The following is a 72089-nucleotide window of genomic DNA, read 5'->3' on the forward strand; positions in this document are numbered from 1 at the left end:
TGAGAGAAATGCGGGGACGCAATGGTCTCAGATGTCTGCACTGACTGTGAGACATGAGGAAAAAAGTGCAGCAGAAATGTGAATCATTTTATAGTTTGTCAATGATCAATCTCTTTAGTAGATGTTATGGAGGAAATAGTGTTGAGGAATGGAACTTACTGACCCATTTATATCGCATTGTTTTCAGTTTTTATCTCTGAATTCAAAGAAATGAAGAAAAAAAAAGTTTTCAGAACGCACCTAATTAGTTATAATAAGGATGTATGTGGATGCTAACACTTTCAAAAGTGAACCGAATACAGTAGTTACCTATTTACATCTATTCCACTCAGCTTAACTGTTTTTATATATATATCTAAAAAGGCGAATACACAGGAATGCTCACTGCAGTGGAACCATAACAATTAAAAACAGCTCATTAATCCTAGCCATATAACAGCAGAAAATGGCATCTGGTCTATTAGTGGCAATGCAGCACGGTCCCATTCTGTATGGGCCCAAGTTGGTTGGAAATGGTATTTTTTTGCAGTAGTCATTGAGAAACGTTTAACAAGAAAAGCCCAGATGAATCTGAGACCAAATGCATGTGTTCTGAGATGTAACCAGCACCTTTATATAGTGCTGCCCAATTTCTTCCCTAAAGATCTCTCATTACATTTGGTCCATTTCACCACTAAATTAGGCCAAGCTGATTGTGTTTACTTGCTCGATTTTAAGCAAAGCAGCTCAGGGTTCACAAACTTTTTGCACATACGAAAGTTGACAAATCATTTGTTTTAACTGTTTTAACAATTCATTTCCGAAAAAGAAAAATGTTGAACTGAAAAACAAACATCTGTTATTTCATATAAAAAATACTGTTATTGATAAAATTTAATGATTAAAGGTTGAACTAAATAAAATTCCAAAAGGCTCAAGGGGTTCACATACTTTCAAGCAGCACTGTACATGGAATAAGGACTTGATGTAATGTGCCAAAACATAATCCTGTTATCCAAGCTTTGAAAAGAGAAGCCCATCCATGTTTGGAAAACATACAGCAGATCGTTCAGATACATGCTTTGTTAACCTGATTCACCCAATTAGCATGCACTATAACAATTAGTACAAATATGATTTCAGTGGGAAGACTCAGAGGTCCTTGGACTTCTATCTTATACCGCCACCTAGTGGTTAAAACACACATCTATGTGAGATGTTACTCATTACATCTTCTCTGAACTTGTGTACATTATTCTTTTCTCATTTTCAGTTTCTTTTGAATACCTATACCCTGATTTCTTATAATAGCCTACTTATTCCCTTATTAGTATTGAAAGCCAGCTTTTTTCTCGTTAGCTGAATACTCTCACAAACAATATTATGTTAATGAGTTGAAGGAAAAAACGGAAAAGAAATAATATCTGCTTTTCATGTCTTTAAAAAGTTTAAATGATCAAATAGATTTGAATATTACCGATACTAAACAGCTACAAGCTATTAAGTGAAGCGTCTTGAATGAGAGCCGAATCCGAGTATATCACAATGACTATGGCTTCAACTAAAAAATTTACACATTTATTTCAGTTTTATTGAGCTCTGGACAGCATGTACACATGTTAGTGTGGATGACTGAGCGGGGATCCCAGCATGACTGGAAGATGTAGAGAAGTCAGACCCCACATCACAGAGCCATGTTAGAGTTCATGTTTCACGTTCAACAGGGTTTTGGCTTTCTTCATGTTCTTGCCCACTGTTGGAAGAAATGAAAGAGGACAGATAAGAATGATGACCATGAATAGTTTTTTCCTTACCAACAACAGGCTCACTGCAAAAAAAATGGCCAATCAAGTATGGCTGAAAACAAAATCCAACGCAAGATTATTATGTATTCCAATCGTTGCTAGATCCTGAAGTTCCAATATGTGCTAGTGCAGCGTTGCATTTGTCTCTTTTCCCCTGTTTTTTGAGTTAATTGTGGTTTATCAGAACCTTTAAAAAAAACCTTGTTTTTTCTTTGCCTGTGACTAAAAACATCAATCTACACATTGGCCATGTGTTGAAATGCAGTCTGTATTTCATGGCCCTCATGCTGAATCCTTAAACATCCAAAAACACTTTCCCTGCGTTCCAATCCCCATACTTCCATACTATTTTAGTATGCCGGAAAAGGTTTAGGATGTCCCAATACATGCAGGTCAATTGTACTATGCTGAAAATATATAAATACCCCACTAACTCCAATAGCATTTTGGAGTATTCGTCTTTATTCTTGACTTTTCTCGACATAATGAAAAAAAAACTTCCTTATCTTATTTTTTCTCTCCCGTGGCCCTAAAACTCTTCTGTACTTTAGTATGTAGTGTAGTAAAAAGAAAAAGTATGTGATTTGGAACGCAGGGTCTGTCATGGCTGTCACAATACTGAGGGAGGACGGTGAGGGTTAAATAAGTGCAGGGGCTCATGCAGTCTGTCTTCACACTGCTGACAGGTGACCCTCTCCCTCCCCCCACACTGTCATTACAGAGAGTGGACATTCACTCACATATTGCCATGTCCTTGGGCTCATAGGTGTAGTAGTTGCTGCTGTACTTTCCCACGATGTCTCGGCGCACAGTCTTGGATGGATCTGCAGAAAAGAAAAATAGACATCTGATTAGAATAATGGTTGCGGTGCAGCAACATCTTGGTTAACAGCTTGTCTTTTCTGCAACACTCATTATAAGCAACTAGTAGTGAAACGTTCCCTGCGTTCCAATCCCCATACTTCCCTACTATTTAGTACGCCAGAAAAAGATTTAGGGTGTCCCAATACATGCATATCAATTGTAGTATGCTGAAACTACATAAATGCCCCCACTAACTCCAATAGCATTTTGGAGTATTCGTCTTTATTCTTGACATTTCTCCACATAATCAAAATAAAATCTTCCTTATCAGATTTTTTTCTCTCTCCTGTTGCTCTTAAACTTTTCTGTACTTTAGTATGTAGTGTAGTAAAAAGAAAAAGTATGTGATTTGGAACGCAGGGTATGGAGAGATAAAGAGGCAGAGCAAGCGGTGAATTGTGATGACATGTCAACAGATGACAGGTGTCAGTGTGGTGGTATCGTGCAGACAGTGGAGGACTAAGTGAAAAGCAGAATCTCTCATCCTAGATTCCCCCGGCACATCTCCCACACCATCATTAAGAACTACTGAGTCAGTTGGCCTTTGTTTCTTTTCTTTTCATCAGAGCAATATCTATGCCATCTGTTATGCTCCAATCCTTATTCTACAAAAGGATTATGCAACATTATTTAGGGTGGAGTTGTGCTGGGCTTATTATAAGGAAGAATGGTGCCAGAGTGTAAAGAAAGTCAGAGGAGAGTGAGTAAGTTTTGCTGCTTGATCAAGTCTTATAGAAACTCAAAGGGCCTTCAGGGATATACATATAGTAGTTTCAATTGACTGTCCGATTATTAAAAAGAAATGCTCTGAATATTTACCAACAAAGAGGATTCTGGGTACATAGTGGCCATCTGGGGCCATGTTCTTATCCGTGGTCTCTTCCTGTAAAAAAAAAAACACATAGAAAGTATTTAAGAGATGGTTACCTGTGGATGTAATCTTTTTTTTAGCTAATCATATTAAATATTTAATCATGCCAGATACCTTTAAAGTGTCCGCAATTCACCAGTAGATATATGACTAATTGACATTGCAGTTTTAGTTGACTATAGTTTACACAGAAACTTTTAAAATTCTTACCAAATGAAGTTACAATGATGCTAGTAGCTAGTGCTTCTATATATGGCTCAACATTGTTCCCTACGTGCTGCTATTTCTACATGTGTACACTGTTTAATGCTGTCGACAAGGTTTCCCCTTAAACATCCCATTGACTCACCACCAAGTTGAGCATGATGAAATCCTCTTTGGCCATTTTCTGGATGGATTTATCAGCAGCAAATGCCTTCTTCAGCGCTGAAATGAGATTTGAAAGAAAACCAGACTTTAGAGTCATCTTTATAGCAATACTTGGTATGCCCCCGAAATAATGTATGCAGTCGCAACCCACATAAAGAATTAAAAATGGAGCACAAGTGCTTAGTTGCTTATGTGGTCAGAATTGTTTTAGTTATCATAGACTGTGCTCATAACAGACACACAGGGTGCCATGCAAGTTAGAAACAGCTTTGCAGAAAATACATGTCTAGTTTTTCTTGCCAGAGATTACACAATGTAATAAGATATAAAAGCAATCAATTACAGAAGTAATTTACATTGAAATGAAGTACTGATATGCTCAGGATTTCGAAGGCAGGCTGTAAAATATTCTGCTGTTTTCCTCAGACCTGACATTAAGACAGAGTTTGCCCTGTAGGTGGGCTTTATAGTTTATGTGTTTAGAAAAAATCCAGCGGAGACTTCCATTGAGTTTACTTCCTGGAAACCAGCTGGGTGATTAATGGATATACCACTAGCCCTTTCTTCATTACCTGTTTGGCAGGTATTAAGGATTGTGAGTTAGAAGGAGGGTGTAAGCCTATAGTATATTCTAACATTCAACATCTTCCAGCCGTATTGAAGCAGAATGACTGCAGTATATATACCTTCAGAGTGTGGGCAGTCCACCAGATGATGTATCACCATGAGAGGCTTGCCACTGTGAGAACGAGAACCAAAGAGAAACAACTCACTCACACATTCCTCAACACAATAAGCACAATGATGGGTGTGTGAATGCAGCCTGGCACCTATAATTGCACCTTTAAAAACGGAGTTGCCATATTTTACTAGTAGACTAATCTAGAAGGGAATGTGGTTCTGCGTTAAAAGGTCAACAGTATTGTTTAAACTTTTTTAACATGGTATGGTATTCAAAGATAAATAATATGATTTAACAATATGATATATGAATGAAGAATCCCATAGTGTTTATTGAAAGCGTAGCTAAGACAACTTTCAAATAATCTTCCAATAGCCTATATGTATCCATATTTAGAAAGCAACAACAACAAGTCTCTGCTTTCTGTGTGACGAGGGGATACTAGTAATGCACATGCATACCATGGGTTTTGTATACAGCTATATAATAGAAATACAGGGCATCAAACTCACAAAGTTCAGAAAACTCATATCTAAATATTTAAGTCTTTTTTCAAGGTGTAGCATCTTACCTTTCCACCATCTTGGCCAGGCCATCTTCATAAGTTTTGACCCAACTCATTTTATCTCCCCATCCTGCAGGGAAAAAAAAAAAAAACTTTAGGGACTTTCTTTTCATAAAATGTAAACTACAGCCTGGCATGCTAGACAAAAAAAGGAGGATCACTCACCTCTTGACAAGGACTCAGTCTTTGTTTTCTTTCTTATTTTCTGTTCTCCGGCGCTGGCACAGACACCGAAGAACACAGCCAACAAGACCCAGCGGAGAAGCATCACTTCCTATCCTTTCAGAGAACTACAGTGGAATGTCGGCAATTAAATTAGAGTGAATTCCACTGGGATATTTGACTTGGACAACTAGGTTTTTTGACCCAATGCATTCACAAGATTTGCTGATTGACATATAGGCCTATCTGCAGTTCAAGTTTCCACCTGCAATGCTGACTCGCCAAACAAGCTTGGCAAGGCTGAGATTCAAATGGCTGTAAATAGGCCTACAATAGCAACATCAAAGAAGCATTTAAGAAAGAGTTCCTCTGAGACCCACTGTTGTAAATTTGCAACATCTATTGGAAGCTGTTTTGTAGTCATTTTCCAGGACTAAATGTACACAAATACTACATATTCCAGCACTCCAGACTATACAATGTATCAAATCACCAATTTCGGCGGGAAAATATTAATATTGTAAGAACAGCAACATTTCAAATTCAAACAACATGGATGACTCCCACTGAGCTCCCAGCTCTCTCTGTTGGATCAATTTTAACAATTTTCCAAGTAAGTACTTGACCTTTAATATTTTTTTCCTGTATTGTAAAGTTGTTCTGTAACATATTACTTCAATAACCAAACTAAAAAAGTTAAATTTACATGATTTTCAGTGATTTCTTTTAATGTTGCAAAAACGCAACACTGGGCTTCAATGGGAGTCATTTTTCCAAACAAAAGGCCCAATCACTTATCATGAGTAAATTGTGTATTATTTGTGTTTTAAGCTAAAGTTCACTAAAGTTTAAGGTTTAAAGTCATTTAGTTTTATATAAAACTAAATAACCTTAAACTTTAGCCTAAAACTATAACACAAATACAAAACTTTTGTTTTGAAAAATTACTCCCATTGAATCCCAGTGTTGCTTTATAGTATAATAATTTACAGTATATACATGTGTGAGATCTGCAAAAGATAAAAAGGGTAACCCTAACCCCTAACCCCTAACCCTCTAACCCTAACCCCTAACCCTACCCCTACCCCTACCCCTAACCCTAACCCTAAACCCAACCCTACCCCTAACCCTCTAACCCTAACCCACATTCCAAAAAAGGAACCTTTTAACCCAAACCCTAACCCCACCCTAACCCTAACCCTAACCCCAACCCCAACCCCAACCCAACCCCAACCCTAACCCTAACCCTAACCCTAACCCATAAGGACCCACGGTGACATCCAGGTCACACACACTTTGAATGTCCCAAAATTACGTATACATAGTCACATCGGGCCGTGAGCCTCAAAATAGTCAAAAAAATTTGGAGTGACGTATTTGTCACAATAACAAAAATGGTAATAAGCTAATCAATTAATTTTAGTGTTTCATTTATTTTGAATTAATATATGTTCTTTTGCTAAATTCAAAGTACATTTGAACAAATCGAAACAAAAATGAATGACAACACATTGTAATATTAGGGTTAAAAAAAAGATTTTTGGATAATATTTTGGATAAAAAAAAATTAAAATTTCCAAAAAATAAATAAAAAAATGAGAAAACATCAGAAATGTGTTCTATGTGGTCTACTCAGTCTGTGTTCCATCCCTCATATTTTTCCTATAAGTAGAACTGGGTGCGGGTTCTTATGGGCTAAATTTGTAACCACTAAGACCCGTTGTTGCAATTTTGCAACGTTTTCACAAAATCCTCAGGAATTATAATTTTTTTTTTTTTAATATATTTTCCTGATCAGAGGCTTGCTAAAACAATTTTAAAAAGGAGAAAAAAATCCTACATCAACAAAATCAATGCTTGGGTTTCACAGGGTTAAATGTTAACCTCATATACAATCTACACTAAAAATTGAACCTGCTACCGTAGGCTACAATCCATCAAGCTTGTGAGCTGTAATTCAAAAAGCTGCAGCCTATAGGCCCTACAACTGAATAAAACATTAGTTTCAAAAAGCAAGATTAAAAATAGGTCCTATGTTGCCTAGTCCTATTTATTTATATAATTAAGGAGGCATCATGCTAATGAAAAAAAAAATGTTGATCATTTTGCCATAAAAAGTCCTTCAAATAGCCTATGTCCGTTTCTGAAGTTGTGTGAAGAATCAGAATCAGAATCAGAAAGGATTGTATTGCCAAGAAGGGTTTTACACCAACAAGGAATTTGTCTTGGTGAATAAGGTGCATATAGTTAGACAATAAACAATGAACGAACAGTGACTGTAATATAGGCCTATACAATGAGGGCTAGGTGTCTTACCTTGACAGCACGAAGCAACCACCTGTAGACTGAAAACACTCCTATAGCCTACCTTGTCTTTTGTAGGATGAGTTTTCTATTCACTCAACTCACCAGACAGGTTAATCAAAGTCATGTGCTGCCCGGTCTATTAAATGACTGAAACACGCACATTGCCTGTTGTTAGATTGCTGAAATTCAGTTATGAGTAAAGACAAGTGCTAATTGATAGCATGCTGGCTGTCATCGAACACCAACTTTTTACAACATGGATCCCATAGTGTAGGCTATAGCATCAAAGATATTTAAATCAAACTCAGAAGTTAACATAGGAGATTGTTCAGTATTTTAGGCTTGTCAATGAAGTTACACACAAGCAACACACCGCTGGAGGGATCAGCAGTAGCCTAGGCTATTTTTGATTTGAAGTGTATTTGTTTAGACTGTACAGACTGGGATGTTTTCAGGACTGCCACGAATAGTCTGGATGAATACACAGAGGCTGTGACGTCATACATCAGCTTCTGTGAAGACTGCTGTATTCCATCACGCACCAGGGTGAGTTATAACAACGACAAACCCTGGTTCACAGCCAAACTCAGTCAGCTTAGGTTGCAAAAGGAGGATGCGTTCAGGAGTGGGGACAGGGACAGGTTTAAGGTGTCGAAGTAGGCTACAGCTTCAGCAAGGCGGTGAGAGAAGCCAAACAACAGTAGGCTACTCTGAGAAACTCCAACACCAGTTCTCAGCTAACGACTCTGGTTCTGTCTGGAAGGGGCTCAGACAGATTACGAACTACAAACCTAAACCCCCCCACTCAGTCAACAACCTGCAACTTGCAAATGAACTGAATGAGTTCTACTGTCGCTTTGAAAGACCAAGGGACAGTCCTGACACCATCCCCCGCGACACCCTCTCCCATCTCACCATCCCCCACAATGAACGTACAATGAATGTACTAGCACGTGCGATGTGTGCTTTTGCATGGTCATAATAACTGCGCGAAAGGCCGTGATCTGCAGTAAATATATGTGCACATGTGTCTCCAAGCGTTTCTCTATCAGCTGCTCTGTGTATGCAGCTTTGCTGGCGCGATTGTACCGCAGTGTAAGTGTATGGTCCATTATTTGTATTTAGTGTGTCTGCATAATATTGCACCAGTAGAACTTTGCATGTATGCACAAAATTTGTACCTTCACATAGCAAACAAAATTGCACAACTGTAAAGTCAGTGTCTGTAGTTTTTTTGTATTCAAATAAGCAGTTGTTTATTTCTGTACTGTGCATTGGCATCTTTGAGCAAAATAAAGCCAAAATGTTCGCGCGCCTCCCATGACCCTGGACAGTGACCCCTTGACAAACATATTTTGGGTGTGAAACACTGTAAGGTGTTGCACTTAGAGTAACCTACATTTATTTCTATGTTTTTTGATAAGCTGTTGCACTCTTAGTAAACCTAGGCCTACCTGTATTTTGATAAACTGTTGCACTTAGAGTACATTTATTTTTATGTATTTTGATAAGCTGTTGAAGAGTTAACCTATTGTGTTTTCCTGAACTGATAAGATTGTTAAACACTTAAACAACAGGCAGCCTATGTTAATCAAATAGGGATTTTTTTTTTAATAAACTGGTGAACTGTAGGCCTATTTGATAAAATAAAGACAATATATGCACTCCTATGTCGTTGTAGTGTTTTACAGTAGGCTATATGTAGCTACGTTCTTGTTTCCCTTTTAACCTTAAATGTTTTAATTCTTTTATTTAAATGTTGTATTTTTATCCATGTTTTAAATCTGTTCCTTTTTTGTATTTGTATTCTTTATTTGATTTTAACCCTGTGAAACACCTTGAGTGGCCCTGTGCCTGAAATGTGCTTTATGAATAAAATTGCCTTGCCTTGCCTTGCCTATTGATGTGATGCTCATCAATTTTAGGCATTTTTTTCTGGCCCCTCATTTTGGATAATTTCCACCAACCGGCCCCCATTCAAAACTAATTGAATAGCCCTGGCTTAGGCTATCCTCTTCTTTGCCTTCAACGAGCACCCTGTGATGCTTGGAAGTAGCATATACCCAGGGGGCAAAGTGATTTTATGGACATGGAGCGTTGTAAAAGGTTGTTCACCAAAAATGACATCTAGGACCTTCCACGATCACCTGGGTGGACAACCTTGTCAACAAGCTGCTGGAAAGCTACAGCGGGCCGACATAGCAAATCAGAACCACTGTTTAAGTGAATGGGGGTGAATGGGGATGGGCTAATGGGGAATTTTTTGAACTTATAGATATCATTATGAAACTTTGCCAGTTGATTACTAACATTAAAACAAAAACTTTTTGTATTACAGTATTTTCGAAAATGTTTAAATAAATATGAAAAATCATCAATATCTTACTAATGATGCGTAAATTTGCATATCTGCAAAGCCCCAAAATCTAGATGTTGGAAGAAAACAAAGTCAATTTGTTTTTAAATTTTGGAAACAAAACAAGTGTCCAACTGCCTGAAGCCTTTCCTAATCACAGTTCAAATTTGATCAATAACCCATAGAAAATACATTTTTTACACAGTTACATTTCATGTGCTATGGACCAAAAGTGTCCTTTTGGAGTCTCCGGTATTTTAGGAAACGGCTAGACATACCCTTGGAAAAAACAGTGTAAAAAATTCATTTTCTATGGGTTATTGATCAAATTTGAACTGTGATTAGGAAAAGCTTCAGGCAGTTGGACACTTGTTTTGTTTTAAAAATGTAAAAACAAATTGACTCTGCTTTTGTCCAACATCTAGATTTTGGGGCTTTGCAGTTATGCAAATGTACACATCATTAGTAAGATATTGATGATTTTTCATATTTATTCAAACTTTTTGGAAAATACTGTAATACAAAAAGTTGTTGTTTTAATGTCAGTAATCAACTTGCAAAGTTTCATAATGATATCTATAAGTTTAAAAAATTCCCTATTAGCCCATCCCCATTCACTTAAACAGTGGTTCTGATTTGCTCTATGTCGGCCCCCTGTAGCTTTCCAGCAGCTAGTTGACCAGGTTGTCCACCCAGGTTGGGATCCTGGAAGGTCCTGGGCTGGGTTGCACCAACTGGGCGTAAGCCTGGTCTTAACTGCGCCTGGTCGTAACTTGGCGTTCTAAGTCCGACCTAACAGTTACGCCGGTTGCACCAACTGGGCTTAGCGTTCTTTTCACTAAGACTAGGCGTAAATCCTACGCCTGGTCAGGGGCAGGCTTAAAGTCAAAATTCTAAGCTGTTTTTATACCAAAAACATCAAATCCATCCAGTTGTGTGTCAACAAAAGCAAAGGTATGAGAGAATATGAGTAATGCTCGCGGAAAGAAATGGTGTGCCGCACGTATTCTCTCTCTCTCTCTCTGTCTCTGTCTCTGTCTCTGTGTGTGTGTGTAAAACGCCATACAGGCGTCTGCCTACCTGCTCTTCCTTTTTAATTATTGCCATTGCGCATCAAGTTAACTGGTTAATCGGGAGAGGCGATCCCTTCACCTGCAGCTCTGCATGGATCCCTTGTTAAAAGACTCAGCTGTTGGCATAATGCACTGAAGTAGCCTAACTTGATGCGCTGTGGCATTAATTGCATACGGCGATGGCTGTCAGGCAACACGCAGACAGGCACCTGTATAGCCTACTTTACCAACTTTAAGTTGTCTCAATGTGATTTTGTTACTTTTTAATAAAAGGGCCCGTGTACACCTAGCTTTTTACGGGCATAAACGGTGGCGGTGCGCTTGGATCAAGTGCGCTGGAAGAGAGAGGGGGAGAAAGAAAAATGTAGCCTTCACAAAAATTACGAGCCTCCTCCATCACAGGAGGAGGCTCGTCGTCACATAGGCTGTGTGCGCAACGATCCGTTATAAAAATAAATACTATGCTACTGTAAAAGCCTATGTAGAAGTGTGCACCCAATCTTCTCCCACAAACGGGCTTTCCTCTAACTTTTGGTCATTTTTGTCATAGAGAGAGCGCTGCTGAGAGTCATAGGCACAAGAAAAAAGTCCCTACAAAACGATGTGCTGCGCGCGCATAAACCAGTTATGTCTTGGCTTTTGTTAAAACAACGTCACTGGCCATAAACTCTGTTTTCCAATACAATTTTTATTATTAATTTTGTAAAACCTACGTTTTGATTGAATTTCTAATGAGAACCTATTGGTAATGCGCATCAGTGCGCACCTCAGCGCTTTACTGAAGGCTCTCGTCTTTCTGTGCATGGGAAGCAGGGGGCATTATAAACGTAAAATCTTGTCCCGGTCACGGGAAGACATGCTGCGTGCCTGGGCCGAGTAGATAGGTTATAGCGCTATATGTAGCCTAATATTTAGGCCTATTTTAACGCTGTCTGTAGCCTAGACCTAATCACACGCCAAGCTGCTTTTTTTCCCCTCACTAGTAGCCTCGTTGGACTGCTTGCAGTCAGTGTGCCTTGTTCTCGCTGTTGGTCTATTTCTATCAGTTTTCTTATTTCTGAATAAGTGAAATTTCTCTTCTCATTTCCTCCATCATTTTGGATGTCCAGTCTCAACAAAATAGCATGTCGTCATGAGGTATCCTAGCAACGCAGTGATATGCGCATTCCATGGAACATTCACATGGCCGCGCATGGCTAAGACCGGGCGTAGTTAAGACCAGGCGTAAGTCCCGTTGGTGCAACCGGCGTTAGGTCCATTCTTAAGCCTGGTCTTAGCTAAGCCCTACTTAGCAGTTACGACCAGGCTTAGTTAAGACCAGTTGGTGCAACCGGCCCCTGGATATCATTTCTGGTGAACAACCTTTTACAACGCTCCATGTCTGTTTTTCAATGTATTCTATCTATCTATCTATCTATCTATCTATCTATCTATCTATCTATCTATCTATCTATCTATCTATCTATCTATCTATCTATCTATCTATCTATCTATCTATCTATCTATCTATCTATCTATCTATCTATCTATCTATCTATCTATCTATCTATCTATCTATCTATCTATCTATCTATCTATCTATCTATCTATCTATCTATCTATCTATCTATCTATCTATCTATCTATCTATCTATCTATCTATCTATCTATCTATCTATCTATCTATCTATCTATCTATCTATCTGTCTATCTATCTGTCTATCTGTCTATCTGTCTGTCTATCTGTCTGTCTATCTGTCTGTCTGTCTGTCTGTCTGTCTGTCTATATATCTGTCTGTCTGTCTGTCTGTCTGTCTGTCTGTCTATCAGCTGTCTGTCGTTTTTTGTACATTGTTAGTTGTTGCTATGGACACAAGCAGCGCTTAGCAACCGTATGCCCTCGGCGCAGGCGCAGTCTTCATCAATGATGCACTGTGGGATTGCAGAATATTGACATAGCAACCAGTCGACAGAGACGCTAAGTTTATTTCGCCCTGCATTAGTTTGTGCTGTGCCCTCTGTTTTTAAGCCCTCTGCCTTTACGTTTCGTCCGCTGCCATGAACGGGGCAGTGGCAAAAAAGACCCAGGACACGCTGGGAAAAGTGATAAAGAAACCGCCTCTCACGGAGAAACTGCTAAGCAAGCCGCCGTTTCGATACCTTCACGACATCTTCAGTGAGGTGAGACTCAAATGCTAACGTTAGCAAGCTTACTTTCGTTTAACCAACACCACGAGCCTCTTCTGCCCATATCCATGAAAAGGCTAACATCGACTGGATATGTGTCATTTACAAACACCGGCAGTTAGCTGGCTAATATACCCAAACGTTAGCATAAACTAAGCTAACCAAGTAAGGCTAAGTTAGCTAGCTACCATCAACTTCGCAGTAACGGTTCTTTCATCGCCGCTTTCCTCAATCATCGGCGGCTTTTTCCGCTACAGAATGAATAATAGTGTGACCATGCAGTTAAACTATTTGGGTTAATTACCAACCAAAGAACGAGCTGCTTACGTTCACTCGCAATGAATTTAATGATAGGTTGTCTATTAAGTTCAAATGGCGAGTTATGTCATCGTTTAGTTGCTAGGCACGACCTTACTTAACACATGGATCATCAAACGATTGTGTTAAGTACAGTATTTCTGGTCCCTCGAAGCCGTCACGTTGAGTTCACGGATGCTGAGCAGCTTATAGCATCTGGCTGTTTGACAATACTATAGTAGGTTACGTTGTTCTATAATAAGTCCTTGTTAAGAGCTATACAAAAAAACATTGTTACTGTTCTTGGATTGTGTTTGTGAGTCGTTCAAAGCTGCTTGCACAGGTGCAGCACACATTCGCAAGTAAGTTACATGTGTACAGGGCATGGTACAGGGACGAGCTGAGAGGCTTAGTGATAAAGTCCACAGTGAAATGTCTGTTCCCCCAGAAGTTTGGATCAGTTTAGTAAGCCACAGCAGCTGCTACTGACAGGCCAGGTACACACCAGCTACTACCTGCCAATCACAAGCATTGGTTTTATTTAATAGGATATTACACTTTGGGACCGGATAAATCAGATGGTATGAACAGCGTTGCATTCACTGATATAGAATCCAGATACAAATGCAAAGCGCACCGCCACCTACCCAATGCCCATAGTTAAAATGGTTTTACATTTTCTAACACATATTCATGGGGGCAGTAGGAACCAACTGGTTCCCAACACGGTTTAAAAAAACAACATAATATGTGTATTTTATATGATAATGCCAATGCACAATAACACACTCATTTGTTAATTTTTTGTGTTATGAACTGTCATCTAGTTTAATGATGTAAGCAAGACAAACCACACTGATCTTGACACTTTAACACAGATACAACATGATTATTAGTAGGCCATTTTCTTGTTGTCCATGGAAATCTAATATATATTTATTTTACATTACCAACTTAGGTGTCAATCAAAGTCAAATCTGTTTTAAACTGGAGTGAGATCTCTCATTTTCACTCTCCACCTGTTGAGTGGTATAATATTACACTAAAGGTTCATGTATATTAGATAAAGGAAAGTGTGGGTTGGCATGTGTGACGGCACAAACAGACTGAAAACAACTGAAATGTCTTGAACAGGACCATCAGGGCCAGCATTTATTTCCAAGTATTCATGAATTAACCATAGCAATCAATAGTGGTCCCACTAACTAGTATTTCACCTGTTGAATCAAAATGAGCTATTATTAAGTTTAAATTCATTCTTACAAAATGACGCTATCAAGAACTAGTGCTACATACTGTGAAATTGCTTACACATATTTCGATACATCAGCTACTTTAAGACTGATGCTGTGTTATCTCTGGCTAACGGTGGTTTACAGATTGTCAATTTTAGGAATGTCTTTTTATATTATCTGATTATCTGACAATTGTGTGTGAAAGTTTTATTTCTCACCACTTTCAGGTCATCAAGACGACTGGTTTTATGAAAGGCCTGTATGGAGAGAATGAAATGAAGTCAGACAATGTCAAGGTAAGTTGATCCAGCAGGTTAAACTGTTTAGATTGTATTTGTTGTGTCACCTCTGTGGCCTACTAAACAACACAGATAATACAATACATTGCCTAATACTCTTCCCCTCATATTAGTTTGTCTCTGTTAAAGGTCAGTCATTCTTGAGAACGATTATTGTCATTATCACTTTTTGTCAAAATCAGTGACTATCTCCTCACGATCTGCTACTTACTGTGTGTGTGTGTGTGTGTGTGTGTGTGTGTGTGTGTGTGTGTGTGTGTGTGTGTGTGTGTGTTTGTGTGTGTGCGCGTGCGTGCGTGCGTGTGTGTGTTTGTGTGTAAGAAACATAGGCTCTGTTAACTGGTATAGACAGGGGGCCCACCGTAGCTAGCAACATGCCCATTTACAGAGCCGAGGCTACGTATTAACGCTGGATTTTGTTGCCAAGCGTGCACACACAGTACGGACAGGCAGTGGATCGTGAGGAGATATTCAATGATTTTGACAACAAGTGATCTCCAGAATTGCTGAATCCACCTTTTAATATGCTTGCTTGTGTACAGAAATGGTTTCCTCTATATTATTTGTGTGAGGTCCCCTGCATCTTCCATGGGACAATCTTAAGAGCTTCTCTGTGTGTGTGTGTGTGTGTGTGTGTGTGTGTGTGTGTGTGTGTGTGTGTGTGTGTGTGTGTGTGTGTGTGTGTGTGTGTGTGTGTGTGTGTGTGTGTGTGTGTGTGTGTGTGTGTGTGTGTGTGTGTGTGTGTGTGTGTGTGTGTGTGTGTGTGTGTGTGTGTGTGTGTGTGTGTGTGTGTGTGTGTGCGTGGGGGGGTAACCCAATACGCTGCCTGTGTGAAACAGTGAGTGACAGGCTCTGGCAGGACATGCCTAAGAAGAGGGCCTGCTATCGCTGCCAAGGTGTCAGAACTCAAGTCTGCTGTTTGAGAGCTGACCCCAAATCAATAGAGATTCGCTAGATGCTTGGCTTTGATAAGTGCCTCTGTTTGAAACTGGAGGCCTTACAACGAGCAGGTTGCTGTAAATAAATAATGATAATTTGCCATTGCTCTATTAACTGGATTTGAATTGAGGATATTTACTACAGAATGAGAGAAAGGAAAAAAAACAAACTGTTTCCCCAAAATGGCAGTTAGTCATGACGACTGCATGCTTGATTTATTCTCAATTGTAATAATGCTAAACAGCGATCATATAATATGAGTCATTGCTTGAAGCCTACCGTCTTACAGGGGACATTTCATTAATTGTCTGAAGAGCATCTCACTCAATAGAAAATCTGTCAAGTAACAGGATCAACACTGAAAAGGTCAGCCTATTATCAGATGCTACACAGAAGGACAAGATGGTTACACAAGTCCTTATATTACACCGTTGGCAGGCCTTTCACATGCAGCTGGCTGATACACTAGAAGCACTGCTTAGCCGGGTCATTTCTCCGGGTCATTACAAGATCCCATCAATTTAATCAAAAGAGGGATGAGTATTTGCTTTTGTTTGCTGTGTGAAGTAGTCAAAGGACTAGGTTGGAGTTGGACTTGAGTTTCTCTTTTCAACAAATACGCTCGCTATGTAGAATTGTTAGCATGTTAGAAGAAACTTGCATTGAACCCAAGTTACCCTGCCAGGAAATGCATGTATCTCAAGGGCTTTATCATTGTAAACTGTGTTGGAAAATAACTCCCATTGGAGTTCCTTTTACTTTCACAAACACATCCTCTCTCCTGTGTTCACTCCCTGTTGATCCTCGCGTCTCGTTTGTTTGTAGGAGAAGGACTCTAAGATCATCTTCCTCCAAAAAGCAATAGACGTGGTGATGCTGGTGAGTGGAGAGCCCCTGGCAGCAAAGCCCGCGCGCATTGTGGCCGGCCACGAGCCTGAGAAAACCAATGAGCTGCTACAGGCCATCGCCAGGTGCTGCCTAAGCAAGGTCTGTGTTCGTTGGAGAAATGTTGTATTTCATTTATTCATCATGTTGTCATGTGTTTACAAATACAGTTATGGCAGTACACAAAGGTAACACAGGGTATGTCATTTTTCCACAATATTTTTACTCTTTGGAAAATTGCATAGCCACCTCAGGGAGAACTTTGAGATGTTTTAATTGAACCCTAGAGGTGTAGTGGTGCCTTGGGAATAATTGTTCTGATACATAGATAGATACTGTGTTATGGCCCGTCACAAATGGCTAATGTGAGTCAGACAAGGCAACTGGTAAAATACCTGACACCAACCTTGCTGATTAATACAATAAAAATTTAAAAAAACATTTATTTTGAAATTTTTTGCAATTATTTGGGGGGGATTTCGTGTCTACACTCACTGTCACAGTGGTACATTTGACTTTTCCATTGCTGTCTCACTGCTATGTTGTGCTGCACTGTTGAACCCTTTTGTTGGGCCCTTCCACTGGGAGGGTGATGTCAGCACCTTTTTAACAGTTTGAGTTTTAGTGTTTTGCTCAAGGAAACTTCAGATGAGCATATACTTTGAAGGACCCTCTGCACACTGTGTTACCTTCCTTGTTACATATTCAGATACTATTTTGTATTTTTAATTTGTATTTTAGCTGCATTAAAATGAATAATTCTCCTTCCTTTGATCTGCAGATTTCCAGTGATGACGCAGTGAAGCGAGTGCTCGCGGGAGAAAAAGTTGAAATTAAGACCAAGGCCAGCACCTCAAGGTCCCAGGACAAGGAGAATAGAGAGGGACACGAACGTCATGTCGATAAGGAGGTGAGAGTCCTCAGCCCACAAAAGCACGGAAGTGGAAATGAGTTATACACTGCTCTATCCTGCATATCGTTAGCCTCATAGCATAATTGCCTAAATCATATTTACTCCACTCTACATCTACTCTATGATACATCTACTCTACATCTACTTTACCCTACTCTATAACCCTTAAAATATGACTTAGGCAATTATGCTATTAGGCTAACGAAAAGTAGATGTAGAGTAGAGTAGATGTAGAATAGAGTAAAAGTAGAGTAGAGTAAATATGATTTAGGCAATTATGCTATGAGGCTAACGATATGCTGTGACATTTACCTTGTTTGCATTAAGCTTATAAGTAGTTGGTAAAAAAAAAAAACATGAATTGAGTGTCCTAATACTAAGCCATGTTCTGTAATGAACTATCTCAGGAGAAAATGAAGATCACAGAGCGCAGCGGCAGCCGAGACCAGAAGGACCCAGACCAGCCCAAAGAGCAGGAGAGCAAACGCAGAGACGCAGAGAAAGAGTCTCACCATGACCGAGAGCGCTCTGACAAACACCAACGCACCGAACAGGAGCCGCACGCCAAAGACAAGAGCAGAGACCGAGAGAGAGACAAGGACAAAGACAAGGGACGCGTCAAAGAGAGGGACAAGGGGAAGGACAGAGAGAGGGACAAAGAGACAAAGGAGAGAGACAAGGGACGAGTCAAAGAGAGGGACAAGGAGAAGGACAGAGAGAGGGACAAAGAGACAAAGGAGAGAGACAGAGAAAAGACCAGAGAGAAGGATTCACACGGAGACAAACGAAGAGACAGAGACAAAGAGCCCAACAAAAGTGGAGACGGTGGCAATAGCAAGGTGCGCATCTCAACCATACTCACATCATTTAATGGTAGCATCACATGTCATTGTTTACATGCTGTGTGTATGTTTGTTTTAAGGCGAGAATTTCGGAGGAACCAAAGCAACAACCCAGCCCCGAAGAGCCTAGCAAAGCAGTCAAACCTGTGCCAGCGGTAAGTTCCATCTGTCTGCAGAAAAATGTTTGTTGAGTCTATTATTGGGACCATTTCATTGTTTCATCTGCAATCAGGGTGTTGCAGGGTTTCTTGTATGTCAAGTCAGCCAGTTAATAAAAAAAAATCGCTTCATGATTTGAAATGTTAAATTAAACTTGACACTTTAAACCTTGTCAATTTCAAATTTGTTTTCTAATGTTGACCTTAGACCATCTGATTGGTGTCCAAACCTGCAGAAACATTCAGTAGAAAATGAAATTAGCTGATGATGGTTGGTCATTTGGGCTACAGTGTATAACAGACATGTTTCCCTTTTATTATGTGTATAATTAATTAACATGACTGGTAAGTGCATAGTGTAATGCTTGTCGTCTTTCCCTCTGTAGCCCGCAGAAGCAATTGAGAACCTGGTAAGAACACATCCAGTTAAAACGTCATCAAGCTTCTGTAATGCAATTCAAATCCAAAAGCTGTATCCATTCATGCTTCATGCGATGCTTATTGTCCTAAAGTTCTATCTTTTTTCTTCCCCTCACAGCCCGATAGTCCAGCTAGAATACCTCGGCCTTCATCTGCCAAAGGGCAGAGACGGAGACCCAAAACTGGGGGTCAAGGTAACCCCTGTTTGAACACCCTATTTGAATCACCTATCACTATGAGGCATAACCTACTTCCTTAATGTCCTAAAGAACTGAACTAATCATTGACAGAAGGGATTCTTTAGTAAGTGATTTTACAGTTGGCCGCTCCACTCCAGTTGTCTAATACAGTGCTTCTCAAATGGTGGGGCGCGCCACCCTGGGGGGGGGGGGGGGGGCACCGTGAGTTGTCGGGGGGGAGGGGGAGCACGGGTGGCCTTGATTTTTATTGTTTAAATGTTACAAATTGAGCTAATAAACTGAACTTCGATTTTTTTTTAGTTGCTGCAGAAGTTATCTCAGCTAATTTTATAATCTAACATCTAATTTGATAATAAGGTGATTGTATGCAGAATGCTAGTGCCAGAAACTTATACAGTGGTTTTGTACAGATAAATAAATAAATATTAGCAGGTTCTCAACAGTATTTAAATTTAGGGGGAAAGTGGGGGGCACGAATAAAATTCTGTGCCCTAGGGGGGGCATGACAGAAAATAATTGTAAATAATAAAAAAATAACTGACTAGTTTCCTTTACTGGGAGGTAGGAGTGACTCATTAGGAGCACTCCTGGGAAAAGCAGGAAAGAGAACTTAAGACAACATAGGGAGAACTGACAAGTAAAAGTTTTCCCCAAAAAAGTCCCATTGCTGTTTAATAATTGTCCTGGCTGTATTATAAATCAACTAACAATGCCTTTGTCTTTTTCTGCTCCCAACAGATGAATCTGACAGTGAAGGAGGTAATTGTTTTTTTTCTTCCTCATCTATCTAGTTCAGCTGCACGCAAAAAAAGATGATAAAGGTTTTAAAAAAGGCACACAAGATCTGTCGTGGAAATGGGGCAAACATGACAGGAGAGCTGATGCACTTGATGCATTTTGAGCATTGTTGTGATAAGTTTTGAGAGTATTGAAACATTCTCTTGTTCGCTCCCATAAATAAACCAAATAGCCTATTTTTGGTCAATACTTTTAACTAGCTCACTACTACATCAGTACTGAAAGCAAGAGGCATGAAATTAAAGATGTTCTTATCTGACTGAAAGAAATGTTCACCAAAATGTCATGGTGCTCCTCTGGGCTCAGGCTTCATGTTGAGTCACAGCGTTCAGTGCAATCACTCATTGAGTGACACACTCTGTTATTAAGGGCAACAATGTTCTTTGTTAAAGCTGCTAAAGCATCTGAGCAAGTCAGTCCAGTTTATTTGTAAAGCCAAATATCAATGTCTCAATGGGCTTTACAGGCTTACAATAGCAACGGTTCAAGACCCATCCCAATCCCCCTAGAATGCCAGGGGAAAAAATCCACAACACTTTGCAAGGATAAAATGGAAGTAGTCTTGCAAGAGTCAAAACAAAGACAACACTGTTAAACAATCTGTTGTGCTATAGAATAGGAGCAGACAGTTCAGAAAAGTCCATTTGTTGGTCTTCACATAAATGTTTGGAGTTTTAGAACACATAGTCAACCTTTTAGCATAGGTACTCAATGCAATGAGGCAAAGGCTGAGGTTACAGCCACAGTGTTCTGAGGTAGCTTAGCTTCGTCAGAGGGGTAATTTAAGCCAGAGAAAAAGGGCATCGGTATGTCCGTGTCCTAAAGTGTCACTGTACACAATGCTACGGACCGGTCTAATCCCTGCTCTCTTATTCTGAGATAACTCAAAGCTATTGCTGTCCTTTCACAGACGGAGATGGTCCGTTAGCCCAGAGACCTGTCCCACAGGAAAATGGAGACATGGCAGGCTCCTCAGTGCCATCCGACATGGCTTCCAGGTCTGTACAGTCAACAGCAAACCTGCACTCATATTGCATTTCTCAACAGGATGCTCACTGCACATTTTTCTTCACTAAAAATATTTTAGAATAACCATTCAATAAATAATACATGAAGCTGAAGGTGCTTTTGTTGAAAATGTTACATCAGTTATGTGTCAATTTCTGAGGCTATTGCATGAATCATATTTCATTGCATTTTACCATTCAGCGTATAAAAGAAATTAAGAAAAAAAAATATGGTTCATGGAACAAAATAGAAATGATTGCATAATTGTTAACATTTAATTTAAAAAAATGGTACGTTAACATTTCAGTAATATGTTTTAATCCTTTTCCTCCTACAGCAACAGGCGAGTGCCACGACCTAACAGTGCCCGCCCAGCACCTCCCCGAGTCAAGAGACAGGAGAGTTACTCTGATGTCACCCCAGCTGAGAGGTGAGAGGCATGACAGACATCTGATTTCTACTGCAAAGAATAAAAATGTCCTCTCTCCTCTGTGAATTCATTCTTAGTCTGAACTACTACCAGCCAGCGGGAGAGATGGATCACTACTTTATTATTGTTATCTTTATGATTATTATTATCACTAATTAAAAAGAAACTGAATGAAAATAAGGTTTGTAACTGTAATCACGGAGCGAGTGGAGCAAGTCTAACTTTTCAATAGTTCTATTTTAATAAAGCTGTTTTCAAGAAGGCACATGTCTCTCATGCATGTCTATAACATTGCACAGTAAAGAGTCAAGCTCCTTTGTCTGTCTTCCAGGATGTCCAGTGCCAAGCCCTCAGCCCCAGTCATCCTGGATGGGAAGAGGCTGTCTGAGGATGAGGAGGACGAAGATGAACAGTTTGTGGTGGAGGAGTCGGTCCCTCCACCTTCAGAGGCTCCTGATATGGTGGTAAGTGGCTGGAACGGCAACTTGTATGAATACCACACACACACACACAAAAAAACACAAGCTTTGGATTGTTATAATATACCCATTTTTTCTTTATTACAGGAGCCTGCGCAAGAACTCAATGGTGAAGACACACATGGTATGCTGTCATATTTGTTTCTAATTCCCACTTATCTTTGAAAGGGCAATATTGCCACATTTTTCCCTTGATTTTCTGTGTGTTGATGCTTTGAGGAAACAGATTTCTTCACTTATCTTGTCATTGTTCCTCTCACTGTAGGTGGCCTTGTGAAAAAGATCCTCGAGACCAAAAAAGACTATGAATTGTCCCCATCCTCCCCCAAATCTAAAGAACAGGTATGTACAGCTATAGTGGTATTTCCTTTCTGTGTCCACTAGAGGGCAGTATCAGCCTAGTTCTCTCCAACCTCATCAGTGACTCAGAACTACTGGTAATTCTAAACCTCTGCTATCAGTTCCATCAGCCTTTCTTTGCTCGAAAGTTACCTAACGCAAGTGTTTTTAAACCGCAGTGAAATGCCCAGTGCAACCCTGGTTATTATCAAAAGAGAGATATAAACACAGAGAGGTGTAATTGCGCAGCCTCGTAACCACAAAAATGTTCCCCTTCAGTGAAGCTGAAGGGCTAATAACCAGACAGGCCCCTTAACAGACCACACACAATTGACACACACATCAAGATGTCTGGAGCAAAATGAGCTTGTTTTTCTGGGATTTCTCAATGTCTTAAGTAGCCTTCATTTTTTTTTTATTACAGACTTCTCTGTTCTGTGTACAGTTTGAGGGTATTTGCCATCTTGGGAACTAGCTATCAGAGCAATCTAGCCCTCACTACTCCCACTCCTTGTATGTGTGTTTGGTTGGACTTGTTGTCTTGGTATGGACTTATTCCAGAAAAAAAGACAATGCATAACCAGGTTTTCATTCATTGCGCTTTCCTTGTAAAGTTCCTTCTTTCTTCTTTTCTCAGCTCATATTAGACACCATGAAGCGTCTTCTTTCAAGGTGACGCATTGCTAGCTGCAGTTGCTCATGTATTCCCCCTTGTGTCAGCTTATTTATCGGCCAGAGAGAGAAAGTCATTTTTCATCGTTATTTGGAGTGTGAATCAGTGTGAAGCTTACAGTTTGGTCTGTAGTCAAATGGTGTGAGGGTGGCGTATACGCTGTCTTGCTTTGGGTGGTCCTCTGCACTGAAGCGTTCCAATCCCAGGCATCCCTTCCCTGGCTGACCACCCTGACTCTGATGGATGCACTGTTTTGGCCTGTCGCTCAGGCAGAAAGGCCCCCTCGATCTATCCCCTTAGACATCAGCCCTCGTAACTCACACCTGAAGATGTCTCACTTTAGCCACCCGCCAGTAAACTGAAATGGCTTGATGGGAATGTTGTAGGCCCAGCATTTAACCAACGTCGCATATGTGCCCACCTCAACACCTCCAACCAATAAATCCAACGGTTCCAAACACATATAAACGCATGCAAAAAAACATTTGCTGGCCAAAAAGCAAAGAGCCCCTCTATTTGGATAGAGGGGCTCTTTGTGTCACATGAGCATGGAGTTTATCCTAATTATCTTAATTCAGCCTTCTCAGTTTTCAGGGGTCCCAAACCTTAGTTTCAGAGAGTCCTGTATGGTCTTCTTCACGGGTAACTCAGAGCAGGTATGTCTGCTTGCACATAAGAAGAGTTGAGTCCAGCCCTCCATCATTATTGGGCCTTGCCTTTTCAGCTGTATAAAGAACTATAATGACTTCCTTCCAGACATGAAAGGGTGGAGAGGTCAGCTTAATGGAGTGGTTGTTTTCTTCTTCTTGTAATCACGGGTAAAACACGCAGGGTCAAAAATGTAAATATTGAGCTTCCTCATTCTATGTGGTATGACAGGTCTGAAATTTCAGCTGCCGCGGTTCATTTTCCCTAAATGCCAAAGTTTATGAAAACACCGTGTCTCTCTCAGTGAGTCACACACCACCCTGATTTAGAAATCCAACATCATTTCACTTCCAAGAATATTTGAATTTGGACCATTTTGTATATTTTATGAAATTCTACTCTATATGTTATTTTCCCCCATTGTAATTTATGTTCTTTGTCATTTCTGAATCAATTTTTGCTTTTGTTAATGCTAGTGCCTAGCTTGCCCCATTGCGGTTCAGATGTAAATAAAGGGAATTCTCAAACAGTCCAATGATTGTATTTTTGCCGTGTCCCACCACAGTGTGCGTGAGTGAAGAATTTGCTGTATATTTATGGGGATGACCTTCCTCGTGACCCCTTGGCGGCATTGTATATTATTCCAAGATAGTTCTCTTTTTATTTAGACAGAATCTGCCCCTCGCAGCAGCTGCGTTTTCATAAGATTTTTTTGTGTGTACTCGTTTCCCCCCTTTTCTTTACCCCCATCAAATTAGCCTTGATGAAGGTTTGTAATGTATAAATAAACCCTGTGGCATACAAATGGATGGCTGTTGAGTGAGAGTCACGGAGCAGAAGAGGCCAGAATACTCTCTGCAGAATTGTCAAGAAAATAAATACTCCTCTCTCTGCAGACCTCTGTGTCTTTGTAAACATCCAGACCCTTTTTTGTTTTGGGGGGGGGGGGGAGAAATTTAAAGGAAATGGCCCTGTGGCATTCCATTAGCCATATTACTTTTGAGGAGGGTTATATTGACTTGACTAGATTTGGTCAGGTTTATACCAGAATCACCCACAATCTGTTATCAGACCAGGCCTCAACCTGAACAACACACTTTGATTATGATTCAAATATATAATCTATAAGTCATATCCTCAAATACTTTAAAGAAGCCTTTTATGTCACTGATAAAGTTTGTATGACGATACACCTTTTTTTAATGCAGTGTTGAGCTACCGCAGTACATCATCCCTTTGTTAGTTTCCCCTCAATATGGCCCGTTGCCTGGGGTCCTGATCTCAGTTGTCTCCCCAAGGGGCTACAGTGACCTTACAACAACATCCTGTGACCCCCCCCCCCCCCCCCCCATTGGCCACAAGCTTTTCTCCTCACCTCACTGACTCCAAGCTATTTTTATGATGTAGCTGGACTTTTTGAATGGCCTGCTATGAAAAATGGTCAGGAAGCTCATAAACACCACCCAGAGCCACTTTTCATCCATATGCTTTGCAACATGGCTCACCTCTGAGGCCCACTATGTAAAAACCATCATCGGTATATTTCAAAGTCCACCAGTGGAGACAGTAGTTGTTCCTATAGAAGCTTGGGAGTGTTCATATGTGTTCTTTCGTAGTTGTGTTTCGGACTATAGGGCAGTTAACCAGAGTTGGTAGTGATGGTCTTTAGCAACTGACATTTGAGTTTGCTGTGCCACAACCTACTTAAAGGTTCAGTAAGCGGAATGGTCGGTTTAGCTAACTTCTTGTCAGTGACTGCAGTTAGCAGTCCTCTCCCTCGTCCCTACGTCACCACATTAATGCACTGCGGTCTTCAAGCAGCGAGTTATCTAGCATCATTTCAGATCCAGAAGTGTGATAAAACATGATGAAAACCATCAAGACAGACATTGGGAAGGATTTTTACCTGCTCCGCCATTGTAGGCGCATACACATTCACCCATCTGTCGCTCTGCACGTACACCGGCAGTGAGACGGGTGCCGGGCTGTAGCGTTCTCTCTTCTGATTGGTTATCAGTCCAGTTTTTCGAATCCCTGAAAAGTTTATTTGCCGATTACATGCAGAGCGAGTGACTGAGAGATCGGCTTTATGAAGCGCGCACACTATGTAAGTGATCACTGTATGAATAAAGAGCGATTGAACACTTGTATTAACATAAATAAATCTCTTACTTCACCTTTTAAGCCAGTGTAACCTCAACTTAAACCCATTCAACTTAATGGTGGACACAGCAGCTCTACAGAGAGCTTTGTGAATGTGTCTCTTATCATCCTGGTCCTTCCTATCCTCCAAAGAGAAGCCCATTAATGAACACAAGAGTAAAGAATAAATGGATGAATGAAGCACCTCTCCTTATGATGGAAGCTGATCTCCCTCCATTACCTTGTCCACTAGTGTCTAAATGATTGTTTTCTCTGCTAATGATACCTTAGGGTTTTCCGCCCCGCTGATGGGCTGTTTTGCAGGCATGTCATTTTTCTTGTCAGAGGATACTTTGAAGAATGTTTTCTTTTTGCCTTCAGAAATGCCCTGCAAGAATTCCATAAATCACGTTTTTGCATGCATACCCTAATTAAACTGATTAGGCTTGTGCTGACTGATGGTTACATTGTAATGTACCTTGCAGTTTTTTAAATATGTCCAACAGAGCTTATTCAGTTGTCTCTCATTTGCAGAAGACACGAGCAGAGTTTGTTGTTGAAATGAAAGATTTTGACTCAACAAGTGCCCTCCTCCTTCATATATTTAGTTAATCATTTATTCATGCTGTACTTATACAGGAGAGAGACATCTTGGTCAACAATATGAAACTGTGGCTGTTAAACCGATCTGCCTCCTCTTATTAGTCCACCTGCCCACTCTAGCACCAGCCATAGGCAGTGTCTGTCCTGTTGCCTGGTGCTTTCATCACCGTCTGAGATAATGGGAAAACCTGCCTCCCCTCCTCCCCTCGCCCCCTTACCCCTCTGTGGTCACCACGTCTAAATATTGTTCTGTGATCCGGGTGAGAAAAAAGGCAAGCTGGGAGCACACAGGTCTCGTAGACCCCGACAGAGACCTCCATAAAGCTGTGATTTATATCCGCCCGGACAGAGTGCACACCAACCAGGGGTCATGTTTTTACGCCAAGTTTTTTAACTTTCCAACAGAGAAGGGGAGGGGGGGGGGGGGGCGAGGTAGCAGCAAGGGGACGGCAAATAGAAAGAAGCCACAGGTCCTGCCTGGTTGGAGCAGACCAGACCACAGCCAGGCGGGCTGAATGAGCCGTACACTGTTTGTCTAGCTGCAGGGTTCACAGCGCCCAGTGGAAAGCCACCCACCTTGTTAGGGGACCACTGGTCAAAGCCGTCTCACACCCTCACACGTTTCAACCGTCACACATATCAGAGTCAGGTTTTTCTTAAAGAATTTGTACTTGTATCCTGAAAAGAAATGCTGGCAAGCAAAGGTGTTTGATATCATTTTCTTCAGTGTGGTCTTGTCTAGTCAAGCTGCCTTTTCCAATTGTACCACTGAGCTGTTTGGTTTAATTGAAGATATGTCTTGATAAGGAAAATGCTAAACGTGCCAGCTATGCATATAGCATACGTTGCCGGCTACGCTAGCAGACTCCTATGACAGATTGTTTGTTTTGAAGGGGAAGCTGTCATTTAGTTTACACACTGTCGCAAATAGGATTTCTGCTGCCTCATGAAGGCAGGTGCTCCCATCGGGGCAGCCAAAAAGCATAAATTGAGCCAAGAAGTGAACTTGAAAGGAGGCATAAGTGTAGTAGTTGTTACTCAATACTGTAGTAAAATAACCCCACTGCCACAGCCTGTTACTAAAATAAACAAGACCTAGAGTGTGTGTGGGGGCTGTGTGTGTCCACTGTATGCTTCGCCTGAACCTCTGCTTGCTGTGTGTGTGTGTGTGGCTTTAGGGTTTCAATACTGAGTGCCGTTGCATTACACATACACACACACACACACACCCACACACACACCCACGGAGGCCTTGCGAGGCCCAGCTGAGCAAACATCCTTGGGTTTGCTCCCTGCCAAGGGAGGTCCTTCCCTGATACCTTCCTCTCATTTCTGCCATCGAGGGACTGAGTGTAATTGGGATAAACCCCCCTCCTCCTCCCAACCGCACACCATACACTGGAGGCCTTCATCAGCCAGTCCCCCTGCTATGGCCAACACAATTCAGCCGCACGTTTGATCTTTATATATACAGCTAGGTTGGTAGAATTCCTGCCTAACATTTTTAGCCTTGAAATCCTAAACCACTAAATGCAGCCTTGCTCTGGTTCTGGGCATTTGAGACTTTGCTGGCAAAGGTAGAATTCCTAAAGAGGGTTTATTATGTTTTGGTCTGGGGACACACAAGTGATTTTTTGGTGTTCAGACAGCTGTTTGATACATTGTTCAGCTATGCAGGTTATGTGGTCTAGAAGAACCTGCTTGTCAAATTAAAGGTGGAGTCAACTATTCTGGAGAACACTTGTCCCACTTTGTTTACAGAGCCAGGGCTATGGATTAACACCAGATTTACAGTTTGTAGGTCTTGAAGAGATATTCACTGATTTTGTCAAAATGTTTTGATTTAGTCAAAGAGCGTTCTCTAGAATTGCGCATTCCACTTTTTAAATGAATCATTCCTCAAAAACCAACACGTATGCTCCTGATTTGATGTTGCTAGTCTTTGTCTGTTGATTGCTCTGAATGATTTACTACTAAAGCTCACCCACTGTCTTCACCACCTGCACTTCCAGAACGTGGTGTCTGAAGCAGCACGCAAGAAAGAGCGTGACATGGTGAGCAGGGAGATAGACAGACTGCGCTCCTCCATCCAGACAGTGTGTCGCAGCACACTGCCTCTGGGCAAGATCATGGACTACATCCAGGAAGACATGGACGCCATGCAGGCTGAACTACACACCTGGAGGAGGGAGAACAAGGAGCACGCTCAGGCCCTGCTGCAGGAGCAGAGGTGGGGTTAACACACTCTCTCTCTCACACACACACACACACACGCACGCACACACACACACACACACACACACACACACACACACACACACACACACACACACACACACAGCAAGCAGAATTTTGTTGAATCTAATTTATACAGAATCAGTTTCTTATACATTGGTGTTGTCTGTAAAATAATACTCGTACCATTTATTTTGGAATCACTTAGATGAATTAATTGGTGCACAAGTAATGTGTGAATGTAATCACACTGTCATTTTACATAATATAGGTCCCATGTTTCTGTGTTTTTGCATGTGAACAGCTTGTCATCCTTATTGGTCTTTTTCTATGTGCTGCAGATGGACAGACAGGGCAGTGGAGCCTCTTAAGGCAGAACTAACAGAGCTGGAGCAGCTGATCAAGGACCAGCAGGACAAGATCTGTGCTGTACGGTCCAACATACTGAAGAATGAAGAGAAGATCCAGAAGATGGTGACTGGAATCAACTTCTCTTCCAGAACCTGAAGGGAGAAACAAAAGGTCAACCAAGAAAAAAACACTTTTCCTTAAAAAAATGCACTGAAGATGTAGTGATGAGCAGTTTCTCCTTCACAATAATGGTAAGACCACTTTGTCTTGGAGATGACGGTGGTGGGATGGGACCAAACATTGCACTTTGAGGGTTTGTTGTGAGAGATGAACTTAAACATGTCAGACAACATATAGGTCAGATGTTGGTGAATAAATGCTTCATGTGAACTCTACTCTGACATGTGCTGTGACTGACTGACAGATACATAAATGAATCACTACAAAATATCTTCCTTCTCTGCCCACTAACCTTATCCAATGTTGACATCCCTCTTCTGTAACGGTGCCTTTCTGGAGGGAGCCAGTGCACAGCTCATGGCTTGGAAGTTAGGACTAGATAGTTGTATTTCATGCTGGGTCAGTTGGTCAAAAAGCCCTGTATGTTTCAAGAATATTTACTTTTGGACCAGCTCTACAACAACAATTAATATTCTCAAGTCACATTCAATTGTTTGATCTCAGGTGGAAAAATTCAAATTTAGGACTAATGTTTGGAATCCTGATGGCCGGATAGATTGATGGTTTGGTCCCGGGACCTTTTGCATGTCATGTCCATCTTTTTCTTTTTCTTCTAATCATTTTCTTATCTGCTCCGTCTCCCTAAAAAAAAAGGAACAAAACATTTTGACTGTTTTCAGCAGACCCACCTTGGTTGAATACTCCCAGTTTATCTACGTTATTTCACCATTCAGCTTATGAAGCACCGCTGCACTTTGTTAAGAGTGGTTAGGGAGCAATTTCCCTGACCAAAAATATTTGGGCGAAAAAGCAATGTTAGATTTCTTTCTTCCATATCCTAAACCTATATTATAAAACATCGCATTGGCACAACATTCGAATGTTCTTTTAGAGGCAAAGAACGTGTATCTCTTCCACTTGCAGTGAGCCTATAGGATAGCTGCCATAACGGTTGACCGAAAGCGTATATATTTAATAACTTGTGGCTTTTAGGAATGTGTTTTACAGATAGTAGCTTCTTTCTCAACATCCAAATAACCCCATCTCACTATAGTCCATGTGTGCATGGAATACAAGTAACAGAACAATTGCAGACTCCTCATCCATGATTCCTTGCATTGGTCTATCTCACCCTGAATGAAACTGCATTTACCCATCCTTATATAAGTGTACCAATGTCATTTTTACATTGCAGTTACTACTACTGCAGTTAGTTTTACTGCAGATTTGCCTCCCAGGAGATACAGACTTCCAGTGTTTTTACAGATGAATTTTAATTTTTTAGAAACACAACCTCCTACAGCCACCTAGTTGAATTGATGAATGTGATCTGTTATTTTAAATAACGCCTTAGTCATATCAAAAATCGTTACATTTTCCAGGTGTTAATGTGATGTGACCATACACAGCTTTCCTCTTACATTGCCTCGTCACACCAATTGCTTCCCACTTGGATAGGTTGTGTGACTTTAGTAACGTGTCCATATTTATTTTTGACTAGGGTAAAAAAAAAAGAAAAAAAAAAGGCAGCCAAGAATGGTTTATCTAGTTAAATAGACAGTGTAGAAGAGCTGTTTACTGGTTACAGCGGGTAAACCAACATATTACATTAAAATTTTTGACAAAAAGTGGCACACTGACAGAGGAATATTCATGTTTTTAATTCTCATTACTTCTCATCTGGTTTTACTCTATTTTCATATCAGTATTATATTAAGTCCAACGTTAAAAAGAAAATCCCACAAGCTAAACTTCCAGAAAATTGAGAAACCTGTGCATTCCTACAACTTAACTATAATAGGACTATTTCACACTGTACACTATTTGTATCATATCTGCCCTTTTCTCATTTAAACTGTACATTATGTATATGTGGAGATTGTATCATAGTTCATATAATAATAATAATTCTATAATTTTGTAGTGGAGTGAAATAAATGGTTACATTTCAATAAGTATGTGTCTCCCCCTTCTTGTTTTTTAAGAGTGAATGGACTGTTGCTGGGAGGAGTAAAGAGAAAGCTTCTAGATTTAAAGATAAGTCAGCCTCAGAATGGAAAGTTAATGAGAGGTCTGGATTGCTCGGGTTACATAATGAGTCGAATGATAAATGGCCCTGACTTCTTATTTTGACGAGTCCAAGTGAACTCCTTGTGACGTCTGGCCCCGGCCAAGTCACACTCTCAAGGAGACGTCATTCTTTTTGAAGCCTTGTCTGACATGACAGAAGTAAAACATTTCACTTGTCCGTCTTAAACCCTTAAAGTAACATTAGCAGAAACCCAGCCACCAAACAGCTGCATCACACACACAAAGCGTATTAGGAAGCCCCTTAGGAGCAAGGTTTGGACGGAGCATTCGTGATGCAAGTCTGAGATCTTAGCTGACGGCTCCTTAAGCAGAAGGCATGGACACCTGCTCTCAGCAGAGACCCTGGCCCCCAGTCTCAACAGGTGGATTAACTACAGCACAGCACAAGGAAAAGGGAGCACCGTTTTCCATCTGGGCTTCCCTTTTAACTGTGAGCTTCCACAAAGTAGTTTAGTATTTAAAAAGTATTTAACAAAAAGCCTCTGTTGAATCGCACAATGGATCCTGCTGCTAATGAGTGACTACACCTTTCACCTTTTGTTGCCAACAGTACTCCACTAATCCTTATGTCAAGTCAAACTGAAGGGCCCAAGCACTTTTAAAACTTTAATCTCCATCATTAACTACACTTTACGTGGATGAAACACATGGCCAGGCTTCGGCCTGGACAGAAACACTCCCAATCACAGTTTATATTCTGCTTTAATTATATTACTATAAAGTCAGTTTTGCAATCCGTGGGCTGTGCTGTGCACTATGTTCCCAGGTCTGGTCATAGTATGGGTTTTAATCTGGCTACATAGTTAGATTGAGTCATTCTATGACTTAAAACATATGGTTGTAAACCAACGCTAAATGACCTGGAAACTGTTCATAAAAACCAATTGAGTCAATACTTCTGCTGGTCAATACATTGAATTTCAGAAATTGTTGAACAGCTTTGTCTTTACAGAGCCAGCGGTGTGAGTGACCTGTCCACACATATAGCCCTGCTGTGCTGACCACACCAATTATATTTAGAGCAGCAGGTTGATGTTCATCTGTTGGCTGCATGCCTCCCTGGTGTGTGTTACCCACCCAACATGACTCACCACACATGGATAGGCCAGAAAGACACACGTGTATCGTTTGAAGTTATTCAGACTGCCTGCAACCAGCAGCTATACAGTAACATGGACATGGGAACTGTATGACAATAACTTCACATCATTAGCCCTTCGACTTTTACAATGACCTTGGTTGGCTTGACACATACTGTACAAGTGTAAATACCATATACAGCCTGACCACACATGAAAACACATAATAATGGACCCCACAATTCTCATATTTGGACAGGTAGGCCTATAGGTTTTATTTGGATGGAGTGTTGAGGAAAGATGAATTGAGGAACATTTAGCCTTGTTATTTATAATGTTTGGATATTTAAGTAGGCCCATCATTAAATTGACTTGAATTCCACCAAATGCAATAGTTCAGTATCTCCTTCAAATGTGTTGTCTGTTTCCCCATTGTTTAAATGATTAAATAGGTCCCGTTCATTTGTCTGCCTTTTACAAAGCGTTAAAAACAGTTTGCATCCTTTTTAAATGTTCATGTTTGCCTCACTTGACACACAACCCAACATGTTGCCTCGGTCATTTAAAGCGCCGTGTTCCCCTTTAAATCCGAACAGCTGAGCGCAGTCAGGAAGTAGCGCAGTGGAGGAGCACACTCCGTCATCAACACAGTCACGTTTGTTTATTTTGATGTCTCTTGTCGGCTTGTGATCGTTGGGGTTTGCTGCAGTTTGTTTTCGCATAGGAGATAATAACCCTGCGTTCACCTACTGCCAAGGTACTATACGTTCACTTTGACGGAGAGTGACACATTGGGAGCATGGCGGAAGGTCCAGAGGCTGATGTCGACGAGCCGCCCAGTATCAATGTCCCTCCGCTCATCACTATCTCAGAACTGCCAAGTCCCACCGCTGCAGGTAACCGCGCGGCTATATCGATCATTTGTGAACATCGGTGAATGACAGCCAGGGAGGGAGCTTGTGTCCTCCGTGCGTAGTGTGTGTGCACAAGGACAGCAGACAGCATTATGCTTCAGTGAGAATAACAATAACAACACAGACATGGTGCTGTTGAGGGTGACTCCTGTAATAAGGTGTGGCTCATGGATTCAGTAATAGGCCTATCCATATTATAACATTTACAATTACAGGGATATAGGCCTAGGCTAATGCAAAACAGTGACAACAGTATTACCAACATGCTGTATAATGGATGGATCTGGACAACAAGACACCGCTTAAACAAAATTGGGAGTACTGAACAATACGAAGATTTTTGGTAAAAATATTTTAACTTTGGTCAATTGAACAAGAAACGCAAATTCGAGGGTATTTCATACATAGAATGTCCAATATTACTCTTTCATGTCACTCATTTGGTAATATTGAGTATGGCCACTCCTGACAGGCATTATAGTTGGGCACTGGCGACATGTTTATGGGTGAGAGTCGCTATACTAGTCTTAACTGTATATAATCTATACGATTAAGGGTATAGCATCTATACTATGGATGAAAGACATAGGGGGCAGCGACTAAGTAGTTAGAACCTCTATATATGATGACTGCATCCAGGAAACCACTCAAGCAGGTGGTGTCTCAGTGAGTGTATGGTGCCGGTATTCATTATGGAGGAAAAACACCATTGATGGTGCTGGATGAAAATGCCGTTGTGTAAAGGGACATTCTGGAGAACTATTGCCTCCCACAAGCAAGAAGGGTCTGGGGACAAGTTTAGGCTGCAAGACGACAACCAAAGACCACATATGGCAGCTGCAGTGAGATAATTTTTTTTTTGGTGCAGAAGGGATGTAAAAGATGCCATGGCCTGCTATTTTTTTAAGCCTGAATACACTGTTTGCAAAGGTTAATTGTGGTTTAATTTTGATATGTCTGGATAATATTGATCAATAAAGTTTTTGAGAAGATCACACTTTATATGTGAAGAATAAATCGCATTGTCACTATCATTTCATGTGAAGAGGTCAAAAATATTCTGGGCGACCGTGTAGTATATGAACTTACTAGTCACTCCAAGGATTCTCAAATGCATTCTTGGTGTATTGTCAACATACAGTACATGATAACCCTTGGAGATGTGTGCTGAGGGAGCTGAACAATGCTTTGCCCACTTGGAAAAATTACACCAGCAATTTCAGTATTCTGCATGCGTCGGTCATAAATAATGATTTTTAAATTGCAATAACACCAGCCATAGATGGTTGGAATCAAATTGATCTGTTAAGGGGTAGGACTAGATAAGTTTTTTTTTTTTTTTACTTCCTCCTACCCCCTTTAGAGCATGTAGAAAGTGTCTGTTTTTAATTTTATTCATTTTTTTTTGCATTTTTTTTTAATTATTTATTCATCTTTTACTATTTAAACTTGTTTTTTGATTGCTTGCATGTTCCAAATAAAGGCAATCAATCAATCAATCAATCAATCAATCAATCAAAAACTATCACTGTGTATTATCTGTGCATGGTCACCAGGGCGTAACCTGAAGGAATGGCTGGAGGAGCAGTTCAGTGACAAGCCTCTGGAGCAGGAGGATATGCGGCTCCACAATGCAGCCTACGTGGGAGACCTGGACACTCTGAGGAACCTGCTGCAAGAAGACGGCTTCAAACGGTTTGGAGGGAGTTCAAAATGATAAGAATCTTCATTAAAATGATGTTTTAATTGTTAAGCCCTTATGTTGCAAAGTTACTCTCATTATGTGTCATACAAAAATAGTTTAAAGGTCACATGTTCTGCTCATTTCCAGGCTCAAAACTGTAATTTAGGGTTCTACTAGAAACCGTTTCCATGGTGTTGTGTTTAAAAAAAAACTTTCTATATCTCACAGTGCCATTGCTAAATCTCCTCTTTTCGGCCTCTGTCTGGAACGTTCCATTTTAGAGCGTGTATCTTTAAGCCCAGTCTGCTCTGATTGGCCCTGAATGTAGCTGCCAGTTAGATTCAGGTGTATCTAGGGGTGTGCTTATCACAGGTGGAGTTAGTGTTAAGTAAGGTTGGGAACAAGGGGGCGGGGCTTCTCCCCTTGATGATGTCACAGGGGGGGGAGAGAAATCTGACTGGGCTTTTTGAACACAGGTTTACAGAGAGGTGGAGGTGGAGAAAAAGAGAGAGGCTTGTATTTCTTATCATACTTTTGGAGTCTTTAGCCATAGCAGGAATCCATATTAATGTTGAAAAGTCATGGAAAAGTGCATGATGGTTGACCATTAATAAAAACGTACAACATTTCACACTAAAGTGATCTTTAACGATCTTTTGTGTGTGTGAGCTCCATCGTATACTGCAGAACTGGCATCTTATGTCCAGAGTATCTGTGTGTGGCACTAAGTGGTTTGTGGCTTCTGTGCTGTGTGGGTTTGCTCAGTAGGTTTCAGCTGAGTGACAGCCCCAGAGACAGACCACGCTGCACAGAATATATCCTTCCACAGCTCTACCACAAAACAGTCCTGTACTATGTTACACATGCCATATGCTGGGGTGCCTATTCCTCATTGCTCACAGTAGTGTTGTAAGCTAACATCTCTTTTTATTAGCTGGTTCTAGTTAGTGGCCACATTTGAATCAAAGTATCCATGCAGGTACTGAAAATCGTAAAGCTCACAACGACAGGGCAAGGCGGGACCGTCATAGAATGGTCATTGCTTCTTTTTACCTCAATCCCACAGTGTTTGCATGCTGCTCTCTCATACTCCACAATCCCCACACCCAGCTGAGCCAACCCATTATTACTGGCTCAGGCTTAGTTCATCTCCACTCCACACGGTTTACAACATGCTGTTGTAATTTCATAAAAATAATGTTTAACTTTATTGGATATCGCCCTGCCACGGCCTATCACAACTTGGCCGAGGCAGTAGTGTTGGAGGCTAAATCTATTTTAGCAGGTAGATGTAATAAATATTTCATTTGTGATGACAGCTCAGCAGTGATATTTTTAAGACTTTGGTAAGTTTATTGTTTTTTTTTCAATGTGTGTGTTTTTGGCCTGCTTTTATTATACAAAAAAAAATCATAGAAAACATCTTGCATGCAATATTTACAGATCATACGTATGTTGGATGCATATTAGACATTATATTTAATTTGTGGTTTTCATGGTGTGCAAATATTACTTAATTGTAACTGTCCACTTGTTTCATCATTCTATTTGTATTCTTTATAATTTTTTTTTTTTTTCTTTACTTTTTTTGAAATAAAAACATTTTCAATTCCATTTAATATATGAATGCAACTGATAACCTCTTTCCCTCTCCCCTTTTGTTGCCAGGCGTATCAATGAGAAGTCAGTGTGGTGTTGTGGCTGTCTGCCCTGTACCCCTCTGAGGATAGCAGCCACAGCGGGTCACCCTGCCTGTGTGGCCTACCTGATCGCCCAGGGAGCGGAGGTGGACCTGGTGGATGTGAAGGGTCAAACAGCTCTCTATGTGGCTGTGGTCAACGGTCACCTGGACTGTGTCAGGATCTTGCTGGAGGCCGGAGCCGACCCAAACGGGAGCCGCCACCACCGCAGCACCCCGCTGTACCACGCTGCCCGGGTGGGAAGGCTGGACGTACTGCAGGAGCTCATCAGGTGAGGGAGGGAGATGGATCGCTTCAAACCCTGGCTGTAGTCAATTTGGTAATGCAGAAAATACTTTGCCATACATTTTGTTTGATTTTTTCTTTCACTTCTAAACATTGTTCACAGACCTGATTGAGGAAGGATCTACTCTCCATTGTCTTACTTCATGTTTTTTTTTGTATAGAGTTTGTATGCTTTGATTATGCAGCCTTTGGGTTTCCATGTTGATCTAATGCTGGCTGTGTGATGCAATGTGTTCCATTGCCCCGAGCAGCAGCTTGGTTACTTCTTGACTTCAAAGAAAACGTCTTCTTTAATCTCTCTCACAATAAAAACAAAAGCAAACATCTTTTCAGTCAGAGGGTCCTACCAGTCCACAACAGCAGGCCACATGGGACAACAGTCACATTGACAATGAATATTGACAAGAATACACATTTTGAATGGACTGAAACGCCCCAGAGTGTTAGTTTTACCAACACTGTTTAGATCCAGATGCATATCTTGTTTGCGCTGTTTCACCTGCAATTAACCCATAGATTCTAGATGCCAGAGCTTTGAAAAAAAATATTAAGTTAAACCTTTACTTCTACCTGTCTCCCTCTGTCTAGGTTCCATGCTGATGTAGACATGGACCATCAGCTTGGTCCCCGGCTCCTCTTGAGTGCCCGTACCCTCAACACCCTGGTGGTGTGTCCCCTGTACATCAGCGCTGCCTACCATCACCTCCAGTGCTTCAGGCTGCTGCTGCAGGCCGGAGCTCAGCCCGACTTTAACTACACTGGGCCGGTGTGTCACGAGGCTCTGACCCGCGGCCTGGCCTCCTGTCTGCTGGATGCAGTGCTCAGACACGGCTGTGAGGTCTCCTTCGTCCACCTGCTGCTGGAGCACGGGGCCCGGCCGGCCCTGGTGCCCTGGGACCAGGCAGAGCTGGAGGCTCTCAACCAGAGGAAGGTGGACCCGGAGGCGCTCACAGCCTTCATGGAGGCCAGGAGTGAGTACAGTATGTGTCTGTCTGTGCAGGCATCTGTGAGGGCGGATTTACTATGCATTGTTCAAGAAAGTTTTTGTAAGGAGTTAGTGGTCCCAGCACTGTTATGATAACTGTTCTCAAGTTGAAGTATTTTGTTTATAAGGCCCACATATAATGCTTACTTTCAGGTTCAAAATTCTAATTTGGGAATCTACTTAAAACTGTTTTCACGGTGTAGTGTTCAAAACACCCTTTATATTTCTCACAGTGCTATTTCTGAATCTCCTCTTTTCAGCCTCCTTCTGAAACGCTCCGTTTGAGAGATCTCTTTAAGCACCGCCTTCCGTGATTTCTGATTGGCCCTGAATTTAACTCCTGGTTTAAATCTAACTGACAGTTAGATTTAGGGGTATCTGGGGAAGTGCTTATCACAGGTGCTAGGTTAAGTTGGTTAATGGGGGGCATTGCTTCTCCCCGCATGATGTAATAAGGGGGAGAAATCTGACTGGGGTTTTTGAACAATATTAAGAAAGTTGGAGTAAAAGGGAGAGGGTTGTTTTTTTCTTCATACTTTAGGATTCTCTAGACTCAAATGAATGTGTTTGTGTTGGTGTTCAATGGTGGTGGATGTGGACATGCTATGGAAGGCAAAGAAAATACAATTAATAATGGCTAAATATAATTGAGCTGCTTCAATTTCATGGTCTTGGTCACACTGTTGTGTCTGACTGGGACACTTGCATACCGTATAACCATTGTAAATGTAACTGTGCTTTTCCAAGTCAAAATGTGTGCTTGGAAAAAGGCTTATGTGAAAACATCCACAGTAGTTGCTCAAAGAAGGGAAGTATTGCTTGCTGACTTCTCCAGTGTATTGCCCTTTGGTTTCCAGCATTTCAGCTCACACCTTGTTCCTGTATATCAGTTTTATTTAGCTGAAACCTTTGCATGCCCCACCTATAGCATGCTAAAATCAAATACAGAATGCCTCCCCAATGCCTGTACAGCTCAGACAGTAAAAGCAAGGGGCTGACATGACCAACAACGTGACAGGCTAAGAAAACTGTAACTGAATCAATTGGGTGACGATATAGAAATAAAACCTCCCAACTCCCAGTTAAAGGACTTTTTCAGGACTTGTTCCTAAGAGGACAGAGGATGTTGTATTGCTGAACCGATAGTAAAGCTTTCTAAGGCAGTTGTAATATTGGGCTACATATCGGGGCGACTGTGGCTCAGGTGGTAGAGCGGGTCAGCCAATGATCCAAGGGTTGGCGGTTCGATTCCCACCCTGCCACCTGTGTCATGGTTGTTGTGTCCTTGTGCAAGACACTTCACCCACCTTGCCTCGTGTGAACGTGTATGACTGCTGTATGTTTGAGGTGGTGTTTGGAAGGGCTGTAGGCGCTGAATGGCAGCCACGCTTCCGTGAGTCTGTCCCAGGGCAGCTGTGGCTACTATCGTAGTTTACCACCACCAGTATGACCATGTGTATGTGAATGATTGGAACCTAGAACCCTGTGAAGTGCTTTGAGGGCCTAGAAAAAAAGTGCCATATAAATCCAATCCATTATTATTATTATCATTTTTATTATATAAATACAACAGATTTGATTTGATTTGAACTCAGCCCGTATGCTGTTCTCATGGTTAACCTGAATGTGTAGGTGGGTTCTGCTCCAGCTGCTAAGTCTCTTGCCTTCTCTCCCCTCAGGTTGCCCTCGTAGGCTGACTCACCTCTGTCGCATCAGGATCCGTAGAACCATGGGCAAACATCGTCTCAACCACATACCCTCCTTACCACTACCACAGCCCATCAAGACCTTCCTGCTTCACCAAAACTGACATCCATCCACCAAAATAAAACTCCTTCAATCCCATCATTATTATTTTTTAATAATGTCAATAAAAAAACGTTTTTACTGTGCAACATTTAAAGTTAACAGTAGTGTAATTCTGTTATCTTCCATGTACTGTTATAATGCTTCTTAACTTATGAGAGGAGCCTAAGTACGTCCGGACCTGTACAGTCTGGTCCTGACTTATGAAAACTACATTATACAGTATGTCACTGAATGTTTGCCTTGTGACATCCCACATTGTGTTGTGGTCTTATCCTGCTTCAAGTATGACTCTCCAGCTTAACAACCGTCCTTTGAGTGTCATTCAACTTGAAGCGATGATTGAATCATTACCCTGATCCAGGCTCCTTTAATTGCTCATTTATCTGTTCTATGTAAACTTGGATTTCACCAACTGTCAGCCAGAGTTGAATGTGCAGCAACCCAGTATTCACAAGTTTAAACCATAGATTGCTCTATTGTGATGATCAATAGCGTGGAGGGCAAGGAAAGGCCATGGATTGTATTCAATTTGTATTCTAATTCTGATGAATTTAGCACCTTGATTTGGCTTGCAGTGGAAGGGCTGGACTGTGGGTTAAGTTAGCAAACCTCTGTTGTTCTGTGTTACCGCGTTGTGCTGGCTGGTGAATACATTTATTTATTTATTTTTAACTTGTGCCTTAACTTTGAGTTTTCTTAAATGTCCTCGAAGATTTACCAGTCCAGAATTTATGGAAAGTAAAATTCTAGATGTTTGCATTGAGGCAAAATGACCTCAAGCCTCAAATGAGCAATTTAAGGATCCTAACTGAAACACTGGTAGCAGGAGAAGACCTAACACATGCTGAGTGTTATCACTAATGTACATCTTATAAAACCTATGAAAGACATGCACTAGTTAAGCATATTTAGCAAAGCTCTGTCTGTGGATGTAAGATATTTATGATGAACCGGGAAATACATTGGAAACTGCATTCTGTGCATGTCTGCTGCCGAGCTTTATTTTGTTTCTCATACATGTCTATTGGTCAAGATGAAGTGTCTGTGCATTGTATATCTCAAATGTATTTGCACACAGTAAATGTAAAATAATCCTATATTCTCTCCTGTTTTTTTTTTTGTATCATCCCAAACCTTAATGTTATAGGCCTTCCACGCCAGCAGAAAGCAGAGCCATGCCTCAAAGTAAAATCTCTTTTTCTGCGCTTCCTGTCCTGTCAGCCATCTCCTCAAAGTGACCATGAGAGAATTATTACTTCTACTTTTCTCTCACAAGCCCTTCCAAGATGTGTTCTGCTCCAACATGGTCCGTCTCTCCACTCTCTGGAGTTTAGGTTTTAGTTGACTCTAATGAAAGAAAATCACCCCTCTGTCAATATCAGGGCGACACAAGCCGCAAATGGTGCGGGGCTTTTTCATCCAACAAAGCTTCAGCAGTGCACTATTAGTTAATCAACTCGCTGAGGGGGGATTTCCCCTCATGTACCATACAGTATTTCTCACAGCATAGCCACATGTTATATACCAGTAGTGGGTCTAGGATTTAATCCTATCAGAGCTTTTTATTATTTCTGTTTTCCAGAAATGGGTTCTTGAATGGGCTGACCCTGTGTGGATATTGAAGAGGAGATTCAGGCCTGGGATCTTAACCCATTGATGACTATGGCAATCTAGGATGCATGTCCTTAATGCCTGAGGGTTTTCTGAAAAAATAGTACGAATTGTCAAGTCTACCAAAACCTTAAAGGCCTACTTCACCGGATTGAATATGAAGGTGTATTGAATTCTGAGATCCTATGTAGTATAAATGTGCAAAAAAATTTTAAATCGGTTCATCCTAGCCTGAGAAAAGGCAGAAAGAGTGTTTTTTTTAACCCTATATTTCTCTTTCTCGTGACATCACAGAAAGAGAAATATAGGGTTAAAAAAAAACGTACTTTGTAAATATTACTGTGATGTCACAGTAAAAGACATCACAGTAATATTTACAAAGTAAGATTTTTTTTAACCCTATATTTCTCTTTCTGTGATGTCACGAGAAAGAGAAATATAGGGTTAAAAAAAACACTCTTTCTGCCTTTTCTCAGGCTAGGATGAACCGATTTAAAAAAAAATTGCACATTTATACTACATAGGATCCCAGAATTCAATACACCTTCATATTCAAATCGGTGAAGTAGGCCTTTAATATCTAAGCCTGTGTAGCACATAGAAACATGAAATAAAATACATTTAAAAGTTAAGGTTCACAAGTTTTATTTTAACATGCTCCCTTAGCGCTTACAAACCAACGAATATTTCTAAAAATCGTCAAAATTAGATGAATTAGAAAATTATTAAATATTGTTAATAAATAGATGCAATGTGTTGTGTGATTTTCGTCAGTAGTCTATAGTAGACCTTGATTCTGCGCACCAAACGCCACTAACTGTTCTGTCGCTGACATAGCCGGCGTATTTTTTATTTTATTTTGTTTAATTTTTTTCTTTTGATTGACGTGATTTTCGACAAACCACACAACTTTTGGGTGGTCACGTGGTCTTAAAAAAATCAACAAAACCCACCTCATGTGTAATTGAACCAATGACAGTGCATTCTATGCTGGGAATGCCATGAAAATTAGATAAAGTAATAATGCTGCGCGACGCAGCATCAGGCAAGAGAGCCAATGTGGCATCACGCAGCAGCCGTCATCAATGGGTTAAGATCAAGAACCTTGCAGCAGCCAGTAATGTTATAACTGCAGATAACATTATTTAAAAAAAAACACATATATTAATAACGCTAACCCAATAACGTTATAACATTTCTCAAACAATAACGCAATAACCTTTTGCCCACAGTGTTATAGGTTATTACATTAGCAGCTGGTTGTAACACTGTCGGCTGGGTTTTAGAAATCCATTACAATGTCATGACTGGAGCCTATCATTTAATAATCTACTTGTATGACTTTATTTAAGTTTGATTGGGCAGTTTGTGTCAAGTCAGGCAGGTATTTGAAAGAGGCAACAGTAAGGATAAGTGTCATGGAAATGTGATACTGTCAAACCTGAACTGAAGTGATATGAGTATACTATTACCTTGTCTCCAGTCATTTCCTTTTTAAAAGGATTTTCTTAAACCAATAAGTTATTTGCTTTAGGGTTTTTGCTTCAGAAATGTAATCATGTTACTGCAAGTTATTACATTATCGGGAAAATGATTATTTTATCAGCAGTTACTACATTATTGGCTGCTACAACCTTCAAGAAAAACTGTAAAAGAGGACTCAAAGTGCCTCTTAAGATGATTTATTTTTCAAAGCCAGCTGATATGGAGGCATGTAGAACCGTCATAGTGTGTTAAAGGCTAAACCGATCACTCATTTTGATTGATCCCTGTCTCATGCTTCTGCAGCTTTTGTCGTCCAAAGTCTCCCTGTTTGTCTTGTAACTCATGCTATCCACCAGAGGAAGTCATAGCGTTTCATAGGAGGGCGATAGATCTCTGCATTGGGGACAGTTGTTATTGTTGTGGTGCTGATAAAATGAGTAAAAGATGTCACAACGTTTTGAGAAAACCACAATTTGGTGAAAATCCAAACTGGAGCCGTGGAAAATGCAAAGAGCCTGGGAACCCCCCCCCCCAGTGTAAGCAGCAGGGAGCACTAAGGGCCAAGGGGGCTCTCTTTCACTTTTTAAAACATGTCTGGTGGAGGCACGAGATGACTGACCAGGGTCGCTTTCTGAGAAAAAAGCCTAATGATTTTCTTGCAAATAATTATTCTCTTCCTTGCAGAGTTGAAAAAGCCTCTCACACAGCACTATAGGGCGCTCACAGGACAGTTACATTTTTTCACTCAACCAAAAAATGAGTTATTCAATCATTTTGAATATTTGACAATAGAAGAATAGAAAAATGCATGCCTTACAGTGACAGGTTTGCGTGCCTGCTTGCACACGAGCATGCACAGCTGTCACACAAGGTCTCTAGATGGCAGTGTCTTCCTTTCAAGCATGGCAGACGTCTCCACGTTCTCCCAATATCTCTCCATCCTCCCCTCTTCTTTTTCATATCTTTCTGTCTAATCTTTTACGTCTTCTCTTCTTCCTCTCCATCCGCGTCCTCTGTCATGTCTGTTGCCCAGTGTGGACTCAGCATGTGTCCCCCTCCCCTAGGCCTAGAACCTCATCCTCTCAGAGCTGAGACAGTCAAGTCGTTCATTAGCGGAACTCACACACACATACACGCACACACGCACGCACACACACACACACACACACACACACACACACACACACACACACACACACACACACACACACACACACACACACACACACACACACACACAGAAGGAGGCCCCCTTCGAATCAACTGAAAGTGAAGCACTGATCGGACAGTTCGGTCAACCACTGTCTTCCTGTGGGGGACTTTCCATTGCGAGAGCCTCGTCTTTCAAGTCAAACATATTTTATGGAAGGGTTTATTTAGAAAAGCACCACACTATGCTGGCCATGGGAAGATTCATTAGAGCTATATTAGAAAGCTTTATTTCAAAGGGACGTCCCTTCAGTAAGTTAAATCAACTCTTGAAAAAAACGGACGTATAACATTGACTGTTTCTTTGAGGGCCAAATGCTAAACATCAGGAAATCATATTTTATTGGTGACCGCTTTGTACATGAAAAACCTTAAATCATGATTTGCATTAACAGTATTGAAACACCAAAGTGATCTCCTGCGGTCATGCCCTTGCAACAAAAGAGAAAACAGAGAGGCTAAACAGTTTATTTCCTCTGGATAATCTCACTGGAAGCCTGGAAAAGCTGAATGGTGTTGTTCATTCCTGAGTTTATTTGCACCGCAAACTGCAATCAAAATCTCAACAGCCTGTGCTAATATCACCGCAGTGTTCCGCTTCGACTGGGGACCAGCGTGCAAAGGGATCCTAAATGCACTGCAGCTCGCTTCACCATGGCGACCACAGCTTTTTAGACATGCTTTAAAAAAGTTGTTTCCGTGGATCTGGTGTTTTCATATAAAATGATTAGTGCTGTGTGCGTGCCTATGTGTTTGTGTATGTGAGTGCTGTTTGCTTTACAAATATAGACCATATTTGCATAAAAGAGAGGAGTCAAAATTCATGTTTGTTTAGATCAAAACCTCACCTGTTAGTTGTTAAGCAGTTCCACTACAATCCCTTTTGTGTCTATACCTCTGTACCAGGCGTGTGGCCTGCTGTCCTGCACTAGCCCTGGCCAGGAGCCGGTTACCATTTGGCAACTGCCACGCACTTTAATTTGAATGATCTCATTCCTCAAGCGCTCCGGAACTCTTTTTCGTTTCCTCCAAATGACCACATCACTGCGTGTTTACTGCTGACACAAACACACACACGCGTGCACACATGCACACACACACACACACACACACACACACACACACACACACACACACACACGCATTATTCTGACCCAGTGCAATTCATGATTTATCGAGCTCGAGCTCCTTTTTGAACCACAGAGCAAGAGCATTGGAATTTGTCAAAACATAAAGCAGTTTAACATGACTCACAGAGATGACATGAGGCTGAGTTTGTCGTTTAGCAGTCCAACAAAAGCAAACCCTTTTTCCATTGTCGCTCACGCCAGGTCTATTGAACAGGAAATCCCTGGGTGTGGGTGGCTGAAGGACTCCCAAATATTGACCATTTGTCATTTGCATGTCATCCTCTCTCTAACCTAACACATGTGGAGCACAACTGCACGTCCGGAAGCATTTTTCCTCTAGTAAGGCCGTCTGGCTCTATAAAACCACTTCAGCAGTGTTAAGTGCAACACACACACACAGGGAATTCCTTCAGCTTTATTGATATAATTAAGGAGTATATGGTTGGAAATATTGGAAGAATCTTTACTAGTAAAAAAAAAAAGTGTGTCTTAATTAAAAATCTGTAAAAACCTCAGAGGGGCTTAATGGGTCTTAATTTGACTGTTTTCCAAAGGAGCCGGTAGTGGTGAAATGTGGCAAAGGCAGGAAGGATGTGAAGTGATTGCTTCTGTAATTACTGTCACAGTCTGTAACTTGGCTCTTACAGTATATTTCATTAGTTCCCTCTCATTTGAGAGACGCTGCGTTACTGCGTGTGTTCCACAGCTTTCCTCGTGTGGTCTGAACAATGGAGCTGCAGAAAGTCAGTGTAAAGTTTAAAGGGATGTTACATTAAACCAATATTATCCGTGTCCACTCATTATGATGATGGGAAATGAGCTGTGAGCCTGGTGTGGAAAACAGAGCCATTATGATTGCCTGGTTCTCCTCTGCTGCCCTGTTATAATACTTCACGTCAGTTATCTCTAATCAGGCTTTATGAAGCATCGCCAGCTCGTTATGAGCACAGCAATGCTTCACTGGAATCAGAGCTTGATGAAAAATGTAGTGCTTCAACACCTCATCAAGTAGCTGTAGGCCACCTAAAGGTAACGGGACACTGAGATATTTGATGTTAGAAAAAAAATCAGTTTATGTTTCTAAAGCGTGTGCAGTTGTAGCCACGCTAGCAGCATGGCTGCAGGAATGACAAGGTTAGCCTGTTACAGTAATCAATCGTCAGTCCATGATCACTGGTCCAGACTGACTGGTATTGCCGGATTGGCTTGACTTTTCATCAAGCTCCATCATAACATCAAAATGTCCCTATGTCCAATACTTTTATTTGCTAAACCAAAAACTAATGATATCCCCATCCACCTCAGCTGTACTTTGAGTTCAAAGTTAATTACTAAGTGCTGGCATGCTTGCAGGCTAAACTAGAGCCATACCTGCTAGACATAGTTATCACTGTGATTGTCAGCGTGCTTGCATGTTGATATTAGCTCTAAACACCGCTGTGGTACAGCCTCACATAAACACTAGCATATTGTTATTTGAATGTGTTAAAATAAGCTGCATGTTCAATGTCTGCAGTTTTTCTATTATTTGATTCATGTCAGTCTTCACTGTTATATATGAAGATCTAAACACTGACACAAGCCTGTCTGCTTCTCACCCATGTGGTGAACCCACTAGCCATCTAAATGCTGCCCTTCCATGTCCGACTGAAAATAACATGAATTTGACTCATTGTCAATGTCAAAACTAAAAGTTAAGAATCTTTGTTAGTCCATCCATGCTGACATGATGCTGTGTATCTGGGTTTGTGAGCCTGGGGATCAGTTAATGGCTGCATGACAATGTCCATTACACCAAACTACCCATGTTTAATTACTTCCGTAGAGCTGGACCGCTCATGGGAAGGATTTTCCGCCACTGAGAAGATCTGGTGGTTAGGAGTGGGAGGGGGTGTGTTGGACGGGGAACAAAGCTGGAGAGCTGTGGTGGATGGAGGGGTTGGAGGATCTGTTGGAAGATCCCCCCCCCCCCCCCCCCCCACACACACACACACACTAAACGAACCAGGAACTAATGGGCAGCTTCCCAGACCACTGACTGACAACAACATGGGCAAAAAAGTAACCCAAAGTTAAATAGAAAAGCGGAGAAGAGGAAGAGAGTCATTCGGTGGCCACCACTGTGGGAATGTTGTAAACTGTGCTTTCCTGAGGCCTTGGGAATCCCACACCAGAGCTGGAACCTGCGGGCATGGAAAACGGGGCCTGCCTCCCCGGAGAGGAGACGTCAGATGCAGAACAACATCACTTGATCATGTGGTGTGGGGGAGCTGGTGGTGACGCACTTTCCCTACTGTGTATCAGGGGCCGTTTGACTGAACTCAACCGCTAAATCAGCTGCTGCACTTGTTATCATGTATTCTTTGTTTATCATATTACACTGTAAATAGTAACTTATTATCGGATGAATCATGCATTAGTTTTACTTTTAACACTTATCAAAGGTATTATCATATACTGTGGGGAAGGCACTGAAGCCACAGTGAAGCCACAGTTTGAATGGGGTTTTGAACACAATAGGTATTCAAATAGGTGGAGAATTGTTTTCTCATATATTTGGAGCCTCTAGATATAGGCTACATAATTAATGTTGATAAACCATGAGGAAATGCATTTTGGATAAAAGTAACCTTTAATGCCAACCACAATGCGTGTTAACATAGGGCATATTACGTAATACATCAATGAAATGTCCATAACTGACAGACAAAAAAACGGGGCACAGTTTTATTTAAGGACAAAAGTATTGGTTTCTGAACCTAGTGTTGAAATACTGTATGATGAAGCTGGTCTGTTTAGTGTGCCATGTGCTTTAAAGGCAATAGAAAGCCCCCAGGCAGGTTAATCCAACCCTGATTTGACCAGAAGTTACCACACACTAACACATACGCTGCTTTGGTTCTGTTGGCCACAGAAAAGGTCTCAATATGCTTCAAACAAAGTGGCATGCAGGGTGTGTTGTCAGACCAAATCAAATTGAATGCCGGGCAAAAGGCTTGCTGTCATCGCCTCCTCGTGGCTCCATCCCACTGCCCCTGGTTCTCTCTCCAGGAACGGTGTGTCTTCTGTGGATCTTTGTGGTCCCAAGGTACAGTTAATACTGTGGATGATTTGATACAACTGGGGATCATGGCAAACGCTTTTCACTCCTCGAGGGCATTCAATGGTGTTGCACTCGGTCCTTTGCATTAGAAGTCGCAGATGTAGTTGTTGGAAGCCTTAAAGCCGCTTTAGATGGTGCAAAAAAACAACAATCGCATATGTTTATTGCATATCACACTTTGCAATATGGGTCTCGTAAAATATTGGCTGCAGTCTGTGTCTGACTGCATGATATCTGGTTCAAGGCATGTCAGATTGTGCGATGAATCCGTGGTGAATCATCAAAAAATGTACAGCACGTCATCAGCTCAGGTCATCCATCTGCTCTGCCACAGCTCAGCGAGGTTTCCCTCTTGGCCAGAGACCCACAAACTTCTTTTCCTGTCACCTCCATTGTTTTACTTTGTGTGCATTTGCTCGTGTGTGTTCTTTCCCCTCAGCATTTTTCATAAATTGAAATGTCACGCTTGCCTATGTGTATTGGACGTCATTTCATGTTGTTTTCCAAATGGTGGGTTTCGATACATTTTCTAAGTTATCCAAGAAAACAAGAGGACCAACAAATAACATGGCATTTGATTTCTCTGTATGCTTTGTTGCATCTTTCCCTAAATGACATACAGTATACTATAGGGGAGAACGGGGTAATCTGAGCCACTTTTTACATTTGCTCCCCTCTAAGCGAGCTAAAATGATTTATCACTCAAATTTACACATTTCCCATTAATTCAGGATGTTTCCTAGAAATTGGCATTAGCAGAATTTGTTCAAGACAAATGGCAGTGAAAATATGATTGTTTTAAAAAAAGTTGTCATGTGGCTCATTTTACCCCAGTTGTGGGGTAAACTGAGACAGACCAGAACAATCAAGGGGGTAAAGTGAACCAGCTATGGGTAAACTGATCCACTTACTTTTTCCACTCTGAAACTACTGTAACAATACATAGTGTAATTCCAGAACTAATGTCGGACAAGTAAAAGAATGATGGGGTTTGGTCAATTAAGCAAAGCAAATTTTCTAAACACTTGAAAGTAACTCTGAACAAAATCAAATACAACATTATAATTCAAAAGGTTTTAATAAGATTCAAATGAAAGATAGAACCAGTTAGATTAGAACACAGTCTGGGGGTCAGAACACAGGACCCTTAGAGCCAGCTTGTGTCTGGGGGTCAAAGCATAGGGAAATCAGAACCAGCGAGAACAGCCTGGGACTCAGAACACAGGAGAAGACCCAACTGGATTATAACATCACCAACGTCATACTCTACAACTAGGCCTACTCTACATTCCAGCCCTGAAGGTTACAGGGAAAGATGAGAAGGTGCTATTTCCGTGTGGTTGCCCCAGGGTCGTCTTCCTGGTGTATTTCCTTGGCATGATGGCTTTTCTACAATGTGTATGACATTAAAATAAAACATGTTATGTAATATTACCTTAGAATATGTTTAAGACTAAACTTAACTTGTGCCTCATGTTGGGGGAAAGTGAGACAGTGTCTCACTTTCCAGCATTTGGCTCACTTTCCCCCACCACCACAATTTGAGAAAAAACTACCTCTCTTAGCATTTCAGGCTAATCTTTAGCTAATATCATCACATGGTTTTTATATGTTGGTGGTTCATCAACACGTATGATAGAAGTTTTTTCTCTTTGGCACAACAGTTGATTAAGTTGACAGCAAGAAAATTTACTTTTACATGCAAAATACATATTTTGGTGAAAAAAACATGGCTCACATTACCCGATGCCTCAGATTCCCCCGTTCTCCCATACTATTTATACTATAAAAATACACAATAGGGGCTGGCTGCTGTAATCTTGACAAAAATAAATCTTAGCTTTACTTTTACTGTTGCGGATCATCAGGCCTGTGCAGCTGCGGGATCTGTGTGGGAAGCTTTCCCTTCTTTACCGGAATAAATTGTGTAGGAACAGTCACATCGAATCAAAATTGTATGTCCGTCTTTGGGGAAACTGTTGTCTCAGGACAGCCCAAAATCGCACAATGTGAAGTGGCCTTTACTTTCACACCTTGTCAGGCACTGTGTACAGTTGCCTTCGTCTGTGTTTCCTAAACTGTAATAATTGTTGGATGCGATTGTTCTGAAGCAGGGTTTCAAACACTGTTCAAATATGAGAAAAGCACTTAGTTATAAATGTTACTGAGGTTTTTCTATCTACTGGCCTGGGATCAAATTCCTGCTAAGACCCATTTTCTTATAGATTTTCTTTCTTTCTTTCTGTCCCTCACTCTTTTCATGCCATCTGAGTAAACAGAGTTTTTCTTCTGCTCACAATATCTAACAATCATGTTCTTTGACTGATTATCATTTTTAACTAAAAAAAATCCAACCAAAAAGGGGAAGTATAATTGTATATTGAGAGATCAAAGAATACTGGATATAACTGAATGTAAACCTAAAGGGACAAAATGGGTATAATTTTGAAGAAGTCAGAAGGGTTGGTGGTGGACTATTGAATGTCATGCTGATGCTTAAATAAAAAGCCTGAGTACAGTACAGTATGTGCATGCATGTGTTGTCCCCCTGCACAGGTTCAGCTGCGAAGGCCACAGTGGAACACCACATCAAATCGACCATTTCCTCCACTGATAAGCAGCTTCCCAGATCTGCTCCAAAGACTGAGGAGAAGAGTTAAAAAAGACATTTAGGGAAGTGGTTTTGGCAAAAGCACAACTGAGGCTCTACTTCAGTAAAATAAGCTCTGAACCCTGTCAAAGAAGAATATCAGATCTGGTTTTACTTAAGAAAAATGAAACATTCAACATATGGTGTGAGATGTTTTCACTTCTTTCCAAAGCACACGCATCACTGTTTGAGATCTTTCTTTAAACTAATGGCAATTTATTCAAAAATATTTTAACATCTCAACCTACAGTTGAAGGTACAATGTCAAGATACATGTCATATAGAGTTTAAGAGGATTTCTCACTTTGGAACGTGGCCGATGTAACTATTATTATGACATATGGCATTAAAAGAAATGTTTCTGTTGTGTTTATGTATTTTTAAAATGACCAGAAATAGAGGTCCCCACTTGGTCATTGTAGCCCGATAGTCCTCTGTTGGCAATGTAGGAGGGTGTGTGTGTGTGTGTGTGTGTGTGTGTGTGTGTGTGTGTGTGTGTGTGTGTGTGTGTGTGTGTGTGTGTGTGTGTGTGTGTGTGTGTGTGTGTGTGCATGTGTGCTTAACTTGCAATCTCAAAAACACTTAAAAGACACAAACTCTTACATAAAACTCTATTCGGTATCTCAAGAGCATATAAGAAAACCTAATTCCATGCAATAAAATCCTTCTAAATTATAATTAAAGAAATAATTACAATTCTGCAGACCTGCACGATATAGCGCAGCAGCATTGAAGCATTCTGGCAGCGTTGAGCCCTTGATACAGATACATGATGATATCATGCGTAATGGGAATAAGGAGTGTAGGCTGGGATGAGTGCAGCATTGCGTGACCGTGAAGCCAACATCCTGTCCTCAGTGAATTCCATGGAGGAGTGTGCGGCTCCTTTGGTTTCCGATGCTTTTTCTAGAGTCCCAGCTAACGGAGAATGTGTATGTGTGTGTGTGTGTGTGTGTGTGTGTGAGTGTGTGTGTGTGTGTGTGTGTGTGTGTGTTTGTGTGTCTATGTGTGGACGTGTCTTTCTAAACATGATTTACGTTCCTAGAAGTCATCTCCAGCACCGCGGAGATCCACCGAGACTAAAGTGAGAGAATATTTCACCGTTTGACATTAAAGAGAGTCAGTGTTTTCACTGAAACACAGGAACTGATGTTACCGTTCCTGCTGCTGCTGCTATGAAACTCGGCCTCTGCATTGTTATATTTTTTTTCGATCTGATGTCACAGCAAAAGTTGGATGGATTAAGCAGGGCATATTCTGCAGCCCTGCTCATTACAGGTATTTGAATGTCATCCCAAAGCATGGGTGTGGTTTCTGATATCCATTTCTATCTCCTAGATAAAAACCACACTTTGGCTGAACGACAGTTACGCATATGAATCTTTATAGCATTGTATACATGTAACACGTTAACTGTTTATGTCCTTCCTATTTACAGAAATTAATTATCTAATTGAGAGCTTAATATTTAATTTATGACAAAAATACATTTTCCTAATGGTTGAGATCACTTTGGAGAAGGTACTTTTCATCGATCCAGAAAAAAGCATCAATATTTATTTGATTAAAATCTTCTTAAAGCCTGTGTTTCTCTAATGGGACTTTTTACACAAAATAGCCATCCACATGTGTCACTATGTTCACCTTACCTGCAATAGTTGTGTACAGATGATTAAAAAAATATATATTTTGACTGATGAAGTAATATCTCATACAAATGTATTGTAGATATGATTAAAGGAGCTATTGTTTGACAGTATATACACTGTGCATACACTTCTCGTTCACGCTGACGGCCATACTGGGATGATGTGCAACATGTGTTTCATCAGCGGTCATACGGCTGCAGTTAGTTCATTCACATCAAAATATAAACGGAATAATGACAAAGGCTTGAAGATACTTGATGGGATAAAAAGATATATAACTCTAGTGTTGATTGACATAAAACTGTATCGACTGCTGACACTGCTCTCTATCTGACCAAGGTAACTGCCTTTAAACATACCTTAAAGACAGGCTGTGCTCCTCTCTGGTCTCAGTTATCTGTGATGTGTCCTCCCCTAAAGGTTCTTAGAGCCAGGCAGCCATTAGCACAAGCTGCCTCTCTAATCAAGCCACTGGAGGAGGCACCGTAGGGATGCTCTGGTGACCGCAGTACGCCTCCTCTCTTATTTCCTCACTCACACTGTCACGCCCGCCCTGTGGGACAGACCTGAGGTCTGTCAAAGCCTCAGGGAGTCAGTGACAGGTGGACAGGTGGACAGGTGGCGGTTTGAGAGAGAGAGAGCGATAGAGAGAAAGAGAGAGAATGCCAGCCTCGCGGCTTCTGTGCAACTACGAATATACGGGCAGCCACCAGCAACTGGCAAATAGAAAAGCCTAATAAAAGTGTATAGTAGTAGGAAAATGTAAATGTACTCAAGTCATGTGACTAAAAAACACTTTATGCATTTATGATATTTACATATCAACAGTGTTTCTGCCTTTAAAAGTGGACTGAATTCTGGAGAATACTTGTTGTCAAAATCAGTGAAAATCTCTTCCTAGTCTGCTGTTTGGTCCTGTCTATGCTGTTTGGTCCTGTCTATGCTGTGAGTGCGCCGAAAATAATTTGACAAAAAGTGATTTTTACAACAGAAATTCTCCAGAATTGCTGATCCACCTTTCATATAGAACCTATATTTTTATACATATTCTCCACAATAGCCCTCTTGGAATATTAACATCTCTTGTTAGAATGTTTATTCAAGTCAACACTAAAATCTGACATAAAATACCAAAAAGAAAAACACACAAAATCAAAGCCTCTAAAAGAAGTTAACAGACATGTCAGGAGAGGAATAAATGTGCAACAAATGTTTGGAAATGGACAGAACTTTCTTTCTTTGGCTCCTTTGGCTAAATTTAATGTTTTCCCATCTGCCCTGCAGCCCTAAATAAAACTCAGTCCCAGAGGATATTATTCAAATCATATGTTTGCATGTTTAGAGGGGTTTAAGAAGATTGAAAGTTTAGAGGAACTTAAGTGCGGCAGGCTGTTATACTCTGTGGTTGCTTTGTCTCTGTCACAACCAACCATCGACAGAGGATATCACTGGGTTCCTAATGCCATATCTCCACCTCTGACAGTTATATATACTCCATATACTGTATGTGTGTACTGATACACTGCAATAACTTGGTTATATTGATATATCTCTGAGTAAGAGTGAGATCATTTTATAATTACATTTAAAATCTAGTCCACCTTATCTTAAAATCGATTCACTTAGTCTTAGTTCACATCAGCATCAGTTGCCTTGTCTCATTTAGCTATTTTATCTGATTTGGGGTTAAGCTTAAATTTTGAATTGAATTGAAAACCTTTATTTATACAAAATCGAAAGGCATTGAGGTTCCCCTCATTTACAACGCCGACGAGCGCACAACAAACACAACAACAACAATAACAACAGAGTGACAGAATAAAACAGAGAAACACAAAATCCTAGCAAGATAAAAAAGATCAAAAGAAATAAAGAATTACAATAAAATAGCTTAAAAAATGAATTCAGTTAAAACAAATGCAGTGGTGATGGTGAAAATCAGAAATCATAGATTTAAAAGAAGAAAAAGTGGGGAGAATGGTCATATTGAAGTTGCTCTGAAGGGCATTCCAAGAGGTGGGGGCACTATAGCTAAAAGCAGTTGTTCCCAGCTTAGAATGAGCTCTAGGAACCTTTAAAAGCAGCAGCTCACTGGATCGGGTATTAAAAGACTGAGAGTCGAGCATAGCTGATAAGTAGGGTGGCTGTTTACCAATTAAGGATTTAAAAATAAATAAAAACCAATGTAACTCACGTCTTAATGACAGGGATGTCCAGCCGACTTTTTCATACAGGGAACAATGATGAGTTTTAAAGGAATCACCTGTAATGAATCTAAGGGCTGAATGGTACACCGAGTCAAGGGGTTTTAGGGCAGTAGCAGAGGCATGTCTATAAACTATATCTCCATAATCCAACACTGATAAAAACACTGCTTCGATTACCCTTTTCCTACAAATTTTTGGGAAACTTGATCTGTTCCGATATAAAAAAACAATTTTTTGACGAGATTTGAGAACAAGTTTGTCAATATGGGGTTTAAAAGTGAGCTTCTCATCTAGCCAGATACCAAGGTACTTATATTCAGAGACTTTTTCGATCAAAGAACCGTTTACAGCATAGATGCATGCACTGTTGTCCAATTCTCTAGCCCTAGAGAACAACATGAATTTAGTTTTAGTCTGGTTAAGGACAAGTTTAAGTGAAATACAAGGGACCAGTCTGTTACTGATCCTTCAGTGTGCTTTAACACATGTGGCATGCTTTTAAAGGTGCAGTGTGTAATATGACATCATCAAGAAAGTTCTACAAAGTTCTAGAATGCAACGCTCCCTGGGTAACCCCAACCCTTTCGAATAATAACAGAAGCTACAGTGGCCTTCAAGGACAAGAACAATTCTAAATTTTAAACAATGCACCTGATGACATTCCAACTATGACACTTTCAAGATGGCAGCACTAGGCCTTGGTCCAAAATATGCAGAAATATGGACATATATGAGACCCTTTCTAAGGGAAAAAATAATAATTCAAAACATTTTGTTCAGCTTTTATGCACCAAATTAAATGTACTTGTGGATATTATAATTACTTTCTACAAAGTCTGCTAGGAAATAAAACCCAAAATTCTACACACTGCAGGTTTAAAATTCAGGAGGGTATTATCTCAGCTTTTTCTTGGAATAATGTATTAAGTTTAAAAAACAGACATAACAGGAGAATCTACTCTGACTACAGCATGTCACTATAGAAACAACATGTGGATGTAATAGTGAGTTCCATTAAAGCTACATACTAGAAGTATGATGAGCATTAATGACATACAAATGCATTAGTATTTTTCTGAAAGCCCAGCCACTAAAGTTGTAGCACAACATTTCTAGGAAATAGTATCTCCTCCAAACACATACAAGATGTTGAAAACTACAGAAGAAGAAAAGCAGACCAACAAACAACATGACATTTGATTTTTTTTTAATGCGCTTGTTGTATTTTTCCATATAAAAGATAAGGTTTAAATGGTAAATGGTAAATGGACTTGACTTATATAGCGCTTTTTAGCCGATTTTCTCAGCCCCAAAGCATTTTACATTTCCAACCACATTCACCCATTCATACACACACTCATACACCGATGGTTTAAGTGTTTCACAATAAGTCTAAGACTGTCTGCTGCAATTTTGAAAAAAAACAAATCAAAGCTTTTCATTTGACCGTGTTTGATCATCAGGCCTGTGCAGCTGCAGGATGTGTCAGGGATGCTTTACACTGATTTACTTCAAAAACACCAGCAGGATTTATGGGTCATTCCACCAAATGGATGACATTTCTGTCCCCAAGCCTTCAAAGGTTTACATTTGCATGAAAATTAAATATAACATACATTAATTTATTAAGCAATGTCTCTTCCTCATTGACCATATTGTGAATTTAAGATATGTATTTTATAACACTGATAAAAACTACAGTTTACACTGAAAAATAAAATGTTTAACCTGTCCCCTGCCCTCTCTAACACAACACTTTAGTATGAAAAATAATGATAGAAATCCTGCAGAAATCTTACAATTATTGCACTGCTGTGTGATTATATGTTGCATGTTATCATCAGAAATCCATAATATTTTAGTTAATATACACATTTTAGTCGTGTCCCCAGGTTTACACTCAGTCCTGTTAACACATGTAACGCTCTTAAATTTTTGCAACTTTACAAAAAGCCCTTGCTAAACTGGAGTATGAGCACTGTAGCTCTTCTCTTCTGGGAAGACCAAAAGTTTGTTCCCCCCTTTTATTTTCAGTATTGTAACAATAGTTGACGGGGTACATCTTAACGTTCAGTCCTGTTACCTAAATTATTTCTTTAATGTTATTTGTTTATTTTTAAAATAATACTTTTTAATAAATCACCGTAATGTGCTGAGTGTATTCATGCTACTAGAATGGACCCTATGTATCTATATTTTCATGTTTATGCCAATTATATGTAAAAAGAAACTCAGTCCTGTTACTTTCAGTCCTGTTACTTTAATACATTTATATATATTATAAACCTAATTAAAAATTCAATACAATTTCCTGAGATTGACCAATATATGTTTTGAATGGTTAAATATATGTGTTATGAGATTCAGCTTTGAAAAATTTAAAAATCTGAAGTTTAATTTGGAAGAGTTGCAACATGCAAATGTCACCCATTTGGTGGAATGGCCCTTATATGAACGTAAAGGAAAGGCACTACTGGTTCAAACAGTATATAGGCCTAGGCATATTCACAGTAAAGGGGAGTAAGTGGTGGTACTGGGATTAGATCTGTTTTTTGGGGGTGTGCTGCAGGTGTACAGATGTGCGTATGTGCAATAATCAACGTCCAACAATATGAGTTGCTGCTGAATGTTTTTGTGTATTTAATTTGGTCTTTGTTGGAACTGAGAGGGAGGTAGGAAACAGGCCCTGCTCTGGATTCTTTTTTATAACACACCGTATAAACATTTCAGATTCTGATGCCGTTTTATTTATCACACAATCACATCCACATCCTACGGTAATGGCCGCCACATTTCTAGGATAAAAGGGTTACGACATGCCAGGAAGTTGTTGATAGGCTGAATGTGTGAGTATGTAAATATACAAGAATATGAAGGGGGTTCAGTTTGGGTGTGTGTACAGTGTACATATGGGTCTTTTATAGATTGTAGGGTTTGTGGGTGTCCTGTATGTGTTTTGGTGTGTGTGTGTGTGTGTGTGTGTGTGCGTGTGTGCGTGTGTGTGTGTGTGTGCGTGTGTGTGTGTGTGTGTGTGTGTGTGTGTGCGTGTGTGTGTGGGGTGTTTCACATACAACATGGTGTGCCTTTTTTTACTGCCAGTGGGTTTGATGAACAGTAGACCAGCCAAGTGTGTGTGTGTGTGTGTGTGTGTGTGTGTGTGTGTGTGTGTGTGTGTGTGTGTGTGTGTGTGTGTGTGTGTGTGTGTGTGCGTGTGTGCACTTGTGAGTGTTTACGCGGTCAAATGTGTCCCATATGTGGGCGCAGGTCTAAGTCCATCCACACTTCCTCTCCTCTCCACTGCTGATGCCTGCCACCACCACCACACTTGAGCTAAGAGAGGTTTGCCAAAAACATTTTCAGATGATTGTTCTTCCAGATGGATGGATTTTTTCACACGGACATAATTCAATAAAAACTCAATTTCAACGAGGTATTTGTTTTTTTGACATGAAACACTGATTTTCTATGTGTGGTCATATTTACTACCTTGCCGTTGTTAACTCTTTATTCAACATGTAATAGCAATACCAATTATCTGTATTATTATGATATAACAATATTGATATATGCAGAGTGTCTACTATAAACTGATGACATCCTACCCTGACATTTTATTTCAGTTTAGTTCCATACTCTGACTTTTTGACTCAATGAAAGTGGAATTGATCACTTTAAAGTCTTAGTTGTGATCTACCACTGCTTTCTCTGCAACATATACTGGTACCGTTAAGGTCCTTGTAGTAAGCATAGGTAATAGGTAATAAGACCCTTCATAGATGCTTACTAACATTCAGTTGTGTTAATGAGACTTAATAATCTTAATAATAACATAATAAACATGTTCATTGTGAGATTATAAGGCTTTTCTAAGCACTCATAAGAAACTTGTTAACTATTTATTGATTGCTTAATAACATTAATAAAAGTCTTATGAGTTTCTTATAGTTGTTAATAAAAACAAACACATTTATTGAGGTAAATTACCTATTAATTCATTGTTAAACCTTTACTTAGCATTTGTTTGTAGCTTTACGAAGGTACAATAGCTTTATTATTAATGTATAAGCTGTGAGGGTATTATTACCTATTAACAAATGCTTATTATAAGGACCTTAAAATAAAGCATTACCCATATTTCATGGGTGGATATTTTCTAGTACGGCTCTGATAAAGCAAACACGCATCATAGCAAGTCCAAGCTGTATCAAATCTATCCAGATACGGTTGAAGATAAAATGTTCTAGATGCTCACAAATTCCCCGTGTGTCCTAACCCATATGGGTTGAGCTTGCCCCAAGTTATTGAAATGCTGGCAGTCATTCTTCAAGGTAATCTCTGAAATAACAGATTCCACCATCTCTTCAACTTTGGAAGACTACTAGAGGATAATGTCACAATGAATATTCAATTCCAATGTGATTGCTTTCACCTTCCCTGATAGCTCGAAGAAAAGTGTTGAGGTTATGGAAATCCCACCTTCCTTCGCCAGTTAAAGTTAGAATGTCCTTTTGTAAAAAATAATAATAAATGATTGGCTATTAGAGGCTGCGCTGATACATTTTATTGTAACTGGTAACTGATTAGCTATTGTCATTTTTTTTATTTGCTCTGTTTAGTCTTTAACTGTTTGCTCATATGTATTTCTTGTCGAGGAAACCTGTAGGGAGAAGGGGGGTGGGGATTGGAGGGGTTAAGAGGTGGCACTGATTTGAAAATCCTGTAAATGCAGTGAGATACTGAGTTTTCCGAGTCGTTCCCTGTGATGGCTGCAGTTTTTCATGTGGATACAAGTTTATCTTTGCTAAAAATGACGATGGAGTGGCTCGTCATTGCTTAGCACTTTTCTAGACATTCCAAACAGTATTACACTGACTGTGTGATGGCTGCATATAGGCCAATTCATCTGTGTGAATCTATGTGTTTGCAATAGCACTGACTGCGCACTATAGCGGTATAGGTTCACATCATGTATGTCATCTTTTGGACCAGGTCAGACACACACACACACACACACACACACACACACACACACACACACACACACACACACACACACACACACATATCAGACAATCTAAATCCTCCTGGCTGAAGCAGGATATTGCACGGTCCAGTGCTCTTCACTGCGTCGTAAAGCACGGCCTCATGAAAATGCTCAGAGCACAGCAGGTGAGTTTGAATGGAGACGCAGCGTCTTGTAAATATTCCATTTTTAACATCAATGCGCTGAGACCAACTTCAGTACACGGCTGCTCCTGCAATTGCAAAACAACATTATATAATCAACTGCTCCCATAGTGTACTGTGGTGTCCTCTACATACAGGAGGGATAAAGAAAGACATGCATGCACACATAAATAATACATCTATGAATATCCACTGTGCACATGCGTTACGTGACCTGCATGTGCCCTGTTATGGAAAAAACATTACTGATATGCAAAATGATGCATATATTATAGGAAACATTAGGAGACATTTCTTACATAAGATACGATCAGATATTCCTTTGTTAGTCCCACAGTGGGGACATTTGAGCAGCAAAACAGGATATAGTGCAAATCAAGTAAAATACTAGCATATACTATACACAGTAAAAAAAATAGGATAACGCTGACACTAAAATGTTAACAGTAAAAATGCAAGTTAACGGTTAAAAGGTAACTAAAACGGTAAATACATGCAATATTATGCATTTTAGGAAAAGTCAGGAAACACAACCTGTCATGCAATTTTGGAAACATTACTTACTGTAATAGTATACATATTAGGAAAGATTAAGAAACATCAACTTTTTGCACACACACACACAGACACACAGACACACACACACACACACACACACACACACACAACCATCAACTGACAACACTGCAGGACTGGACTTGAGCATCACTCTCCTCTCCTCTCCCTCCATCCTCTGTCCTAATTCAAAGCATCTTGTTGGGGGGAGGGGAGGGGGGGGGGGCTACAGCAGAGAAAAGGATGTGGCCGAGGCAAATGAAAGAATCATAACAACAGGATCAAAGCCATCCTGCAAATCTATTCCTTCTGGACATAGCGGCTTTCTGCATGAAACAAAGAAAAGTCAAAGAAGAGAAGACAGGCTGATGCACTGTAAAAAGGAAGAGAGAGGGATAAAAGGAGAGAATAGGGGAAAGGAGAGGAAGAAAGCCGTGAACTCTGTATATCTCATGGAGATGGTCATCGCCAGCACGTGCTGCCGTCTGATTGATGCCCTCCATTCCAGCTTTTTTTGGTCTCTCGTATTTTTTCTTGGGACCCCTTTGATTCATTTCTGTATTTCCTGAAGCATTGATTTATTTGTGTTCTTCACACCTGTAAAGCGTTCCCACACCAGGAACAATTTACAAAAAGAAATTCAGAACAAACTCCTTTTTATCAATTTAACATAAAATATAGCTGTGACAAACACAAATGACAAGAAAAACAACATGAAACTTTTCAAATAATCTTTAATGATATAATATTATTATAGAACAGTTAATGAATTAATGAATACTGTTTCATTTTCTAATAGTTTACCATACATTGTTATTACTTTCTTAGTAGATTATTTTTGCACAAATAAAAAAAAAAAATATATATATATATATATATATATATATACAGTCATATGAAAAAGTTTGGGAACCCCTCTCAGCCGGCATTATAATTGACTCTGCTTTCACAAAAAAAATATAAAAGTGGTATGTATTTAATTTACCAGGAACAGCTAAGTACTGGGATGTTTTCCAAACAAAGATTTTTTGAAAAGCAGTATTTGGTTGTATGAAATAAAATAAAATGTGAAAAACTGGCTGTGCAAAAATATAGGAACCCTTGTGTTTTGTTGATTTTAATGCCTGTAACAGCATGTAAAACTGATGACTTTAAACACAAAGTTGGTTGGATTATTTTGTTAAGCCTTGAACCTCATAGAAATGTCTGTTTAATCATGAGAAAATGTATTTTAGGTGCCTAAATGCAAGTTGCACTTCTCTTTGACTCTCTGCTGAAGTGAGACAGAATGGGATCATCAAAACAGCTCCCAAAAGATCTGAAAAACAAAGATTGTTCATTGTCATGGTTTAGGGGAAGGCTACAAGAAGCTTTCCCAAAGGTTTCAATTGTCAATTTCGACTGTAGGGAACGTTGTCAGGAAATGGAAGGACAGGCATAGTGGCAGTTAAACCCAGGCATGGCAGACCAAGAAAAAAACAGGAGTGGCATAGGTGGAGGATTGTGAGAATGGTTGCACACAACCCACAGATCACCTCCAAAGACCTGCAAGAACATCTGGCTGCAGATTGTGTATCTGTACATCGTTCAACAATTCAGCGCAATTTGCACCAAAACATCTGCTTTTTATAAAGACCAAATAACTTAATTTTTGTCTCATCAGTCCAAAGCATTTTCTTCCAATATGAAGCTGGCTTGTCTAAATGAGCTTTTGCATACTCCATGCAACTGTACTTGTGGCGTGGGCGCAGAAAGGGCTTCCTTCTCATCACCCGGCCATACAGATGTTTTGGTGCAAATTGCACTGAATTGTAGAACCATGTACAGATACACAACCTGCAGCCAGATGTTCTTGCAGGTCTTTGGAGGTGATCTTTGGGTTGTGTGCAACCATTCTCACAATCCGCCGCATATGCCGCTCTTGTACTTTTCTTGGTCTGCTAGACCTGGGTTTAACTGCAACTGTGCCTGTGTCCTTCCATTCCCTGACAATGTTCCTTACAGTAGAAATTGACAATTGAAACCTTTGGGAAAGCTTCTTGTAGCCTTCCCCTAAACCATGACAATGAATAATCTTTGTTTTTAAGATCTTTTGGTAGCTGTTTTGATGATCGCATTCTGTCTCACTTCTGCAGAGAGTCAAAGAGAAGTGGAACTTGCATTTAGGCACCTAAACTACCTTTTATCATGATTAAACAGACCTTTATATGAGGTTCAAGGCTTAACAACATAATCCAACCAATGTTGTGTTTAAAGTCCTCAGTTTTACATGCTGTTACATGCATTAAAATCAGCAAGACCACAGGGGTTCCCATATTTTTGCACAGCCAGTTTTTCACATTTTATTTAATTTCATAAAACTAAATACTGCTTTTCAAAAAATCTTAGTTTGGAAAACATCCCAGGACTTAGCTGTTCCTGGTAAATTAAAGACATACCACTTTTATCTTTTTTGTGTGAAAGCAGAGTCAATTATAATGCCGGCTGAGAGGGGTTCCCAAACGTTTTCATATGACTGTATATATATATATATATATATTTTTTTTTAATTTATATTAAATTTTTTTTAAATTTTTATATATATATATATATATATATATATATATATATATATATATATATATATATATATATATATAATGATAAATGATGTAAAGTGTAGTCCATTTAAATAAACATCAAAATATTTGGTTTTACAAGTACTGTTCTTTGGTCACTTGTTTGTGGCGCCTGTTGTGTTGGTATTTGTCAAACCCAGGATATGGAAGTGAAGTAGGATTAACCAAACCATGAGAAGTAGTTGGTTCCCCATGAGCTTCTTGTCTACAATGTATTGTTCCACCTTTGTGTGGGGTTGTATTTTGCACTTCTTTACTTCTTGCTCTTTAGAGAAGCCTAAAGCACCACTGCCTGGCACGACAGTTCACATCATCCCTGAGATATTTCTGCATTTAATAATCTTGAATTGAGCACAGTGACAACCTAGTCTAACTGTATCATTCTCAAATGCTGTGGTAGATTACCCCAGCACTGCCATTCTTTCCCTGTGATCCTCCCTGAGTCTACTCCCTCCAAACTGGAACACTGATTTTTTTCAGAAAAAAACAGAGGGAGCCCGATCTGCACTCTGCACGAACTGCATATTTAGATCATGAGGCATCGATCCTCATAATTCACATGGATCTGTCATTTTACACTCAATTTACAATATGTCGCAGCTTGGGAATCCACAACACATTTTATTGGACATAAAAGCAGAAAAGGGAAATTATGGAAAGACACTGGGGCAAAATAAAAGCCAGCGTATATAGCTGCTCAGCCCGGGCACTGTCCCTTGGACTGTGCACTCTGTTTCCAAACACATCAAAGACAATCAGGATTTCTCCTGAAAAACCACAACATGACGAGTATCTCCCCCCCACCCACACACACACACACGCTCCCCCGCTCTCGCAGCTCCCTATAGAGGGAAGGAAAATGTGGATTCTCAGAAGTATTATTCCCCCCAAAATATACACACTATGAACCGGAGTGAGAAATACATATTCCAGATCTGTCAGTTAAAATCCCCTGTGTTTGGATCCAGGGCTTTTTTTGTTTGACTCTGTTAAGACGCCAGAGGGGTCCAGAGGGACTGGCAGGTTTACAGTGTGGGAGGTGGGGAGAGGGGAGGGGGTGAAGGGGGCTGGTATGTTGGGAGAACCTGGGTGTTTGCTGTGTTAAGAGCCACATCCCTCCATCCCTCCCTCCCTCCCTCCCTCCATCCCTCCATCCCTCCATCCCTCCCCAGAACATCTATCTGAAACAAAGAGGTCGCTGTGTGGCAGTTTTCGGTGGAAGCGTCCCCCCAGTCACTGTACGCGCCTTTTGTAATCACCACAAAAGAACATACCAGAAGACTAAGTCCATAAGTCACCCACACAAACAAACTCTGATGTCGGTAAATGAGGCCGAACTCCCAACCCCTGAAGGGTGAGACTTGGCTTCTTTTGCGGTGCGGCTTGAAGAAGTGCAAAAACAATGCAGCTGTAGGATGACGAGGTCACGGCACAGCAGCCTGGAAAGTGGCAAGACATTTTGGTCCATTCAGCTCTGCCTTGAAACTTCCCTCCTACGCTCCGTAGAGGTCACACGTCTGAATAAGTTTGTTTTATGGTGAATTTATCGGTCGTATCCCATTTGTGCCGCTGGGTATTTGTGCAATCACTTTGGTGTGACTTGGACTAAACCATGACTAAAAGTTTGGGATGATTGTGAGTTGGAAAAGCTTCTGCTCTGTGTTATTTGAGATGACTTGGCTTGGATTTATAGGACTGTCCATAGAAACAAACTGTTGACAATAACAATGTGCAATCTCTGTGTCTTGTCAGGTACACAAAAGGTAATTTCAGCAAGCATGAAAGATACCAAATCAATGTGAATTTCTGGCACAATGGGAGTCTAAAGATGTATCTCTACTCAATGTATATATACAGTGTGAGTTTTTTCAGTGACTCACTCCAAACAGACAGACAGCAGTGCCTGGGTGGCCTACGTCAGGGCTCAGATGGATCTTTATGCTGATGGTATGAAAAAGCTTCTCCGTGGCGAGACCCCTTTGTTTCTGGGTCTGAACTTATCAGTGTAAGGGTTTGACACTGCAGCCAGAAGACCTCACAGACCGAGGGAAAAAGCTCCGCCAAGGCCATCCATGACAGCTGGCACGCCGCGCGGCCTAAAACAATACACAACGCGTCCCCGCTGACGGCCATCACTACACACTGGTACAGTCACGGCAGGGCGAGAACACACGCTCGCCCTGACATCTCCAGACAGCGAAAAATAAACGGACAGATGGAAAAGGAAGACACATAATGAATACCAGTGGTCTGGCAAGAAAAGGAAAGTGATCTTCTTCTTCTTCTACCATCATACCAGAGCTACAGTATGTCTACGGGGGCCGGGTGTCGTTGTGTTTTAAAGATCTAGCGAGCCTATCTTTTTTTTTTGCCCAAGACCCTTCCATGCGCAGTGCCCCCTATAAGTGTCATTGGAGAGTTAGCGCCAGCAGCATGAAAGCACTAGCCGCGCGGTCATTAAAATACCTTGGAGAATATGGGATGCTTATCAAATAATATGAACCACATTGCTCCACTTTTCCCCCCTGTGTAAACGGGGAGTGGATATTTTGGGGCTGGGGTAGATATCTCTACCTTTTCATGTTGCTCTTTGAAGTCTGGGTATTGGAACTAACGGCTGGGAAAGTGGAAAACTTGCCGGCTTCAAGAAGGGGGTCACGACCCGGCTGAGTCTTCTCCTGTCTTGTCTCCCCGTCGGAAAAGAAAAAGCCAGTCAAGTGGATGGTGTGAATTCAAATAATGTAGATTATAGTATGGGCTCCTGTGTGACAACAGCTGTGAACACATTGTGCAGCTCCGTATGCACGTGGAATCTGCTTTTGTTGACATTTGTCCTCAGTTTTAGTTTTAGGCCTCAAGCTGACCTTAGAGAACGCCATCAGATGCCCTGTTAAAATACCAATCATCGTATCCCCATGAAACAAAAGGGATGGACGTTCAGAGGGGGAAAAGGATTTTCCATTAGGGTCTTTTTTCCATTCTTTCAAATGTCCAGCTGATTTTAACAAGAGGAGAATACCGGAACAGCTCGCCAGTGTGCAATCTGCCAAAGTCACTCAGTCTAATTTCTGCCATGGTTCTGTTTAACTAGAAGAAGAAGAAAAACACACAACTGTAATTTGGGTATTTTTTTTTTCTTTTTGTTACTTGAGTTTGTCTTTTTTGATCGTTATACAAAGTTTGAAAGGACCATGTGTCCCTTGAAACGTGTGGAAAAGAGAGACCAAGCACTATTGTCTTAATAATGTATCAATAAATACATCTGGGGCCATAGTGGTGGCTCAAATGTGGGGGAGAACAAAGCAGAGAAAAATTTAGAGATGAGCTACACCAAGCTGGACATACAGTATACTGTTACTATTCGAATATGTTATTTTAATGATAGAAGTTTGAGTGATTGTGATAAAATGGCAGCTGACAGTTGTTTATCCTCTTCATGTCTTCATTTAAAATCACAAAAATGTGACACCCAAACATATTATCTTTTATGCCCCCCAAAAATGCTCTGTTTGGCTGATCGGCAGCTAATTCACTCCTGCTTCACAATCACTGTCTCATTCATCAGCTGCCTAATCACGTCCAATTATATGTATATATGCAGTGGACAGGGCAAGGTCATCATAAGCTGACAGCTTCTTCTTCTGTCCTGGCCTTTCTCTTTATGATCTCATGTTCTGGTATGTTTTGAATTGAACTCAAATTTAGATGGATTGATTATCTCAGCCTTTTTCCTTTTCTAACTGTGTAACTATTTCCTACAGATGATCAATTCCTTGAGGTAAGTGTCTGAATTGGAAAAGTAAAAAGTCAACCGTTGACATTAAAGTCAGCGTGCCAATAAAGGATGTTACAAATCCTCATGCATTCGTGAGTTTATTTTTCAATGTCCACTCCAATAATGACGGAATATTGAAGCTCCCTAATAACTGTTTCATAAACAGTATCACTTTACCCATAAATGTAACTGAACTCTGTTGGTCACCAAACAAGAGGTGCGCTTCATTTTAGATCATGGTGAAATTAAGAAAGTGTCCCTATTGCATAATATATTCCAAACGGTGGTTTTCAAATTAAATGCTCCCACTTGACCAGTTCTGCGCTGCACATTAGTGACTTAATGCCTGCTGTTGTTTGACTCAGGCCCTACTAACTCTGGATGTTGAATTCCTTCATAGTGCAGTTTAATAATCTAGGTATGGAGTAAACAGGTTTTGGGGTATAGCAGCAGCCCTGACGCCCGCTGTCTGTCTTTGACATTTTCTCTCTGACGTTTCTTCAGTCAGTTGCATTGGAATTCCTCCTTCATGGCTCAGGCTGCTCTGCTCTGGGCCAAGCCCCATCCCCGGGGGCCCATCTGCAGGAGGAAATTATTTTTCATTGCCCCCAAAACACTGTGACTCTTGCCAGTTTGGCCTGGTCATCCCCCCCCCCCCCCCCTCCTTCCAGTCTCCAGGTTGTAAGGGGCCGAGCTTCCTCCTGCCCATGAGGTCAGGCCTTCAAGTTAAAGCAGGTCACAACCCCGGGCTGCAGTGCTCAGCTACCCTGGGGCTCCCCTGCCTTTGTTCCCTCTATAGAACGACACTAGGTTGTATATTATCTTAAATGTACTAGCACGACTTCTCTAAAACAGTAAGAGCATCCAATCTATCTTCACTGGGTCCCGACAGGAACCCTTGTCAAGCTTGCTATGTTTGTTACATTTCAAGAGAAGACACAGTGGGTTTTATTGCCAAAGAAGGGTTTCATGTTGTATTATGAAACGTTGTGTTCTCATTGGTTAGATTTAGGGACCGGGAAACCCTTACCAAAAATATTTCCCTTTAGATAGTCTGAAGTGACTGAAAATTAAAAAAAAAAATTGTGGTTCCCCTCATTCAGCCAGACAGACAACATTTCAAACGTTTTGTTTTTGACCATTTTTGCTGTAACTGACAAATATTCTTTTTTGATGCTAATCCAATAATTGGGAGGTTTGGGGTTTTATCCGCTCATGACTTTTTGCTGCAAGAATGCAATGACTCATCAAGTTGGCTAGATGGCTCCAGTGTTGCAGGTGACTCAGCAGGAAATCCACCGACACTTTTGATCACAGTGGCAAATGTTTTGCTCATTTCCACAAAACACAGACAGCTAACTATATTTCTTCCAAAAGACAGACAAGGAGACCGACACCAAATAAGGAGGAGACAAAGGGCTTTGTGGGGCTTCTGTCACTGTCACAACAGCATGTTTCAATGTTCTCGTATTGTGTAGAAATATGTTTGTGTTCCTTAGTGGTGAACAGTTGTTGTTTCTCATGTGCTAAAGCTTTTTGAATCCATTGCACAGCCGAGGAGAACGCTGACGCCTTAAAAGAATAGTTTGAAATTTTTTGGGGGAAAAAGCTTATTCATTTTAATGTCAAGAGTTAGATGAGAATATTGGTAGCTTATCACTGTTATGAGTCCAATCTAAAGGAAGCTACATGTACACCCAGCAGCCGGTTGACGTAGCTTAGCCAAAATATGCGAAAGAGGGGGAAACAGCTAGCATGGCTAACAGCTTACTAATTTAATACTCCACCTTTAACATGTCTCCCATTTATTTAATATGTACAGAAGTGTGAAAGTGACAAGTTGTGCTGGTAAGTTTCCTTTGGACAGAGACAGGCTAGCTGTTTCCCAACGTTTCCAGTCTTTGAGCTAAGCTAAGCTAACCAGTTGCTGGCTGTAGCTTCATAATAAATGGAGAAATAGGAGAATGGTATCCTATATTCTCATCTAACTCTCTCGCGAACAAGTACATTTCCCAAACATTTTTTAGAAGTATTCCTTTAAGTATTATTTAAACCATGGCCAATATACAGAGCATGGCATCACATATAGAAATATATACACAGAAATTGACTTAATGCGTGAAGAGCATGTGTGACTATTCAAACCTTAAGTCATCCCTGGCATCCTGTGCCGCTATGCTCCACCCTTCAGCCCCGTCACAGTGTCCATACAGAGGGACTGGAGGCCAGATGAAGAGTGGGGAAAAGATGGTGGCAGAGCGACTTCCGTAAAACCAAGACAGAAGCTCCTGTGGTATCTGGCAGAGCAGGGAACAAACCCCGGAGTGCTGGGTGTCTTTCCTGACCTGCTATGTCCTCCATCTTTCTTTGATTCTCTCTCTCTCTCTAGCTTTCTTTGTTTCCTCTTTTATTGAACTCCCCCCTCCAACCATCCTCATGCAACTGTGGCAGGCCAAGTACAATGAATCATTGATTCTTATTTTTCTCTCATGGATGCATTTTCCAGCTCCTGGGAATATGATTTCCTGTTTCTGCTCCTGTCAACTGATTGGTGTTTACGTTTAACAATCTGTTTCTTATAACCTTTTATTTTTTCCGGCCCTTTATTCCTTCTCTCCTCCACCGCACCTCATTATCTCTGTGTTTCTTCTTTATTTTTAGATGTTTTGCTATTGTCTAATGTTCCTAGATTAGGCCTACTCAAGGATAAAGGGTTTTAGTCCTTGGCAAAGGTAGAGCCAGTGAGAAGATGGCAACACCTAAAGCCTGATTGGATCCATACATATCAGGGAAGTCGTGTGTGCGTGTGACTGAGGTGGGATTGTCTCAAATGGAAAGAGAACATTACTCCTGGATGAAGTCAACTCCTTCTTTCACTCATCACAGGAGATTGTAAGCTTGAGTGGATGAACTGTTGTACATTTAGATGTCACAAAAAAAATCCAGGCTCTGTGCAGTGTATCCTCATGTGCCATTGAAATAATGGTGTGCAAACAGGCATGCACAAAGACAGAACAAATCTGCTTTTGAGAAACATTCTAGAAATACATTTAATGAGGCACAAAAACAAAACCATCTTCAGCTTTTTATGTGCTGGTTCCTCTCTTCTTTCTCACAGTTAAATTTTAGAGCATCGTGCCACAAGCACTAGGAGGTCGTGGGTCAAGTATAGTTGCACAGGCTCTTTGGGAGACTTCTGCCCAGCAAGTCCGTCCAGGCAATCTGAAAACTGGCTGACCTCTGAGGAATCAGCAGAAACTTGGATCTGGACCATAATCAAATTAAACCAAATTAAACCTTGACAAGGGCATCATTTTCTCCACTTTCTATATTTTGGGAGGGTTTGCTGAGCTCACATGCTCCTTGCTTCACATTATACAGTTCAAGGTGGAATCAGAGATTCTGTAGAACGCCTGTTGTCATTAAATATCTCCTCACGATCCGCTACCTGTCCAGACTGTGTGTTCCCTGAAACAAAATCTGGTGTTAATACACAGCATAGGCTCTGTAAATGGTTAACACGTTAACAAAGTGTATGTAAACAAAGGGGGCCCATCATACATGCATGTTTACAGAGCCTAGGCTGTGTATTAACTGTGTATTTTTCTGGCGGACAGGTAGTCGATGTTGAGGAGATATACGCAGTTTTTGACAAAAAGTGATTTTGACAACAAGCATTCTCAGGAATCGTTGACTCCACCTTTGAAGAGGTTCACACTGCTGATGTTAGTTGCCTTGCACAGCAGGTCCTGGAAGATGTGAAACCTTTTACCAAACACATCATGACTGAGCTGGTCTGAGATCTGAGGTAGAAACTCTCAAGCACTGGCAGCCACACTCAAGTAATGCTGAAATCAAATAATACAGCTTAAATTATGCAAATGTAATATTTACTTTGCCAAATAGTTTCAACATTATGTATGACATAATTGTATCGTCAGCTACACATTCATCACCCACTTAAAGCAATAGTTTAACATTTAGGAAACAAACACAATGGCTGTGTTCGGAAAGCCATACTAACGTCCTACTCATACTCATTTTGACTTCAATTTGAGTATTCAACGGTTGGGTATACGAGTTTGGGTATGCGAGAAATTGTGCTGTCTGATGAGCCGGACAGAGAGCATCGGAGGGATCCTCCACCTCAAAACATAATTATAAAACAAGAGGTCTAAAACACAGATGATGAACACAGGACTGTACAAATCTAGTTCAATATCTAACCTGTGGAGGGCGGCTAAACAGTGTCTAAACGGCCTGAATCTTATGAAGAAGAAGAAATTCTTTATTGCTTGAGTATACTTCGGCTGTGTTCGGAAAGCCATACTAACGTCCAACTCGTACTCATTTTGACTTCAATTTGAGTATGTGACGGTTGGGTATGCGAGAAATGCCCGGATGAGTACTAACTTCCGGGAAGATTTTGGGTATGGATCGATTGGATACTTTTCATACTCAACCGCCCAACAATGCATTGCGTCTTTTGAAACGACAAGGAAGTTTTTTTTTTAATTCTTTATTTACAATTCTGCATTTCCTGCACAACATAGGACTGTATGTAAAAATCTAGTTCTATATCTAACCTGTGGAGGGCGGCAATACGCTAAACAGCGTCTAAACGGCCGGAATCTTATAAGAAGAAGAAGAAATTCTTTATTGCTTGAGTATACTTCAACTGAAAACGTTTCGACGCACCTCGCATACACAATCGATCTTTGAGTAGACAGTATGTAGCATATAGATGTTGAGTATGTAGGATGTAGGACGTTATTATGGCTTTCCGAACACAGCCTCTAACTGAAAACGTTTTGACGCACCTCGCATACACAATCGATCTTTGAGTAGACAGTATGTAGTATATACAGTAGATGGTGAGTATGTAGGATGTAGGACGCTAGTATGGCTTTCCGAACACAGCCATTGGGATCCTCCCTATGTTCCCACAGCCTGTTGGTCCCACAGCCCTATATGTTCCTGAAATTGGCAATTAGCTTCATGCATCACAGCTGGGTGGTTAGGGTTAGGGGACAGGGAGAGGTTAGAATAGGAGTGACACACACCCACTCTCACACACAGAAATACTATTT

At 40.6% G+C, this 72089-nt stretch overlaps 3 protein-coding genes across 3 annotated transcripts in view; 2 read left to right on the plus strand and 1 right to left on the minus strand.

The window, feature by feature from the left end:
- agr1 (anterior gradient 1) overlaps positions 1–7691 on the minus strand; it is a 7917-nt gene extending 226 nt beyond the window's left edge. Inside the window, exons 1-8 of the mRNA XM_080037528.1 lie at positions 7614–7691; positions 5301–5425; positions 5142–5205; positions 4575–4627; positions 3869–3945; positions 3468–3531; positions 2525–2608; positions 1–1732 (exon numbers count right to left, since the gene is read on the minus strand). The exon at positions 1–1732 is cut by the window's left edge and continues 226 nt beyond it. Of these exons, the coding sequence (XP_079893654.1) occupies positions 1677–1732; positions 2525–2608; positions 3468–3531; positions 3869–3945; positions 4575–4627; positions 5142–5205; positions 5301–5403 (501 nt within the window). The 5' untranslated portion in view covers positions 5404–5425; positions 7614–7691 and the 3' untranslated portion in view covers positions 1–1676. The remainder of the gene's footprint in view (positions 1733–2524; positions 2609–3467; positions 3532–3868; positions 3946–4574; positions 4628–5141; positions 5206–5300; positions 5426–7613) is intronic.
- Positions 7692–12997: 5306 nt separating this feature from the next.
- Positions 12998–31195, plus strand: traf3ip1 (TNF receptor-associated factor 3 interacting protein 1). The gene is made up of 16 exons (XM_080038644.1): positions 12998–13193; positions 14959–15027; positions 16795–16956; positions 17636–17764; positions 18175–18606; positions 18690–18764; positions 19154–19177; positions 19306–19381; positions 20126–20146; positions 21096–21183; positions 21531–21623; positions 21955–22087; positions 22190–22226; positions 22368–22444; positions 28520–28737; positions 29084–31195. Exons 1-16 carry the CDS (start codon positions 13071–13073, stop codon positions 29247–29249), a joined length of 1923 nt encoding a protein of 640 aa, XP_079894770.1. The 5' UTR covers positions 12998–13070; the 3' UTR covers positions 29250–31195.
- Positions 31196–33085: 1890 nt separating this feature from the next.
- asb1 (ankyrin repeat and SOCS box containing 1) lies at positions 33086–40855 on the plus strand. The gene is made up of 5 exons (XM_080037879.1): positions 33086–33339; positions 34914–35052; positions 36710–37012; positions 37615–37997; positions 39691–40855. The coding sequence occupies exons 1-5, from the start codon at positions 33243–33245 to the stop codon at positions 39819–39821; spliced, it is 1053 nt and encodes a 350-aa protein (XP_079894005.1). The 5' UTR covers positions 33086–33242; the 3' UTR covers positions 39822–40855.
- Positions 40856–72089: the final 31234 nt, after the last annotated feature.

Source organism: Ammodytes marinus (assembly GCF_949987685.1).
Source record: "Ammodytes marinus genome assembly, chromosome: 12".
Classification (NCBI taxonomy): domain Eukaryota; kingdom Metazoa; phylum Chordata; class Actinopteri; order Uranoscopiformes; family Ammodytidae; genus Ammodytes; species Ammodytes marinus.

Bases quoted from the DNA above. Each gene is read 5' to 3' on its own strand.
- traf3ip1 (XM_080038644.1), top strand. From the start codon at position 13,071: ATGAACGGGGCAGTGGCAAAAAAGACCCAGGACACGCTGGGAAAAGTG. The intron at 17,765-18,174 runs GTGAGAGTCCTC...GAACTATCTCAG, and splicing joins AACGTCATGTCGATAAGGAG to GAGAAAATGAAGATCACAGA. The intron at 28,738-29,083 runs GTGGGGTTAACA...TATGTGCTGCAG, and splicing joins GCCCTGCTGCAGGAGCAGAG to ATGGACAGACAGGGCAGTGG.
- asb1 (XM_080037879.1), top strand. From the start codon at position 33,243: ATGGCGGAAGGTCCAGAGGCTGATGTCGACGAGCCGCCCAGTATCAAT. The intron at 35,053-36,709 runs GTTTGGAGGGAG...TTTTGTTGCCAG, and splicing joins CAAGAAGACGGCTTCAAACG to GCGTATCAATGAGAAGTCAG. The intron at 37,013-37,614 runs GTGAGGGAGGGA...CCCTCTGTCTAG, and splicing joins GTACTGCAGGAGCTCATCAG to GTTCCATGCTGATGTAGACA.